Below are 72089 nucleotides of genomic sequence, written 5' to 3'. Positions count from 1 at the left end.
ACATGCGGTTAACACAGTTCATACAAGGCCTGTGTTCAGTAGCACCGTTTATGCCTACACTAGTATTCATGTCAGTGTAATATATACGATACGTACTTCTTTCTTATGCTCATTCACACAAAAATACACAGTATGACATTTCTGTATGAAATATGAAATACACACTGCTGTCTTGTATTGGTTACAGTTTGCATTTGGTACTTTGCGTTAAAGTAACTAGTAGAGTGCCTGTTCGTGTGCCCGATTGCCTCAGCTCCTGGAAGTGCTGCTTGCAGCGCTGTGGAGACCCCTGGAAGTGCTGCTTGCAGCTCTGTGGAGACCCCTGGAAGTGCTGCTTGCAGCTCTGTGGAGACCCCTGGAAGTGCTGCTTGCAGCGCTGTGGAGACCCCTGGAAGTGCTGCTTGCAGCTCTGTGGAGACCCCTGGAAGTGCTGCTTGCAGCTCTGTGGAGACCCCTGGAAGTGCTGCTTGCAGCGCTGTGGAGACCCCTGGAAGTGCTGTTTGCAGCGCTGTGGAGACCCCTGGAAGTGCTGCTTGCAGCGGTCTCGAGAACCGCCCATCCGATCGACTTCACACTCAACACTGCACTCTCTCGGGTCCTCAGCAATACACCTGCCAAGCTTAAAGCTTGTTGTTATAGCACCACCATAACAAATTCTACACTGCACTCCCCCGGGTCCTCAGCAATACACGCACAGAGTGTGAAGCCGATTGGATAAGCGCTTCTCAATATATGTGAAGGACAGTCAGACACGTACGCACAAGACAAGATTCCTCCCTTTATAGTTAGATGACAAATATTTGTATAAACATTATCCCTTGTTAACAGAATTCAACTATAGGGCGACAATAATGTGATCAAGAGGCATGGTTTCTATCTTGAGCTTGAACTGGCGTGACTTCTTTTATTCACATGGTAAGCAGCAGTAACACAAGTCTTCTCTCACTGAGAGACATTGGGGGAGAGAACGAAATGGGTGGATACCTTTGCCTTTATACTAGCCATAAGGTAGAGTACCTGGGTGGCTCCGCCTAGAGCGCCCTCCAGTGGGAACAGATATATACGCAACTAGACAGTCACTGGTGGAGACAATTATATATATGCAGGTAAACAGTTACTAGAGTAAACAGCCATATGCACAGTTAGACAGTTACTAACAATCCTACACAGAGCCTCTGATCTCAACATCCCTTTTCCTCAAAATTTTTTAAAAGCTGGTTACAAATAAAAAGATGCACTCAACATTCTTTTATTGTTTACAGCCAGTAAAGCTGCAGTTTTGGGAGTTTTTAATCCTTTCACTGCCGTGCTACCAAAACGGTTAACCCTTTCACTGCGACAATTCACAGAAGGTTAACCCTTTCACTGCCACATGACAGCCGGTTGTGTGATAGTAAAGGGTTAACCTTCTGTCGTGTGGCAGTGAAAGGGTTAAGAAGTAACCGAGGAGCTGAACCATTTCTATGCCCGGTTCGACAGAGCAAACAGGGACCAAGTAGTGCAGCCCCTCCCCCCCAGCGGCACAGCCCCCGTCCTGAGCCACCATGAAGTCAGGTGTTGCCTCCGGAATACCAACCCAAGGAAGGCAGCGGGACCTGATGGAGTGCGTACTCAGCCCATTACTGTACACCCTGCTCACACATGACTGTTCCCCCTCCTACCCCTCCAATTACATCATCAAGTTCGCAGACGATACCACAGTTGTGGGTCTCATAACAAACAACAATGAGTCTGCCTACAGGAGGGAGGTGGAAGACCTTACAGCCTGGTGTGACAACAACAAGCTGGCGCTCAACATAAAGAAAACAAGAGAGATCATAGTGGATTTCAGAAGATCAAGGCCTGACCACTCCCCTCTGCTCATCAACAACGAGGTAGTGGAGAGGGTCACTGAGTTCAAGTTCCTGGGTCTCAGTGTGAGTGAGACCCTGTCCTGGAGCACCAACACCGCCTCAGTGATCGGAAAAGCTCAGCAACGCCTATACTACCTAAGGAAGCTGAAACAGGCTGGCCTGCCACGAAATCTCCTTGTCAACTTTTATCATTGTGCGGTTGCAGCTGCACAAAGGCAGAGCAAGAGGCTCTATAGAGGGTGGTGAAGGCGGCAGGCAGGATCGTCAGGACTCCTCTACCAAACATCACCTCCGTCTTCACCTCCCGCTGCCTCCACCGCTCCAAGTGTATTATCAAGGACCAGTCTCACCCAGCACATCACCTCTTTCAGCTCCTTCCCTCAGGGAGGAGATTACCGGTCCATACATGCGAAGAGTTCAAGACTTATGAACAGCTTTTTCCCCCAAGCAGTCGGACTGTTAAACTCTCATTGACTGTCCCCTCACATGCACCATGCACTTACCTGGACTTGATAACCACTATGTTACCGCTCATCATGCACTTTATTATTTAAAATATTCTGTTATATGTACAGTGTTATGTGTTTCATGTATATGTACTACGGTCTGTGGGAGCTCCCCTGAAATTTCGTTGTATACTTGTGTGCAATGACAATTAAAAGTCTATTCTATTCTAATATGGATGATTTCAGCTCTTTAGCCCAACCTTTGATTGGCCTGTAACCTGAGCATGGAGCACTGCGGACGAGCCAGGCGCCAAAGGAGTCAGCTGAAAACAGCCCCCCCGGCGGAAGGGGCGTATGCTGGCGTTGTTGATCATCATGACAAAGCCTCCATTAAAAAAAACCCACCCAGAGGGGTCGAGGCAGAGAAGGCTGACATGATTGGCAGACATCATGAACGTGCAGGGGCACACTCAACCGGGCAACCCGGGAGTTGACTCTGCTCCAACACACCAGGGAATCAACTACCCTCTCGGTACAGACGGTGGTTGTTCCTATAACCCCTCAAGAAAAAAACTCCAAAACACACCTGCGGGTATACACCAGCTATACCGCAGTACAAGTGTTTCAGTTTCCAAAAAGGGTTATCCCAGGCCTACGGTATCAACGAAACTTTACTTCGGACCGGGCCCGGCGGCCCGGGAAGCACACAGGATTACCAGGGGGAGTCCAGAAACCACCCCAATAGCCCCCTCTTCGCCATGCGTGAGAGAGGAGCGAAAGAAGGAGAACCAGCCCCTCACAATAGTGCCAGGTACAAAAGAGTACCCAACAAAGGGTCTCCATAACGCCTAACCCTGTGACACCCGGACCGACCCGGCATTTTCCCCCCGAAAAAAGCCCAAGTCCCTCAGGGTACCAGAACAGCAGATCTGCATCCCCGGCAGACAACGGGTTAACTGACCTGGACCAGCGTGACCAGAACCAGTCCCGTGCCCTAACCACGCCGACATGCCTACTCCAGGAGAAGGGGCAGATATGCGTGTTGATCTAAAACATGAAAAGAGGGCGCCACCCAGATGGCCCGGTTCGAACTGTGCACGGTGGCCCACCCCCAGGGCGTGAGACCCCTCTACCTACGTTCTGATCTATTCCGTTAACATCCCCCAGATATGAACGAGAATCCGTCGAGACCCAGTAACAGGCTCTCGGAAGAGGAAAAACCCCCATCCCAGTTGCTTTATAAAAACGCTGTTTTAACAACAAGCAACCAAGGCGTACTAGTCACCCGCATGATTCTCAACAGAAACACCCCGAGCTAGCACTATGCATGCGTCGGGACACAAAACACATCAATGAACAGTCTAACCAGACCCCACATTGATCCCTCAAGGCGCCTGGGAAAACGACAAGAAGGGTGTGGTGCTTCACATACTCCACTCTTTTATTAAAAAAGAAAGAAACACCGACTGACATGAATCCCACTTGACGCAGCCGAGGATAAAAACTGTTCACATTTTTATATCCCGTCATCCCTACCACAGAGGATAGACGGAACTCCCCAGAGAGACTTCCCACGTGAGCCATAGATTGAAAAAACCATGGTAACCGTGAGTCAGGTGACCAACCGACTCAAGGTATGCATATATCGAGCATAGTGGAACCGTAATTCCTACGCTCTATCCCGACATTTTGACAATAACAGACCTTACATACGGGTCTAACTCACGGAAGCCATCGTCAATAGCAACGTGCGTAGTGACGTGTGCTATGACGGGGGGAAACCCAAGACTCAACGCCTGTTAAATGGAGTCTGGGAAACCCTTCCCCCCCCCCCCCCCCCCTCCCTGCCAAGCCGCCTAACAGCTTGGCCCTGACTGGACTAACAAGAGAGGAAATAAACCCCCTGACCAATCAGAAGAGGGAAGGAGGGGTTTATCCGGTACCACCTCACAAGCCCAACCCTTGCATACAACAACAACTTAGTCACATGATACCTTTAGTAGCAATGCTAACGAATAGTGCAAGCTAATACAATGCACGCTAACCACAGATAATCTCTGAACAGGGTTTATAACAAGACCAAGTCGCGTGCGTGTGAATCCTACACCCGCATCCATGTTGTAACACAGAAAAACATTGATAGAGAGAGAGAGAACGGCAAGCCCTGGTACGTTTTCATACGAGCATTACTGCAAACCCAACACAACAGTGTTGTAGCTCAATATCACTGTGTAAGCAACAGAGCACACAACTATCCTCTACCTTTATGTGGAGATTCAGGCCGAGGCAGAAAAAAACCTTTTTCACGAGTGTAGGCTGCAGGCCTTGCTTAAGCTCTTAACATGAATGTAACCCTCCTATCAACCCATACTAGCGAAGATTCACACGTTGCAACCCCATCATATGTTTGGTGAATAAACACACAGTTTGTTAACAAAAAATACAGTCCCCCTTTAGAGGGGACTCTTTATTTTACGAACAAAATCATATAGTGGGGCCGGGAAGGGAAACAGAGGGGGACCACAGGGGGAAAAAGTCACTGGGTCCTAGCGACGCCTGCCACGAGCCGCTCGGGATTTGCCACCCCGTGGAGCCCCGGAGGGACGGTAAACGATCGGCGGCTGGTCTCGATGATCCCTACCGTCGCCTCCGGGCGTAGATGGGCCGGCTCTCGTGGCGGAGACGCCCTCTCTCCTCCTGGCCTTCTTCATCGAAGGTCCAGCAGTGGCGGCAGAGGTGGCCACGGCGGAGGATGCTCGACGACGTGGCAGCCGTCTGACTCCACCGGCGACATCGGGAGGGGGAAAATGAGGTTGGAGCACGGAGCGCTCCTCCTGCATCTCTCTGCACGTCGAGGTCATCAACTGCAGGGCCGTCCCGAACAGTCCAGCATCGGAGAGGGATGCCGTCAGAAGTGGAACTCTCTTCTTCTCCGGCACACGAGCCTGCTCCAGCCAAAGGTGGCGCTGGGTCAGAGTTGCCAGGGCGCGCACTTTCCCAGCGGCTATAGCCTGCGGCTGAGTCAGATGCAGGATGGCTCCTGCCGACTGGGCGAGCTGGTCATGTTGTACATCACTCAGCTCCATGCCGCCCGTCAATATCCCGGACATGAATCTCGCCAGCTGCGCGATGTTAGATGCGGCAGCTAGAGATTGTGTTTCGGCGATAAATGACTGGTCGCTCCAATATGCCAACCGCCTCGCCGATTTCCCTTGGGGAACCGGCCTCCGTAACGGTTCCCACACCACCTCCGGACAAAGGAGCGCGGCCATCGGCCTATCAAGCCGTGGCACGCCCTCCTTCATACCGTCGACCAAACCCGCCACCCGCGTGACTGGCACATAGGCAGGAGTAAGGCCTATGATGTGGGAGACCACCTGGCCCTGACGGACATAGGCCGCCATTGAGGGGAAAAATGGGTAGACAACGTCCACCCCTCTCACCGGGCGACGTTGCCATAGATGACCTATGAGATAATCAGGGACAGGAACAGGCAGTGGCTGCGGTAGCGGCACAGCGTTTGCGACTACCGCCGCCGCCATGAGCTCGGGAAACAAAGCGCGCAGTTCCCCCTGCAGACTTTCCTCCACCGAGCCTGCATCCCTCACATACAGCAGGCTACTACTGGTCAAGGAGCCACACTCCGATGTGGCTGATAGCAGGGCATCCCGCCGACGAGTCAGAGGTTCTTCCCCAATGTCTTCGAACGAGGCGCCCCAAGGAGACATCTCACCCCCCTCCAGTGTTACCTGGACGGGCGGGAGACATGTCTCCACCGGGCCTTCAAATAAGAACCCGTCCGCCTCTATCATGTAGTCCTCTGTTTCCATCGGGCATGCAGAGACCGACGCATCCTCACCTGGCTCCAGCAACTCACCAAAACCGGGCCGTTCGCGTCTGCAAGCCACCATCTTGCGACGGGAGCGAGCCGACGCAAAAAGTTTGCGTCTCAAATCCCCCGCAACCAAGGGAACCGGCCGCCCAACAGCGGACGATTCCCCGGAAGCAGAGGAACCAGAGCCGGAACCAGGCCATCGCACAGGAGACAACACTGGTGCACCGGCTCCTTGGAGAGGAAACCTACCCATCGGGCACCTACCGGGCATGGCTGCCGACCACGAGAGAGGTCTCAGCCCCGCTCCAAGACACACAACGGAGGCGGAAATGGAGAACCGCTGGTGAAGAGTAGCGTTGCGAGCGCGACTCTCCGAAGTAGACATTATGACTTAGTTTTTTTCTATCGAAATATATGAGAGAAGAAAAAAACAAGCAACAATGTAAACATGTCTCAACTTTCTTCAGCTAACAACCTTGTCAAGTGTGGGATCTACCGAAGGCACTTCCTTGTGGTGAAAGTGAAGAAGGAGGCGAGTAGGTGACCACACACCTGCTTATGAAGGTAAGCGGATGGGGGTGTGGCCAGACGAATATTGGGATGTAAAGGTACATGGTGGAATTTTTTATTCAGTGCCCGTGCACGAAGTGAAGTACAGTGCAGTATGATGCTGAGCGAAAGCCATAACGAAATAGAACAGGGCTTAGGGTTCGTGGATAATTGGTCCTCTTTTCGGGATCGCCCTGGCTTGCTGAGAAAGGACGGCGTGCATCCTAACATGCAAGGCTTAGGCGCCTCTCTCTTATCTAGAAACATAGACAAGATCATAGCTTTGGGCTGACAGCCATCACAAGAGCATGCCAGGGTATAGGTTCTTAGCGAGCCTGCCAATCATTATACCTTTCCTAGCCATGCTGGGTCCCTCCCCCATCAGGCTCCCCACTCCACAATATCTCGTTATGCTCCTCTTTACCCAGCTCGCCCTTGTGCGATAAACCGTGCCAACTTGATTGCGATTAAGCCTACCCGCATGGCTGCTTGAAGGTTGGTCTTATTAACATTCACTCTCTGCCAACCAAAGCTCTTTTAGTAAATGTGATAACAGACCATAGTCTCGATGTATTGGGCCTCACTGAGATATGGCTTAAACCTAATGACTTCCTGCCTTTAAACAAGGCTTCCCCCCCTCATTTTAGTAGCTCTCATATCACACGCACCTCCAAAAAAGGAGGCGGAGTTGCTCTGATTTACGATTGCAAGCACAACTTTCTATCCGACTCAAACTGTAAGTTTTCCTCTTTTGAGGTGCTCCTGATGCGTCCCTCTCCCACCAACAGAAAGTGTGACGGTCTGATTCCTACATCCACTGCATCCTTTGTAATGGCTGTCCTTTATCGCCCCCCAGGCCCTTACTCCCTCTTTCTAGATGAGTTTTAAAATTTCAACAAAACTGTATCCCTTAAACAAAGCCTTTACTGACATCATTGACTCTGTCGGTCTCTTTCAAACCGTTCACCAACCCACTCACCGTGGTGGGAACACCCTTCACTTAGTCCTAGCCAGCAGTCTCACTGTGTCAGATTTGACCGTTTCTCCTTATGTTCCTGCTCTTTCAGACCATTACCTCATCAAATTTCAAATTGATTTGAAGGCTTCTCGCCCAGATAGTGTGGAATCCTACATGAGCCGTCATATTAACGCCTCCACTGTCCCAACTCTTGTTAAATGCCTACCGGACACCCTCTCTCCCTTCCTCTCCTATTCTGGCCCCCTTGATCTCTTCACAGATAAGCTTAACACCGCCCTTCGTAACATGCTTGACACCGTTGCTCCTCTTAATCCTAAAAAGAAACGTCCTCCACAAAAACAAACTCCCTGGTTTACGGAGGAAACTCGCACCTTGAAAAAGGCATGCTGCAAACTTGAACATAAATGGCGTTCAACCAAACTCCAAGTGTTCCGCCTTGCCTGGAATTTTCTGATGACTCTGCGATAGTGGGATGTATAAAGAACGGTGATGAGAGGGAATACCGGGAACTGATAGTGGACTTCGTCACATGGTGCGATAAAAACCACCTGCAGCTAAATGTGGCAAAGACCAAGGAACTGGTTGTGGAGCTGGGGAGGAGGAGGAGTGCACCTGTGACCCCCGTATCCATCAGGGGAGTTGATGTGGACATGGTTGAGGTGTACAAATATCTCGGTGTGCACATCGACAACAAACTGAACGGGGCAAAACACGCAGAGGCACTGTACAAGAAGGGCCAGAGCCGACTCTACTTCCTCAGAAGGCTGAGATCCTTCAATGGCTGTACAAGGATATTGAGGATGTTCTATGAGTCGGTGGTGGCGGGCGCCTTCTTGTACGCTGTGACCTGCTGGGGCAGCGGACTGAGAGCAGGGGACACAAACAGGCTGGATAAGCTGGTCAGGAAGGCCAGTAGCGTGGTTGGGGTGGAGCTGGACTCTAGCGATGGTGGCGGAAAGGAGGAGCCTTGCTAAGCTCCAGGCCATCAGGGAAAACCCCTCCCACCCACTATACACAGACTTGGCTGACAGGAGGAGCATGTTCAGTGCTAGGCTCACACTACCCAAATGCAGCACTGAACGGCACAGGAAGTCCTTCATTCCAACAGCCATCAGACTATACAATGCATCACTGTGCCTCACTGCATCACTGAGCACCCCCCCCCCCCCACTTAACACCTCCCAGTATGAGGGCAGCCATTCTGGCATTGGTTATTCTGATGAAAGTATTCTGCCAATGAGAGAGAGCTAGTCAAGATAGTAATCAAGATTCAAGATTGTATTATAATATTACTTGTATATATATTGTGTATTATAAAAGTACAAAATAGAGGTAAAAACAAATACTATAAAAAATATATTTGTTGTATAAGGCTTTGTGTCCACCTGGGACGTTTTTTTCAAGACGGACCGTTTTGAAAAGCAAAAAAAAAAAAGCTCAGAGCGTTTTCCTGAGTCTTGCGACTGCCGCGGCTCCGCCACTTGCGCAATGTTGATTGGTCGGTCGAAAAAAGTTACCTTGATGAGCGCCGCTCCTCTCCAAAAGTTGAACAAGTTTCAACTTTAGGCGCTGGGAGCGCTCCGGCTCCGCCCAAAAACGTCAGCCGCCGAGAGCGCTAAAACGCGAGGTGCGGCGCTGGGAAAAGGAGCGCGTCTGTCGCATCTGTAGCATAGAAATGAATGACAGAAAGGAGCTGACAACTCATAAAACATCCCCGGTCGACACAGGCCCTCACTGTACAAAATGCAAAAATGAGGTAAAAATGTAGTGCAAAGTAAAGAAATATGGTGTAATGTTAAAGTGTTTAAAGTGAGTGTTTAAAGTGAATGTAAAGTGAGTTAAACACTGGCGGCTTCTGCTTAATGTGAATAGATTCATGTTATAACAAAACAAATCTGACCTGTATTAACAATAGCTCAGAGTAAAAAAGTAAAAGACCAAACACTAGCTGTAAATGTTGCTCCTGCTTCAGCTTTGCACACTTCACAACCTCTGGCAGATTGGCACTTCTGTAAACCTTCGAAAGTGAAGTAAAGGATATGATATATTAGTTATAATACTATGATAATACTGTTAGATTACTGTAAATCCTCAAATATAGGACGGGTCTTCTATTTACCTCAGCTGCAAAGAGCACCAGGCCTTTATTAGAGAGAGCCTTATATAAGAGGCAGGCCTTAATTAAAAAAAATTACACTCATGGACATAATCCCTTCATTTTCAGACTTTTATTGCATTATTATTATTATTATAATTTTATTTTTTAATACGTACATTGTCTGTCTACATTTATTTAGCATTGGTATTTAAATATTGAGTGCAGTTGAGTAATTGTGGGATTAACGTAATTCACACACTGAAGTTGGAACTGTCTATAGGTTGCAGGGTCCGGGGACGGTTTAGCGTGTGGTACCTTCTCGACTTCCTCAGTCGAATCGAGTTGTTGACATGCAGTAGCTTTAGCTAACGTTATCATAGCATCATGATCTCTAATGTGTCAACTGGATGTCTCGTCTGCCAACGCCATATAGAAAGCGAACGTTAACGTTTGCAAACGAAGTCAACGTCATCCAGCTGACACCACAGATCTAGATATTATGACAACGTTAGCTAGCGCTAAAGCTAACCAGAGGGAAACGTTAATGTACGGTAGTCAGTGTAGCGGGAGGCAGCACTTGATTTCCATTGGCAAGAGTTTATCTCATTCTATATCACGGCACAGAAAATAAAATAAATACTTTTTTTTGCTACCTTATATTAGAGACCGGCCTGTGTTTGTCTAAATGCATCAAACCCCCGTCCATTATAAGAGGCCCCTCCTTTATTGGAGGTCCCTCTATTAGAGGATTTACGGTAGATTAAAATGTATTGTCACTATATAGTACAGGACTATGTGCAGGTAAGTACAGACAGGTGAGGATACAGACTGTGAACACAGTTCATACCTGATAGTTGTTCTTCTGGCACACCAAACACAGGTCTGACATCGGTTTGCTGGCAGTTATATGAGCCAGTAACTTCCGCCAGATGGACTTAAATGAGGACAGGCTCACTGCGCGCTGGTCTGAAAGAGTAATAAGAAGACATAGAGTGGGTAGTGGGTAGACTATAATATGAGGTAGATAGTTATGATTATTATAATTACCATGACATCATCAATCCAAGGCAGATATGGTGTTGGCACCCAGTCTTCCCCATAACTGTATCTCCCTAGAATTGATTGATTGGTTGATTGATTGATAATTTTGACGTAGTGAGTCATGAAATCCAGATGTCGGAAACCCGAAACATCCACCACGCAGTATTGCTATTTCCGATCAGTAATACAGACACTTGTATGTTCGCCCATGGCTCTGCAAAAACATGTATGTTGTTCTGCAGGGTTGCCTTCCTTTAAGAATCTCCATTTAGCAGCAGGGTTCTACATTTGACTGTGCGTTACAGTATGTGTTGACAGTATGACAGGACTCCATGCTCCTCAGGTAAGGGATTAGAAAAGGTTTCACTGGAATTTTTCTGCTAGGGGACAATTTGGACCCAAGTGTATTCCCTGTCAACTATTGCATTAGCAAACATTGCAACAGGAAATAATCTTGGGTCCTTTTAGAATATTATTGGTGCCACATTTCAACCGTGAAATTTCATTCAGAGATGAGCTAAGGAGATAGCCACCATACAATAGATTATGTAAGATTTAGATGCTAAGATCTTTGTGTGGAAGAGGTGTGTGTGTGTGTGTGTGTGTGTGTGTGTGTGTGTGTGTGTGTGTGTGTGTGTGTGTGTGTGTGTGTGTGTGTGTGTGTGTGTATGTGTGTGTGTGTGTGTGTGTGTGTGTGTGTGTGTGTGTGTGTGTGTGTAATGTCGCATATTTTGAATAGTTGCCATGCAAGCCTTCACAGAGCCAGGCCTGATGTCCAATGATAATGGAATCCGTTCTCCATTTCTTTTTATAATGCATGATGATTACAACAGTACAATGACTATGTGTGACTATGATGACATACTATCAAAACACTCTAACTAACAAAGGGTTTAACTTTCAACACAAAAGAAACATGCTGAATGCTCCATTACATTAAACAACAGATATAGTTATGAATACATATTTAAAGTGACAATTGTAAGTCCTTAACAATCAGCTAAATCCATAGTCACATTGAATTTCACCAATTTCTCTGTTATATAGTCTGTTATATAGATATGCTGCTGCTTGTCATTGAGAAATATATCTGAGGGAGTATTGTAAGGTACTATATATATGAGAGAATACTGTAATGTACTCTATATCTGAGTACTGTAATGTACTATATATCTGAGTACTGTAATGTACTCTATATCTGAGTACTGTAATGTACTATATATCTGAGTACTGTAATGTACTCTATAGCTGAGTACTGTAATGTACTCTATAGCTGAGTACTGTAATGTACTATATATCTGAGTACTGTAATGTACTATATATCTGAGTACTGTAATGTACTCTATAGCTGAGTACTGTAATGTACTCTATATCTGAGTACTGTAATGTACTCTATATCTGAGTACTGTAAGGGACTATATCTGAAAGAGTACGACAAGGAACTATATATTTGAGAGAGTACTGTAGAGTACTATATCTGAGGGAGTACTGTAAGGTATTATATATCTGAGGGAGTACTTTAAAGTACTATATATCTGAGGGAGTACTGTAAGGTATTATATATCTGAGGGAGTACTTTAAAGTACTATATATCTGAGAGAGTACTGTAAGGTATTATATATCCGAGGGAGTACTTTAAAGTACTATATATCTGAGAGAGTACTGTAAGTGTAAGGTATTATATATCTGAGGGAGTACTTTAAAATACTATATATCTGAGGGAGTACTTTAAAGAACTATATATCTGAGAGAGTACTGTAAGGAACTATATATCTGAGGGAGTACTGTAAGGAACTATATATTTATGACATACAAGACATACAAATATACTGTAGGGGAGACGTTGTCACACGGGTAGGTTGTCACATTCATTATATTTCACCACCAGAGGATCCTGTCTCCCATACTTTGGTATTTAAATGTCCAGAATTGGGGTCAGAATTCACCTACATTGTCATATTTGGAGTGAAACAGCTGAATTTGAGGTGAGAGGACTTCAAGAGAGGAGTCAGTGGTCCCTGCCTGCTTCAAGATGTCTACCATTATCCCGGTACCAAAGAAATCCTCCCCAACAGGTCTCAATGACTACAGACCGGTGGCACTCACCTCTGTGGCCATGAAATGTTTTGAGAGGCTGGTCAAGGATCACATTTGTGCCTCCATCCCCAGTGATATGGACCCTATGCAATTTGCATACAGGCCAAACAGGTCCACTGATGATGCGGTCTCCCAAGTACTGCACAGCACTCTCTCTCACCGCCAGAAGGGGGGCTATGTGAGACTGTTGTTCATTGACTACAGCTCAGCGTTCAACACCATAGTCCCCACCAGACTGGTGGACAAGCTGATCGAGCTGGGTCTGAGCTCCGCTCTGAGCGCCTGGATACTGGACTTTCTGAGTGAAAGGCCCCAGGCGGTCAGGGTGGGGGGTCAGACCTCCAACACCATCACCCTGAGCATCGGGTCCCCCCAGGGCTGTGTTCTGAGCCCCCTGCTGTACTCACTATACACACATGACTGTGTGGCCAAGTTCAGCTCCAACTCCATAGTGAAGTTTGCGGACGACACAGTGGTGGTGGGGCTGATCTCGGACAACGACGAGAAGGCCTACCGGGAGGAGGTTGAGGTACTGGAATGCTGGTGCCAGGAGAACAGCCTGCCCCTGAACATTGGTAAAACCAAGGAGCTGATCGTGGATTTTAGGAGGAGACAGCAGGGGACCCACACCCCACTGAGGATAAACGGGGCTACCGTGGACAGGGTGAGCAGCTTCAAGTACCTGGGGGTCCACATCTCAGAGGATCTGACATGGTCAACACACATAGACTCAGTCGTAAAAAAGGCGAAGCACCGCCTCTACCACCTGAGACAGTTAAGGAAGTTCAGAGTATCTGGGAAGATACTCCAGTCCTTCTACTCCGGAGCTGTAGAGAGCATCTTGACTGGAAACATATGGAAACAGCACCGCACAGAACAAGAAGGCCCTACAGAGAGTGGTACGCTCAGCTGAGCGTACTACGGGTATTGCACTACCACCCCTGCAGGTCCTATACAACAAGAGGTGCAAATCCAGAGCCTGCAGAATAATGAAAGACCCTCACCACCCCAACAACAGCCTGTTCAAGCTGCTGCGGTCAGGCAAACGCCTGCGAACACCAGCAACTAGGACAGAGAGACTTCGGCTCAGCTTCTTCCCCCAGGCCATCAGAGCCTTGAACACTGAACTCTCCACACACAAGCACACATGAGCACACACACAACACACACACACAACACGCTCACACACTAGCAGCCACTTTAACATGAGCTCATGCTGCACACGCTCACACTTATGGTCACTTTACAAAAGTCAAGGTCACTTTAATAATAGTATAGTATAACTTGAGATTGTATAATATAGCATTGTATAGCAGTGTACATAAAGACCCAGTGCCTCATCCGTAGCTAACAGTGTATTGCACTACCACAGGACCTAGCATGTCCTACCATGCTCTGTAAATAACTCATGTACATATACCGATATGCCCTACTTTGATTACTTGTATTATTGCACAATGTCGTTCTATTGGATTCTTATTATATTATTATATATTACTATTGTATTATGCACAATCGTTGCAGGCAAGACCCCCCGCATTTCATTGTATACTTGTATGCCGTGACAAATAAAACTCTTGACTTGACTTGACTTGAGTAATGTAAGGAACTATATATCTTGAGAGAGTACTGTAAGGAACTATATATCTGAGTGTACTTTAAAGAACTATATATCTAAGGGAGTACTGTAAGGAACTATATATCTGAGGGAGTACTTTAAAGAACTATATATCTGAGTGTACTTTAAAGAACTATATATCTGAGGGAGTACTGTAAGGTATTGTATATCTAAGGGAGTACTTTAAAGAACTATATATATGAGGGAGTACTGTAAGTAAGGTATTGTATATCTAAGGGAGTACTGTAAGGAACTATATATCTGAGAGAGTACTTTAAGGAACTATATATCTGAGGGAGTACTTTAAGGAACTATATATCTGAGGGAGTACTTTAAGGAACTATATATCTGAGGGAGTACTTTAAGGAACTATATATCTGAGGGAGTACTTTAAAGAACTATATATCTGAGAGAGTACTGTAAGGAACTATATATCTGAGAGAGTACTGTAAGGAACTATATATCTGATGGAGTACTTTAAAAGGAACTATATATCTGAGGGAGTACTTTAAAGAACTAGATATCTGAGAGTACTGTAAGCCATTATGTATCTGAGGGAGTACTTTAAGGAACTATATATCTGAGGGAGTACTTTAAAGAACTATATATCTAACGGAGTACTTTAAAGAACTATATATCTGAGAGAGTACTTTAAAGAACTATATATCTAAGGGAGTACTGTAAGGTATTATATATCTGAGGGAGTACTTTAAAGAACTATATATCTGAGAGAGTACTGTAAGGTATTATATATCTGAGAGAGTACTTTAAAGATCTCTTTTGATGCTCTGTGTTTTGTCCCCATTTCCAAAGCTATTGTCCCAGCGCGTTCCTCTCGCCACATTAACCCCTCCACTGCCATTAAGTTCCGTGATGCCTATATAGCTGCCCCTAACACCTGCAGTATTGAGGCCTCTCCTGCCCAGCACAGCACTGAGATCCTTATCTCAATGTTCAATTCTTCATGCTCCTCCATACTCGACTCTGTCGCCCCCCTTAAACTCAAAAGGCCCAGACCTAGATCTCAGCCCTGGCTTGATGAGAACACCAGAGCTTTAAGGAGACAGTGCAGACAGGCCGAGCGCAGGTGGAAACACAATAAACTGCAGATCCACTATGAGATCCTTAAACATCACCTCAAACAGTATCAAGAGGCAGTTAAGGTGGCGAGAGAAAGGCACTTCTCAGAAATAATTGCCAAAAATTGTCACAATCCCAGAGTCCTTTTTTCGACCATTAACTCTTTCACCTCCCCTCCTCCCGCCCCCTGCCCCGATGCCTCCCCCTCCAAATGTGAAGAATTCCTAAACTTCTTCATTAGGAAGGTGGAAACCATTAGATTAGCCATCTCATCGTCCTCCTCCACCCCCCCTCCTACCCAGCCCCCCTGCCCGGCCCCCCCGCCTGCCCCCTGTCGGACCCCCCCTCCTGCCCAGCCCTCCTGCCCACTTCCCCCTCCCTCCCACCCCTCCTGCCCAGCTCTTTTGAACAACTTCCAACCCATCTCTCTAACCACTCTCAGAGAGCTGGTGGCAGGCATGCGGACCGTCACATCCCCCCTTGATGCCCTCCCTACCCATCTTCTAAAAGACTCCATAGACATAGTAGGCCCCAGTATTTTGTCTATCTTAAACAGCTCTCTGGAATCTGGCTCTGTTCCCTCCTCCCTTAAGCACGCCATGGTTGAGCCCCTCCTAAAAAAACCTAACCTAGACCCTGCTCTTTTCAATAATTACAGGCCCATATCCAAACTACCCTTCCTATCTAAGATTTTAGAAAAGGCTGTCCTGGCACAGCTCCTCCCCTTCCTACATCACAACAACCTCCTAGACAAATTCCAGTCAGGTTTCAGGGCAGGGCACAGCACTGAGACAGCGCTAGTCAAAATCTACAATGACCTGCTTCTCACCATCGACTCAGGTAGCTGTGCCATGCTCCTCCTCCTGGACCTCTCTGCCGCGTTCGACACGGTCGACCACTCCACCCTGGTCGATCGTCTCGAACACAGGCTAGGTATTGGGGGGTCTGCCCTAAACTGGTTTGCATCCTACTTGAGCGGCCGCTCCTTTTCGGTCAGTTTGGGTGGACACTCCTCCCCCACAGCTAGTCTACCGTATGGGGTCCCCCAAGGTTCCATCCTGGCCCCCATACTCTTCTCCATCTACATGCTCCCTCTGGCCGAAATCATCCAGAAACACAACATTTCATATCACTTTTATGCCGATGACTCCCAAATCTACCTTCCCCTCAACCCCTCTGACACAGCTAACCTAGACTCTCTTAAAAACTGTCTCAGGGACATAAAAAGCTGGATGGCCCTCAACTTCTTACAGCTAAATGAAAATAAAACGGAGATCATTTTGTTTGGCCCCCCCTCTTCCACCAAAACACTCTCCAACAGCCTAGGACAACTCTCCACCCACCTCAAACCCCACGTCAAGAGCCTGGGTGTAATCTTTGACCCAGAGCTCAAATTCCACCGGCAGGTAAATGCCGTAGTCAAATCATGCTTCTTTCAACTCCGCAACATCAGTAAAATAAAACCAATCCTTTCACCCGTCGACCTGGAAACGGTAGTCAATGCATTCATCACCTCACGCCTTGACTACTGCAATGCCCTCTACACCGGCATCAGTCAGGCAGCCATGTCCCGCCTCAAAATGGTCCAGCACTCTGCAGCTAGGTTCCTTACCGGTACCAGAAAGAGAGAGCACATCACACCAGTCCTAGCCTCCCTACACTGGCTCCCAGTCCCATTTAGAATAGACTTTAAAATCCTCCTCCTCACCTTTAAAGCACTATCGGGTGCAGCACCCCTATACATCACCGAGCTCATCACCCCCTACGCAGCACCCAGGTCACTAAGATCCTCCAACCAGGCTCGGCTGGTCCCCCCCCGCACCAGACTCAAAAAAGAGAGGCGATCGCTCCTTCAAGGCCGTGGCCCCCAAGCTATGGAACCAGCTTCCCCTGGAGATCCGATCTGCCCCCTCACTGGAGACATTTAAGGCCCGTCTAAAAACCCACTTCTATTCCCTGGCCTTCAATAAACCCTGATTCTCCCACACCCTAACTCACACACTCCCATGTAATTTTATCCTGCCCCCCCCCCCCCCCCCCCCTCCTGTATATCTTCTTATGCTCCTCTGTCCCCTGTGTGCTACTGTACTTTGTGTTCCACTATTCGTGTGTTGTCCTACTGTCCTACTCTCTGAATGGACTGTCTTGTCCTGCTGTGCCTTTTTGTATTTTTGTATTTGTGTATTTTATATTAGGACATTGATTTTAAGCTTTGATTGTACAGCACTTTGGTTGGCTCTTGTGCTTTTAAACGTGCTATATAAATAAATTACTTGACTTGACTTGACTTAACTATATATCTGAGGGAGTACTTTAAGGAACTATATCCATTGTCTGTAGTGTATTCCTCCTACCTTGTGACGTCCTGGTTGTGTTGAGAATGCACAGACCCTGTCTCTGTAGACCCCATACTGAGAACAGCTGCATTCCTGACCTGCAGTTCAAAGAGTGACACACTGAATATACCACGCACGCGCGCGCACACGCACGCACATACACCCTATGTGTGGTTTATAAACTGTACTCTTTGTAAATTTGTAAACCATGCTCTCGGATTATGAATTCATGCCCACACATGTATAGATTTGCACATGGATATTTTTGTGTGGAGGGGGACTCCGTACACAGACATGCACATAAACACACGTAAAACACACTTGCACATATGCACACACGGGTATGCACACACTCTTTCTCACACACACACATGCAGGTCCGGTTTCTAATTTTACCACTTTTCTGAGGACCTCTCTGAAGCTTTCTGAGAAGCCTAAAAACAGCCTCTGGATGTCATTACAGTGAAAATAAAGGAGGATCAGCCTAAATGTCCCCACTTTGTAAAAAGGTCCTCCAATGGTTAAAAACCAATGCTGGTTCTCATAAGGATAGCTGTGCAAACACACACACACATAATCACTTACTCATATGTTCACACAAAAACCTCTTCCATCTCCAACCCCCCCCCCCCCCCCCCAACACCACACAAAGACTCACACACACTTACTCATTCATACACACACACACATACACATTACTGTATGTACATGCATGCATGCATCCATGCGCACACACACACACATATATACACACACACACATATACACACACACACACACATGCATACAAACAGATGAGCACAAATGTATCCCTGAACCTGCTTTCTCACACAGGAGCAACAGTTGCAAGCAAGCTGGGACTGTGTTGTGGCTTGATTGTCCACAACACTCACGACAGAAGCTTTCACGAAACGAGTGCATTCCAGCGCTCAGCCTTCATCAGCTTTTCACTGACTGGAAGTGTTGAAATGCACTCGTTCTGTGACCGCTGCTGCTGCTGCTGCGTTGAAAAGCAATGGCATATCTTTGCCTGTGTGTCAAAAGAGCAGCTCCGTGCTTTTATCTCTCGATGTCATCGTGGATTAGAGCTTTTGTTCTGTCGTTTCTAGCTGTGCTTATGTTGAGAAATCTTTATTGAAATAAAAGGACCTGCTGGCCACACAAAGGTCCACGAGAACCATTCCTCCGCTGCCTCGTCGCTCCATCTTTCATTATGTTACTTAGGTAATAACAAGGTTTATTACGTGATAATTAGCTTACATGAGGCCCAGAAAAAACCCACATTGTATCATTTAAAAGACTACATGTGCACCAATGCAGAAGAATGCCTGTTGTGCTCCATTCCTGAAATGATGACCTTTGAACGAAACAAGATTTTCATTCCAGTACGGAGGTGAATTTTGTTTCAGGGTAAAAAAAAAAGAAAGAAGAAGAAAAGATGTGTCACAAGTTGCAATGTCCTTCTTCTTCTATTCTGAAGCACCATTATCCCCCCTCCCAACTGGTGCTGATACACATAGCCTACATTCAGGATTAATGGAAAGGACTAATTCAGCTTAAAGCCGCTCAGCTTGGCCCCTGATAACCCCTTAACTAAACAAAAGGGCTATCCATGCACAGCGTGTCGCGCTTTGACGGACATGGGCTTAAAGTTACCTTGTGCTCACAGTTAAAAGGCTGAGCTTAATAAGTGCGACTTCAGTCACAAAACGAGGTGAATGCAAATCCTTCCAAGGCTCCAACACTAGCCCACACAACATGTTTCTTCTTCCTGCCTCGGCTCCTTGGCTTAGCAGCAGCACCAACACAAGTAGTACAGAGAAGCAATAAAAACACTGTTAGATTTGCAAAAACGTTAACATAGCAATAACAATAACATAAAAAGAGTAGCATATATTTACAGTACAAGTGTTTTGTGTGCAAATCTGTGCAGATCAGTGTTGTGTGAAAATCAGTAGCATCGGTAATAGCACTGGTTTTCCTGAGTCACAGGCAGGTTTGACTGCCTGTGGGGAAAGAACTGTCCCGGAGTCTGCTGGTAATGATGTATGAAAATATAAAAGAAAACAATGTAAGAAAATACACTTATACATTTAACCTTTGAAACTCACTCCTCCTATGACACTATGAAAAGGAAACCAAAATGGAAACAAAGGAACGCAGGAAAGAAGACTGTACATGCTACGTTCCGCTTTAAGCTTCCTTATTCATCGTTGTTGATACCGCCGTCTAACTCAAGCGTGGTACAAAGCAAGCTAAGAAGAACCGTTCAAACAACCCTCCCGCTAACATTTAATTTAATTTCTTTTTTTTTATCTACCTTTTTCTCCCATTTTCTATTTTTCTCCCATCCCAATTTCGTATCGTCCAGTTCTACCCTCCCCTGTCTCGAACGCTGTTAGGCCATGCCTCCCACAAGCCGGCTGCAATGTGGACGAAGCCTTACATCACGTGTCCCCTCCGGTACTCGAGGAAGCAGCCGTCGCATCTTTTCACCTGCGCGATCTCTCAGCGGCGGGGGTCTGCGTGGGAGGGACACGCCGCCCCCGTCGCCTCCTGATTCTGCTGCGCAGGCGCACCAACCGACCTGTAGGAGTCGCTGTCCACAACGTCCGATCCCCACCCATCAGCTTTCCCACCCTTAACACTGCCAATTGTGTTAGTATGAACAACCAGCCAAGCTGATAGCAATGCGGAGAGCTGGGCTCGAACCCAGCGTCTCCAGCATTGGTGGCGAGCGCCTTGCCCACTACACCACCTAGCCGCCCCCATTTAATTTAATTTCAAACCTTTATTTCAACTCGTAAGACACTGAGGTTACCCTCATTTAAAAGCAACAACAAGCCTACAAAACAAGACTTTTGCAATTCCATACATAAGAGGCACAATAAATAAGAATAAACTATTAAAAAAGCAGCTAAGACAGTTACAAGCCGACACACACAGGGGTCGGAGATCGTACTTTTAGAGGCAGCAAGAGAAGGAAGAACCTTCAGCTTCAGAGTCAGTTGGAGGGCATTCCAGGTGAGACAAAAGCCGTTTTTCCTAGTTCAGAGCAAACTAGAGGAACCCTGAGAGTCATTTGAATGTGTAGAATAGGTTCCAAGATTCCATTCCAAACAGTGTTGTGATGTAACAGGGAGGTTTACCAATAAGAGCTTTAAAAATGAACAAATACCAATGATAGTTACGCCTTTCAACCAGAGAAGGCCATCGTACCTAAAACACATAACGGGGGAGAAAATAAATCTCTCTTGATGAACAGAGATGCTTCCCCCCCCCCATATTAGTGGAATTCCACTGGAAGGCTTGCGTTGAACAAACAGTTATTTGGTGGGCTCCACACAGAAGACAGGACACAGGGACCCGGGAGCCAGCGGTGAATACCTCCTCTATGCGGCTTCAGAGGCTGCTGTTGGAATCCTTGGCTTCAGGCTCCAATTGTTTATTTTGCCCTCCCTTTTCTTTTTTCTTCTCTTTTTTTCAGAGGAGACCTTCACATGACAATGCTGTCGGTGTGACGGAGACACCACAGCGCAGGCATTCCACAGTGTAAGGATACTTCAGACTACACCATAGAACAAACCAGGTTGAGAAAGGATATCTGGCCAGTGACTTTGGTTACATCATGCATCACCATACATCGTGATGTCTATTGTGCCGACTATTGTGAGCGGTGCGCCGATGTGATGATGTAACGATAATGTGACGTTATTTAAGTCTCGAACTCGCGTTGTTGACCCTCTCTGCTCACATGCCACGGTACATGGAAACATAACCCGGCAGGATATCCTGTATGTATAATGCAAGTGACACCAATTTGAATACAGGTATGTGTAATTATCTGTGGTAGCCTCCATCACCCTTAAAGGGGGCACTTCACCAAATGTTTTTATATTTTGCACATAATCTCTCACACGTCCAAAAGCTCTAAATGGTTTTTAGTTTAGTTTGACAGTTATTGAGAGTAAATGAGTTTGAATATGGCCACCAGTGATTTCATCGGGGGATATTGAATCCTGGATTCCATTGTACAGCCGTTTCAAAGAATATGATATGAAAACAGATGAAAAAGTACACCAACTGTATAGCAATCATACTTTGGGTAATGATAGAAAAAATATTTTTAGCTTTTAATGTATCACACAATGTATTCATGATTTTGACATCAAGATAAATCGATACATCACAACCTTCGGTTTGGATTTGGTTGCATATTTGTGTGTCAATTTGTGTGTAGAATTGTGTGTAAATTGTGTGTAAGAGAACCTTTTATAACTGAGGCCCAAAGTAACAGCAGCATATCCCCACATAACAATCATCCCACACGACATCATCAGACTTGAAAAGGTTTTTGTCAAGGTTGTCTCAGTACATATAGAAACAATGTAACATATTCCACTTAACATTTGCATGTAAAAACTCCACAGGCACCATTAGCAACCTGAGCCCCCTCACACCATCCCTGGTATCTCCGTGCTGCCTTGTTGCCAGCGTCTGCGGCAGGTGTGAAAAGGAGGCCACGGCGTATCATGTAACCTTTTAACAAGATACTCAACAAAAACACGCCTTAGCGACTATTATTGGGTCAACAGAGTGAGAGGAAGTCCTTTGGATTAGAGAGGAGAGGGTGACATGAGACTTGGGGGCAGAGAGAGAGAGAGAGAGAAATAAAGTGAGAGAGAAAGTGAGAGAGAGAGAGACCCCTGCCAAACGCCTGGTGCTCTGGCCCGAGGCACCCTACTTTGTCTTGTGGCAGTGTTGGGGTTAACCCCCTTCTGCGCCAAGGCTGACCCGGGGTCAGGGCTTACACAGGGGCGAACAAGCAGTCGGGGCAGAGCAGAGACATTCTGTGTGTGTGTGTGTGTGCATGTGTGTGTATTTGCGTGGGGGGGGGGGGGGGGTGTATGCGCGTGTGTGTGCATGCGTGCGTGCGCGTGTGTGTGTGTGTGTGCATAGCCACAGCCCACTCCGTGCTCTTTGACTCCATTGGCCTTATAAGGCAGCCAGTGCCATGGCAACCGCAGGGCTTGAATAGCAGTGTCAAATCCCTGAGCACACAGACACACGCTCTCTCTCTCTGGGCTAAAGGAGGGAGAGAGAGAGGGAGGGAGGGAGGGAGGGAGGGAGGGAGGGAGGGAGGGAGGGAGGGAGAGAGAGAGAGGGAGAGCAGGCAGAGCAGGCAGAGAGAGAGAAACAGAAACAGAGGGAAGAGGAGCAGAGGAGACTCTCTGGGCTGCTCTCCACGGCAGAGGCTGGCTTTCACTAACGTCTGTGACCGTGTTTTTCCTGCGCTGGTTTGCCTAATTTATTCCTACGGAGGCCAGGAGAGAGGAGGCAGAGGGGCGGACAGAAGGGTAAAGGCTGCAATAGTACACCCTGACTCGCTTATGGGGAATGCCGAGAGGCTTTAGGCCTCCCGTCGTTACTGCTGGATGGACAGGCACTGACAAAACAAGAGAGGGGAAAGAGAGAGAGGGATACGCACTCTGGGAAAGCCCGCTGAGAGGAGCCGAAAGGGCCAGAGCCGCACGAGAGCCAGTTTCTCAAGTCTGTTTGTGTTTTGGGTTAGTTTTGTTCCTGTGACATTTGAGCCACTGAAGCCGCAAGCCCTGCAGGAACAGCATCCAGACATCGTTTCACAACAGACCAGCGGAGCCGGAGGACTCGGCTGAACTTTGATCCCCGTACAGGAAGACTAACGTGGAAGTAGAAGAAAAGAAGAGTGCCCCCTGTCTCACCCATCATCTGTGTTTTAGCACCGAGCCCTGATTGGAGTCTGACCGTACTCTGGGTGGATCTGTTTTACGTGCAGCTACTGAAAGGGACCAGAGGTACCGGCCGCAAACCAAAGTGCTTTGTTGTATATAAAAGTTGAACCCGACGAGCACACTTTATCCCAGCACTTCCCGCGGAATACCAAAGACAAGCAGAATACCAAAGACAAGCAGAATAACAAGGACAAATAGCATTCCATGCCCAAAATTCTCAGAACATCTGTGCACATGTATGAGAAATTCCTGAGGGAAATATATATCATATAATAATATAAAATATAATATAATAACAAAAATAATAATAATAAACATTATATATATATATACACACACACATGTATAATTATCTCTCTATATATATATACACATATGTATCTCTCTCTCTCTATATGTATATATATATATGCCTTTGTGTTCCTCATCCAAACCACCGTTGTCTCTTAACAGCCTCAGCAAGTCGAGAGTGAGTCTGGACTAGAATTGCCCCGTCTGCCTGTCAGATCGGCAGATAACACTTCTCCCCGGCAGGAACAGGTTGAACTAGTTTATAAGTTGGGTAAAAGGGCAGGGCAGTTTAACCCTGCCTGGAGGAGAGAAGCAACAGCAGCTACACTTTTCCTCCTGCCAGAGAGAGAGAGAGAGAGAGAGAGAGAGAGAGAGAGAGAGAGAGAGAGAGAGAGAGAGAGAGAGAGAGAGAGAAGAGAGAGAGAGAGAGAGAGAGAGAGAGAGCACAGTCAGTGTGGTGAGTGGGTGAGAGGCAAGAGGTTCTTTTCATTTTGAGAGGGGCTCTGTTTTGTCCTCTCTTAGTCACAGCGCTTACTGGTGGATGAGGTGTTTTTCTTTCTTCTTCCAGGACACAGAGAGAGAGAGAGAGAGAGAGAGAGAGAGAGAGAGAGAGAGAGAGAGAGAGAGAGAGAGTGAGTGAGAGAGAGAGAGTGAGTGAGAGAGAGAGAGTCAAAGTGTAATTTATAGTTTCCTGTGAGAGGGCAGGCTGCACCCATTTCTCCTGTGTGAACTCTGAACCGTTCGGCTGTGTGTCTGAAGTCTTTCTCTCTAACCTCAGGAGGAGCCATTGATACGAGGTCACCACAGGAAGAGCGCAGGGGTGAGAGGGGAAGAAAAGAGAGCAAGGGGGTAGAGTAGAAGAACACAGGAGTGCAGCGGAGGACTAGAGCGACGCTCGGACGGGACCTGCAGGTCATTCCAGCCAGACGGCAAGGGGAAAGAGGTCAGCGCAAGGAGTCTGGGAGGACGTTTTACAACAACAACTCTCCCTGTTGTCCACCATCACCTCCTGTACACAATCTGGCTCTAATTTGACTTTGGAATCATATCATTCAAGTATGATTACAAAGAGCTAAACTGGTGGAATTAGGATTCTTTTTTTGTGTGTCTCACAGCGGAGAGTAATCAGTCACTTGAAAGGGGCCCTGTGTGTGTGTGTGTGTGTGTGTGAGTGGGGGTGTGTGTGTGTGTGTGCACGCGCACGTCTCACTCGCTCGGGCCGTGCGTCTCAGATAATATGGCCATGGTGAGCGGGGGATGGGGTAACCCCAACGGGGACACTAACGGACTGGGGGACAAGGTTTACCTGAGGGGTGCGGAGGAGGAGGACGCCTCGCCCCACGCCGGCAGCAGCGACGTGGACGTAGGGGACGAGGACAAGGCCTGCGTGGTGGACTGCGTGGTGTGCGGGGACAAGTCCAGCGGGAAGCACTACGGCGTGTTCACCTGCGAGGGCTGCAAGAGCTTCTTCAAGAGGAGCATCAGGCGGAACCTCAACTACTCCTGCAGGTGAGAGAGGACTATGTGTACCTGTTCCATCATTATCAGCGAATCGTCTTTATTTTATATGGTGGGTTTATTTCACGTTGATTTGTTATTGTTTGATTAACCGATGCTTTGGTTCTATATTATCCTCAGTGGTGGAAAGTAACTAAGTGCTGTACCTAAAGGGACACTTTGCCAAAAATCACTTGATCACGCTGATTTATTTTCACACATAATCTCACACACATCCAAAACCTCTAAACAGTTTTGTGCACATTCGTTTGGTTTGACAATTGAGAGTAAATTAGTTTGAATAAGGCCACCTGTGATGTCATCGCGTACACTGAATCCTTGTGTTGTGTTAATTACTGCTCAATGAAATTATAAGGTAGCAGTCCCTATAAGACAAGGTATTGCTAGTTTTTCATCTACATAATTTCATGGAGCTGTAATTAACACAACACAGGGATTCAATGTCCCCCAATGACATCACTGGTGGCCATATTCAAACTAATTTACTCTCAATAAGTGTCCCATTAAGAAAAAATTTTAGGCACTTGGATTTTTACTTTGGAAATATTGCACGTTTTACTCCACTACATCAGTTACTACAGTAGTTACTTTGAAGAAAAAGATTTAGCATAGAAAATATGGCAAAAATCGATGAAAATCAAATACTTAAAAATTTGAAGCCTGTCAACTTCAAGACGTAATCAGATCAGCATAACATACTACTTTAACATAACCATCAGAGGTCAATGGTTTGAGGTTTGAACGTTCCCAAGTACTGGAATACACAAACATCATGTAGATAGAATGCATACTTGTACTTAAGTACATTCAATATCAAATACATTTAATTACCAGTAAGTAGAATTTTTAATGGAGGACCTTTTCTTTTTAATTAAGGAAAGTGTAGGCTACTTCTTCCATCACTGTATGTAGGCTACTCCATGTCAGTAAAACTGATTGAACTGGCATCCATTAGGGAGGTGCAAGATCTTCAATGTAACATAAAAGGGTGTTTCTTTGTAATCATAGCTGAACTTTTTTAGACCTTTTTTCATCAACTTTTGTTCTCACATAGAAACCATTTTAACCGTTTCACTACCACACTACAGACGATTAACCCCTTCACTACCACACTACAGACCGTTAACCGTTTCCCTACCACACTACAGACCGTTAACCGTTTCACTACCACACTACAGACGGTTAACCATTTCACTACCACACTAGATGGTTAACCCTTTCACTACCACACTACAGAAGGTTAACTCTTTCACTACCACACTACAGACGGTTAACCCTTTCACTACCACACCACAGACGGTTAACCCTTTCACTACCACACTACAGATGGTTAACCCTTTCACTACTGAACTAGTTGGTTAACCCTTTCACTACCACAATACAGACGGTTAACCCTTTCACTACCACACTGCAGATGGTTAACCCTTACATTACCACACTACAGACGGTTAACCCTTTCTATACCACACTACAGACGGTTAACCCTTTCACTACCACACTACAGACGTTAACCCTTTCACTACCACACTACAGACGATTAACCCCTTCACTACCACACTACAGAAGGTTAACTCTTTCACTACCACACTACAGATGGTTAACCCTTTTACTACCACACTACAGACGCTTAACCCTTTTACTACCACACTACAGAAGGTTAACCCTTTCACTACCACACTACAGACGTTAACCATTTTACTACCACACTACAGACGCTTAACCCTTTTACTACCACACTACAGAAGGTTAACTCTTTCACTACCTGAAATGGGTCCATTTAACAACAAAAATGTCTGATCCAAGACTCTCTTTGTGTTTGTTCATAATCAGCATGACGGGACAAAGAGTGGTTGTTCTCAAACACCTCGTATTTAGGATACATATTCCACACATAGAGGTCATGGAATCCACTTTTGTGGATAACTTTGATAACTTTATACCTTTACAAACAAACAAACAGGTTTGTATATTTCTAGAGTGTGTTTGCTAGTTTTAATGTTGTTCTTATTGTTTGGAAATAATTTTTTTGAATTTAGTTTCAATTTAGTTTGTCAGGGGCAAGATTTAACTATAATAAGTTTAGCACACACACACACACACACACACACACACACATACGCACACACACACAGGATCAGGTCCCTTGGGGCTTATTGACACTAGTGTGGCGCTCTTGGATTTTGTTTATACACTTGAGCCCCAAGCAGTTCCCCTAGCAACGCAATTCCACTGAAAAGGTCTACTATGTGATATGATGGGCATCAAGTAAATAGAGCGACGCCATGCTGCACAGAACAGCATTCATAGTATTCCATTACATCGACTCACTCAGACATCTTAGTAGGCAGGTGTTTGTAATCAAATAACGGGTGATTATTATTAAATGTCAACCGTGGCCAATGAGCTGTGTTTGCGGCATATTGTGTCATCTTGGTAGGAAATGTGTGACACATCATGACAATGCTATAGTAGCTTTTTTGTTTGTAAAGACAGCTTTTTCAACATGATTTCAACATGATTCATACACGTTGCATTCGACCGAGTGAATGAATGAAAACTTTATTTAACCGATTGCAGAATGGGTACAATACAGTACGGCTCAATACACACAATTGTTAAGGGGATGCAGACCAGAGAAAGACATTTGTCTCGTTTACATCAGGGTCCCCCATTTTCAATTCATAGTGGTAGATTAGATTGGATAGAGTCTCTAATATATATATATATATATATTCTTTTTTTGTTTGTTTGCTTCAAGTAACAGTAGTATGAAGGACTACTCCCTTTTCCATTTGGCTCATTTGATAAGTTGGGGGTTGATGTGGACGGAGGAGCCAGAGTCTCTATTAGCTACTCTCAAGGTTGGGGAGAAGAACACGTTGCATTCTCCATGTCTCCCTCCACAAGGGCACCTATCTTCCTGACACGTTCCAGCCTTGAATTAGTCTCACAAACAGTCTTGGAGAGAAAACTGAAAGGGCCTTAAGGTCAGCCATGTGAGGAGGCTTCGGCTCAGAAGGTCAACATTCCTATTATTCTTGTCTGAAGGAACAAAATGTTACGACCTGAACACAAAGGACACTCTCATCAATTTGCTAAATGAACTTTCTATTCCTTTCTTCTTCTTCTTCTTCTTCTTCTTCTTCTTCTTCTTCTTCTTCTTCTTCTTCTTCTTCTTCTTCTTCTTCTTCTTCTTCTTCTTCTTCTTCTTCTTCTTCTTCTTCTTCTTCTTCTTCTTCTTCTTCTTCTTCTTCTTCTTCTTCTTCTTCTTCTTCTTCATAACAGTGTGCGGGATAATAACTCGGAATAATAAACGGAATGCGTCTTTTCTTTTAGTTTGCCTTGTCGGTTCCACAGCTGGTAAAAGGGCCTCTGAAATGTTAGCCAACTCCCCCTGGTCTGCAAGGCAACAAGGGCGTGCAGGGCTGATGATTTACAAAGGTCACGGCTTTGATAGCTTTTCAAACGCGCTAGCTCACACAGCTCACTCTTCATAGGGGTCAGAGAGAGAGAGAGAGAGAGAGAGAGAGAGAGAGAGAGAGAGAGAGAGAGAGAGAGAGAGAGAGAGAGAGAGAGATGAAAAAAGACAGGAGGGAGGGAAAGAAAGAAAGAGAAAAAGGGGGAGGGAGGAAGTGAGGACAGAAGGAAAGAGAGAGAGAGGGAGCGAGGGAGAGATGAAGAAAGACAGGAGGGAGGGAGAGAGAAATAAAGAAAGAGAGAAAGAGGGAGGGAGGAAGTGAAGACAGAAAGACAGAGAGAGCGAGGGAGAGAGAGAGAGAGAGAGAGAGAGAGAGAGAGAGAGAGAGAGAGGAGAAAGAGCGAGCGAGAGAGTGAGGGAGAGAGAGAGAAGGGCTCTAAAGGGCGTGACATTTGTGATGTTGAGGGCCACAATAAAATAAGGTGATACACTGCTGTTTTATTCACCTGTAAAACCCTTGCTGTACCTAAAAATGTTATCAAAAACTAAATAATTAAATAAAAGAGTTTGAATTCAGTATACTGTAGGTTTGATTCTCTGTTGACCCCCATAACCTTGACAGTCTGACAACACTGGGGCACTCACACACAGCCAAATCTCTTGTGTGGAAACAATAGAACTTAAGAATAGAACGTTTCTGCCCCATCTGGAAGTTCCAGTATTTTTCCTGTGGACGGTCCAGTTGGGGCTGAAAAGGCAAATAAATGCAAGTAATGTTGTTGTTGTGCAAGAGCAGTGTGCAGGATTCTGTTCCAAGTCATAACCTCCACCAAGGTCAGATAACCAAAACGTGTTTAGCGGTAATTATGGCTGCCCTCTCATAGTCGATTAGTCGATTCATTGGTTGGTTTGAATTTTAGTTGACTACGACTTTGTTAGTTGATGATTACGTTTTTATGATTTTTACTATGCTGAATGTGTTATTTCCTGAACAAATATGATCATATCTCTGGCAAGCACTAGATTTAAAGGAGCAGTATGTAATCAGGAAAAAACTGGGTCCCTGGAACACTGACATTTATACAAACATTTATACAAATTTTTTTTTTTTTTTAGAAATATAATTATTTACTATTTAAAGAAGCATCAGCTAGGCTTCTGTTTCAAAATAATGTCTAAAAATAAAATGAGATAGACAAAGAATTATATTATAGTATAGCAGGCTCTGTAAATGTGAATTATCTCTCTCAAAACGACACAGTGCACCTTTAAAGACATCCTTCTGCATTGTTGCATGTGGGTAACTCACATCTTACAGATTTGCAGATGAAATCAATAAGCCGCTTACTTAGTCGACAAAAGTCCTTTAACTATTAGTCGACAAAGCATATTTTAGTGGACAGCCCTACTGGTAATAATAACATTTCAGGGACTTTTCTCTTTAGATATGAGCTTGACACAGTAAAGTGAAAGAGCGGCAGATAGATGTACACAGGGCTGGTTCTTGCTACATGCCGACTAGGTGATTGCATAGGGCCCCCACAAATACTATTTTTTTTAAATGTATTTAGAAATGTTTGCATCCTCATGTGTTGATCTAGAAAACAGAATGTGGTTTTGCCATGACACATAAAACAAACAAACAAACAAACAAACAAGATGAATCAAATTGAATAGTTAGGAAGTTAAAGGTGCTATAGATAAACATTTTATGTAGAGTACGCATTAAAAATAAAACACCCACAGAGCTTTTAGAAAGGTGCGGAATAAAAGTATTGCTTATTGCTTTCCCTCCCAAAACATTATTGATGAATTCATTTATCACTTACAGATATTTGTGCAACATCAAGTGGCTGAATGTTATCTATAGCACCTTTAACTTGATATCATAGGTAGTGCCCACATAACTAGTCTTTTCTCCGCTTAAGGGGAGACTTGTTCATATTCACAAATCAAAACTATACAGTATTATAGAAATAAAATAAATAAATACTTGAATTGTGCTTTAGGGTGGATTGTCTTTGCTTTAACTTCCATTAAAAGGCCCCTTGTTCCCGGGCTCATGTCCTTCATTGTTCTCTTGCTCTCTCTGTGCAGGTCGAATAGAGAATGCCAAATAGACCAGCATCACCGCAACCAGTGCCAGTACTGCCGGCTGAAGAAATGCTTCCGCGTCGGCATGCGTAAAGAAGGTACATCAAATCATACCAACTCACTATTATACATATGTAACGCTTTCAACACAATACCACACACTACTTACCACACTATAGAAGGTTAACCCTTCTATGACAACCTGATTTGATTCCCAAGCATCAGTATCCTGGAGAAATTTAGAAGTAAATATAGTAGCACCACATAGACTGCAGGACATAGTATACACCAAATTATCAATTAAGCAATGCGAATTTAAATTTGGCCCCACTATTACTCATGCAATCCGGATATGGCATGAAACACAAAACAAATATTCTAACCCACATAAATGGCATAGTCATACTCCCCTATTCAATAACAATGCACTCCTGATTGGAAAACGACCTATAAGATACCCTAAATGGGAAAAGCAGGGCATACACTATTTGGGGGATGTTTTCAACAAACGGGGTTGGTTTGTTGACACTACAGAAGGTTAACCTTTCACTACCACAATACAGAAGGTTCTATTTCATTCTGGCTTCCGCTCAGCGTCATTCTGCACTAACCTCACTTCGTGCCTAGCACTGAATAAAAAACTCCACAATGTACCTTTACATACCGACATCCGTCTGGCCACACCCCTATCCGCTTACCTTCATAAGCAGGTGTGTGGTCACCTACTCGCCTCCTTCTTCACTTTCACCACAAGGAAGTGCCTTCGGTAGATACCCACACTTGACGAGGTTGTTTAGTTGAAGAAAGTTGATACGTGTTTACATTTTTTCTTGCTTTTTTCTTCTCTCATATATTTAAAAAGAAAAAAGCTAAGTCATAATGTTTACCTCGGAGGGTCGCGCTCGCAACGTCACCCTTCACCAGCGGTTCTCCATTGCCGCCTCTGTCATACGTCTTGGAGCGGGGTTGAGGCCTCTCTCGTGGTCGGCAGCCACGCCCGGTAGGCGTCTGATGGATAGTTTGCCCGAGCCATCTCCTGTGCCTGGTTCCGGCTCTGGTTCCTCTGCTTCCGGGGAGTCGTCCGCTGTTGGGCGGCCGGCGCCTTTGGTTGCGGGGGATTTGAGACACAAACCTTTTGCTCAGCTCGCTCCCGTCGCAAGATGGTGGCTTGTAGACGCGAACGGCCTGGTTTTGGTGAGTTGCTGGAGCCGGATGAGGATGCGTCTGATTCTCCATGGCCGATGGAAACAGAGGACTACATGGTAGAAGCGGACGGGTTCTTGTTCGAAGCCCCGGTGGAGACATGTCCCCCGCCCGTCCAGGTAACACTGGAGGGGGGTGAGATGTCTCCTTGGGATTCCTCGTACGCAGATGTTGGGTTAGAACCTCGGACTCGGCGGCGGGATGCCCTGCTATCAGCCACATCAGAATGTGGCTCCTTAACCAGTAGTCTGCTGCATTTGAGGGACGCGAGCTCGGTGGGGGAAAGTATGCAGGGGGAACTGCGTGCTTTGTTCCCCGAGCTCATGGTGGCGGCGGCAGTCGCAAACGGCGTGCCGCTGCCGCAGCCACTGCCTGTTCCTATCCCTGACGATCTCATAGGTCATCTATGGCAACGCCGCCCGGTGAGAGGGGTGGACGTTGTCTGTCCATTTTTCCCCTCAATGGAGGCCTACGTCCGTCAGGGACAGGTGGTCTCCCACATCATGGGCCTTACCCCTGCCTACGTGCAAGTCACAAGGGTAGTGGGTTTGATAGAAGGCATGAAGGAGGGCATGCCTCGGCTTGATAGGCCGATGGCGGCGCTCCTTTGTCCTGAGGTGGTGTGGGAGCCGTTACGGAAGCCGGTTCCCCAAGGGAAATCGGCGAGGCGGTTGGCGTGACCAGTCATTTATCTCCGCGACGCAATCTCTGGCTGCCACTTCTAACATCGCGCAGCTGGCGAGATTCATGTCCGGGATACTGACGGGCGGCACGGAGCTGACTGATTTACAACATGATCAGCTCGCCCAGGCGGCAGGAGCCATCCTGCATCTGATTCAGCCGCAGGCTATAGCCGCTGGGAAAGTATGTGCCCTGGCCAGTCTAATCCAGCGCCACCTTTGGCTGGAGCAGGCGCGTGTGCCGGAGAAGAAGAGGACTCCACTTCTGACGGCACCCCTCTCCGATGCTGGACTATTCGGGTCAGCACTGCAGCTGATGACCTCAACCTGCAGGGAGATGCAGGAGGAGCGCTCCGTGCTCCAGCCTCATTTCCCCCCGCCCGATGTCGCCAGTGGAGTCAGATGGCAGGCGCGTCGTCGAGGTTCCGCCGCCATAGCCGCCGCTGCTACCACCGCCACTGCTGGACCTTCGGCGAAGAAGGCCAGGAGGAGAGAGGGCGCCTCCGCCACTGCAGCCGGCCCATCTACGCCCGGAGGTGACGGTAGGGATCGTCATGACCAACCGCCGATCGTTTACCGTCCCTCCGGGGCTCCACGGGGTGGCAAGTCCCGAGCGGCTCGTGGCAGGTGTCGCTAAAAAAAGAATTGACTTTTTCCCTCTGTGGTCCCCCCCTGTTCCCTTCCCGGCCCAAATATGATTTTGTTAAAAGAAATAAAGAGTCCCTCCTAAAATGTTTTTGTTACAAACTGTGTGTTATTCACCAAACATATGATGGGGATGCGACGTGTGAATCTTTTGCTAGTATGGGTTTGATAGGAGGGCTAGACGTTACATTCATGTTAGAGCTTAAGCAAGGCCTGCAGCCTACACTTGGTTGAAAAAGGTTTTTTCTGCCTCGACCTGAATCTTCACATAAAGGTAGAGGTTAGTTGTGTGCTCTGTTGCTTAAACAGTGATATTGAGCCGCAACACTATTGTGTTGGTCTGCAGTAATGCTCGTATGAAAAAGTACCGCGGCTCAGCTGCTCTCTCTCTCTATCAGATTTTCTGTGTCTTACAACATGGATACGGGTGTCGGGTTCACACATACACAACTTGGCCTTTGTTATAAACCCTGTTCACAGATGTGTCTGTGGCTAGCGTGCATTGAATTAGCTTTGCGCTGTTCATTAGCATTTTGCTACTTAAGGTATCGTATGGCTGTTTGTTGTTGTCGTATGCAAGGGTTGGGCTTGCGAGGGGGTACCGGATAAACCCCTCCTTCCCTCTTCTGATTGGTCAGGGGGTTTATTGGACTCTCTTTTCATTCGGTCAGGGCCAAGCTGTTAGGCAGCTTGGCACAGGGGGGGGGGGAGGGTTTCCCAGACTCCGCACCTATCACAGGCGGTTGAGTCTTGGGTTTCCCCCCGTCATAGCAAACATCACTAGGCATGTTTCTATTGGACGACGGCTTCCGTGAGTTTTAGACCCGTATGTAGGGTCTGTTGTTGTCAAGTTGTCGGGCAGGGCGTAAGAACTTACTGTTCTACTACGCTCGATATATACGTGTAACTTGAGTCTGTTGGTCACATGACTCAATGTTACCGTGACTTTTCAATCTATGGCTCACGTGGGAAGTCTCTCTGAGGAGTCCCGTCTCTCCTCTGTGGTGAGGGTGGCGGGATGTAAGAATGTAAAAAAAATGTACCCTCGGCCGCGTCACGTGGGATTCATGTCAGTCGGTGTTTCTTTCTTTTTTAATAATAAAAGAGTGAAGAATATGAAGCACGACAAACTTCTTGTCGTTCTCCCAGGCGACTTGAAGGACCAATGTCTGGTGTCTGGTTAGACTATCCATTGATGTGTTTGGGTCTCGATGCGTACATAGTGCTGGCTCGGGGTGTTTCTGTTAAGAATCATGCAGGAGGCTAGTACGCCTTGGTTGCTTGTTATTAAAACAGCGTTTTTATAGGGCAACTGGGATGGGGGATTTTTTCCTCTTCCGAGAGCCTGTTACTGGGTCTCAACGGATTCTTGTTCATATCTGGGGGATGTTAACGGAATAGATCAGGACATAGGTAGAGGGGTCTCACGCCCTTGGGGTGGGCCACTGAGCGTGGTACAAATGGGACCGTCTGGGTGGCGCCCTCTTTTCATGTTTTAGATCGACACGCATACCTACCCCCTCTCCTGGAGTGGGCATGTCGGCGTGGTTAGGGCATGGGACTGGTTCTGGTCACGCTGGTCCAAGTCAGTTAACCCGTTGCCCGCCGGGGACGCAGATCTGCTGTTCTGGTACCCTGAGGGACTTGTGCTTTTTTCGGGGGGAAAAATGCCGGGTCGGCCTGGGTGTCACAGGGTTAGGCGTTATGGAGACCCTTTGTTGGGTACACGTTGTACCTGACACTATCATAAAGGGGCTGGTTCTCCTTTTTCTTTCACTCCTCTCTCACGCATGGTGAAGAGGGGGCTGTTGGGGTGGTCTTCTGGACCTCCTCTGGTAACCCTGTGTGCTTCCCGAGCCGCCGGGCCCGGTCCGAAGTAATGTTTCGTTGAAACCGTAGGCCTGGGATAACCCTTTTTTGGAAACTGAAACACTTGTGCTGCGGTATAGCTGGTGTATACCCGCAGGTGTGTTTTGGAGTTTTTTCTTGAGGGGTTATAGGAACAACCACCGTATGTGGTACCAAGAGGGTGGTTGATTCCCTGGTGTGTTGGAGCAGAGTCAACTCCCGGGTTACCCGGTTGAGTGTGCACCTGCACGTTCATGACGTCTGCCAATCGTGTCAGCCTTCTCTGCCTCGACCCCTCTGGGTGTTTTTTTTTTGATGGAGGCTTTGTCATGGTGCGCAACAATGCCAGCATACGCCCCTTCCGCCGGGGTGCTGTTTTCAGTTGACCCCTTTGGCGCCTGTCTCGTCCGCAGTGCTCCAGGCTCGGGTCTACAGCCTGCTGCCTGGTTTCCCCGGTGCGCTGCCTGCTTCCGTTATGGTTAACCTTTTGAGTGCTTCAAAGTTACGGCCATGCTGACTGCCTGTGTTGCAGGGTCAGTGTGCCAGGCGGCGTACTAATGGGGGGAAGGGCCCGCTCTTGGAGGGGCCCTGTCCGAATACGCTGGCAATGTGGGGGGCGGTGTCACTAAGTGACCGCCTGGTGAGGTCTTGATGCCTGGCGTCATTGACCTCTCCGGGCCCCCTTTTTCCAGGGGGTCCAGTCCCCTCAGGGGGTCTGAGTCTTCCTTCGCGCTCCGCTGCTACGGCCTTGCCACGGGGTTGAGTTTGCTCTTGACTCCGTGATTTTTGGGGGCAGTAACGAGTGTTGTTCCTTCCGTTCGTTCCCTGGTGGCATGCGGGTTGTGCGTGTGCGTAGTCGTGGGGTCAAGCCACGGTCTGCTCACCCTGTGCGTTGAGTTGCTTGAGTTCCTCTTCGCACGGTCAGATCCGTCTCCCTCCTGTCCTCCAATAGGGAGGGTATCCCTCCATTAGGGAGGGTCGGGGGGCTCGGTCCTCTCCGGTCTGATGGTTGTGGGGGGCCTCAGCGGGGTACATTTGTCGAGCTTCTGGCTTCCGCTCAGCTCCTCTTGTGCAGAATGACGCTGAGCGGAAGCCAGAATGAAATAGAACGTAAGGTTACGTATATAACCAAGTTCTATGAATACTGGTGACGCTCAGCGCCAGGACGCCACTGCGGCCCTTGACCTCGCCTTGTGGTGAAAGTTTGGGAAGGAGGCGAGTAGGTGACCACACACCTGCTTATGAAGGTAAGCGGATAGGGGTGTGGCCAGACGGATGTCGGTATGTAAAGGTACATTGTGGAGTTTTTTATTCAGTGCTAGGCACGAAGTGAGGTTAGTGCAGAATGACGCTGAGGTTAACCTTTCACTACCACACTACAGACGGTTAACGCTTTCACTACCACATTACAGAAGGTTAACCTTTCACTACCACACAACAGATGGTTAACGCTTTCATTACCACACTACAGAAGGTTAACGCTTTCACTACACTAGAGAAAGGTTAACGCTTTCACTACCACACTACAGGTTACCCTTTCACTACCACACTACAGAAGGTTAACGCTTTCACTACCACACTACAGAAGGTTAACCTTTCACTACCACACTACAGACGGTTAACCTTTCACTACCACTCTACAGAAGGTTAACCGTCTGTTAGTAGTGTGGTAGTGAAAGGGTTAACCTTATATAGTGTGGTAGTGAATGGGTTAAAGAGGAATGTTGGATCCTCAGCGCTATTTAAATAAATCAATGAATCAATAATTCCCCCCCCCCCCCAATCAAATAATCATAACATTTTAATGTTTAAATCGAGGATAACCCTTATTTTCAATGGAGCCAAGATCACAAAATAAAATGTACAATATAGATATATACATACTGTATATATACTGTATATATATATAATAAAAGGTTACACAGACATTAACTAAAGGAAATTACATTCTAAAACATTGAGATTTAAAAGCATGTTTCTAAAATGGCCTAAGGGTATACCACCATTCTGTGGATTTTTAAGGTACGTTGTAGATGAATTAGGGATACAAAATCTAAAAGCAGTCTTACCACATTCAGAATTGCCCTGAGAAACATTCCAAGCCTGGGAGTGGGTTTCTTAAAGCTCCTACACTCCAATCCACAACAGCAAGGCAATGTATTGGTTTACCCCAGACACATAAACTGGCACCAATGTTCGTCTCACCTCGCAGAGAGAGAGGGACAGACAACTTTTTCTACAGGGTACAATGACGGGTAACATGATTATCACAAGTAATACATCTAAGGGCAGAATGTATAGAGGCTTAAGGGTACCAGCAGCTGCATGTCGCTGGATTACATTTCTCAGCACGATCCATGCTGTGCGTCACACTGGATACTCAGCCCCTCCTCCTTTACAACTAATGTAAACTAATGGGACCAATGTAAAGAGCACTTAATCATACTCGCAAACAAACCTGTTGACTTTGGGAGCACTGTAGCGCTTTGTGTCCAGACTGAAGAGTGGTTGCGCATTACTTTGCATTGGTTTCACGGAAAACTAGCCCAAGCTGCGGGTGTCCTGTATGAAGCGTGGCATGGGGTCTCTACCCTTAGAAAACATTGTTGATGGATAGGAAATAGGGCTAGGGGTCCAACATTTGGAACTTACCCTTTTTAGTAAGCTTCTGGGGTATGTTGTGGCAGCCACGTTGCATAGGGGTATATTGATTGATTGATTGAAAATTGTATTAACAGATTGCAGAATGGGTACAATACAGTACAGCTCAATACACACAATTGTTAAGGGGATGCAGACCAGAGAAAAAGACTTTCGTCTTGTTTACATCAGGGTCCCCCATTTATATCATTAGTGTAAACAGGTTGGCTCGTGATGATTGGAGATGTACAGTATGAATGCAGCAGTGTTGCTAACACTATGGGTTGGAACCCAAAATATGGGCCTGTCTGGGATGGGTCCAACATAATGAGTACAGGGGTATTTGGTAACAATTTACATTAACTGGACATTAATAACACATGAATTACTCATCTGTTGAAGTATTATGCTTGTGGAATAACATATTCATAACACATACTTGTATAGTGTGCTGATGAGGGAGGTGGGTGTACTGTGACCCCACCTACATATGTATTTGAATGTGGTTATACTGTGTATTTCACGTCCTTTTGAGATACCATGGCAGTTTTCTATGTAAAACTGTAGTTTACCAAACTACTAGCTAAGTAGATAAACTAAATCGTACCCTCTACTAAAACTACTTTGAATAAGTAGTTCAACTACATCCAACCTACAGTACATCATGCAAAATGATCAGACTCAGTCTGAACACATAGAAACTGGTATCTATCTTCTTGTCTGACTCTGGAGAAGACGGTAAGCGCATTTCCCATAATATTGGCATGTTCCTTTAAACTAGTAATTTAACTATGTAGTTAGCTACTCCCCAACACTGGGTATACATTTACATTACGTTGCATTTGTTTTATGACACAGACACACATACACACACACACACACACACACACACACACACACACACACACACACACACACACACACACACACACACACACACACACACACACACACACACACACACACACACACACACACACACACACACACACACACACACACACACACACACACACACACACACACACACACACACACACACACACACACACACACACACACACACACACACACACACACACACACACGTGTTCTACACTCACATTCTGTTACCCTGTGTACGTATGTAAACAGCCACAAATGATTGGCTGAAAATAAGCTCCTCTCATCCAGAAGATGATTCAGTGAAAACACAGCACGTCTCTCTAATAGCAACAGGCCTGACATTTTCCCAACCTTCCTACCCAAAATATTTATACTGTCAACCATGTTTCCACTCCCTCGCTCAAACCCCCGCGGCTGTTGTGCTTTTAGAGTTGGGGGGCAAGCGATTTGCAATTGATTTGCATAAAAAATAAGGGTCATGCTCACCTACAGGTTCAGCTGTTCTCTGTGCCAGTGGTTCTCAGTGAGGTGTCAGGCGACCCCCAGAAAAAAAGGGGGAATAGTTTAATTCCTCTATTTGATTCACTAGAAGTTAAGCCAGCAAGAGAATATATAACAGTGACTACTCTGTTCATGGGTTTCACTCTCTCCAATGTTTTTTTTTTATCCACTTTTTCTCCCATTTTCTATATTTTCTCCCATCCCAATTTCGTATCATCCAATTCAACCCTCCCCTGTCACGAACGCTGTTTCTTGCCTCCCACAAGCCGGCTGCAATGTGGACTAAGTCATACATAGCACAAGTCCCCTCCGGTACTTGAGGTAACAGCAGTCGCATCTTTTCACCTGCGCAGCTCGATCTCTCAGTGGCGAGGAGTAACGCGTGGGAGGCTCACGCTGCCCCCGACACTTCCTGATTCTACTGCGCAGGCAAACCAACCGACCTGTAGGAGTCGCTGTCCACAACGCCCGATCCCCACCCATCAGTTTCCCACCCCCTAATACGGCCAATGTGTATTAGTACGGACGACCAGCTAAACTGAAAGCAATGTGGAGCGCTGGGATCGAACAGGCGATCCCAGCGTCTCCGCATTCGTGGCGAGCGCCTTGCCCACTATGCCACGTAGCCGCCCTCACTCTCTCCAATGTTATCTCAACAGTATACAGACAGTTATGGAACTCATTAACAATATGTTCTCAGATGAGGGGTCCCTGAGACAGAATGTAATCAAATGGGAGTCAAATGGGAATGTGTATCAATGTGGGGGTCCTAATGTGTATCAGTGTGGGGGTCCTAATGTGTATCAGTGTGAGGGTCCTAATGTGTATCAATGTGGGGGTCCTAATGTGTATCAGTGTGGGGGTCCTAATGTGTATCAATGTGGGGGTCCTAATGTGTATCAGTGTGGGGGTCCTAATGTGTATCAATGTGGGGGTCCTAATGTGTATCAGTGTGGGGGTCCTAATGTGTATCAATGTGGGGGTCCTAATGTGTATCAGTGTGGGGGTCCTAATGTGTATCAATGTTGGGGTCCTAATGTGCATCAATGTGGGGGTCCTAATTTGTATCAATGTTGGGGTCCTAATGTGCATCAATGTGGGGGTCCTAATGTGTATCAATGTGGGGGTCCTAATGTGTATCAGTGTGGGGGCGCAGCCCGGGGGAAAAAGAAAAAAAAGGAAGACAGGAATACGAAAACAGAAAAAATACATGCAGGCCAGCCAAGCAGATAGAGAACGGACGGACATAATACACCAGTCATACTACAATACAAAACTAGCTCATGGATTTTTTTATGGCGAAAAGCTGGGTTTTGAGCATGGCCTTAAAAGTCCGTAGAGTGCTTGCAAATTTTAAGTTTAGTTCCAGAGTTTCGGCGCTGCGACTGCGAATGCCCGGTTTCCCTTCGTCACCAGTCTTGTGTGTGGGATTTTAAGGAAGATTTGATTGTTTGATCTGAGGGATCTGGAGCTGGCTGATTGGACTAAGAATTCCTTTATGCAGGCTGGGGCGAGACCGTTTATGGCTTTATGTGAACATGAGGATCTTGAAATTAATTTGTTGTTTTACCGGGAGCCAGTGTAGGGATGCAAGGACTGGGGAGATGTGGTCCCTCATCTTGGTGCCCGACACGAGCCTGGAGGCTGCGTTCTGGCTGAGTTGAAGGCGGTTCATGAATTTTTCTGCCACACCAGAATAGAGGGCGTTGCAATAGTCCATCTTGAAAATATGAGAGTGAGGATGACCCTCTGAAGGTCGCTGGGGGAGAGGAATGTTTTTATTTTTGCTATGGTGCTGGAAGAAGCGGGACTGAGCCACTGCTTGCAGTTTCAGCTCAGAGTCAAAAAGGACGCCCAGGTTTTTGACTTGGGGTTTTATCAGGGTGGACAGAGTGCCCATGTTGTTGGTGATCTGGGTGACATGGATGTGCCGAACAGGATTATTTAAGTTTTGCTCTCATTTAATTGCATACAGTTTTGTGACATCCACTCCTTGATATTTCCCAGACAGTCTTTTATTCGGGTAAAGCCAGTGGGGTCATCTGTGGTCAGTGGTAGGTAGATCTGTGTATCATCGGCATAGCAATGGAACGAGATGTTGTGCCGAGTGATGATCTGACTGAGGGGGAGCATGTAGAGGTTGAAGAGAAGGGGAGTCAGGATCGAACCCTGTGGGACTCCGTGGGTGAGGTTTGCTTTCTGGGAGGAGCAGTTTGTGACAGCGCAGACACACCAGCCTCGCGCGAAGTCAGGCGGGCGGGCGGGCGACCAGCGCTTCATGTTGGCTCCCATGTTAACGGATGTAGCTGTGCCCACCAGCCGCACGCGGGCGCGCGACTCGCGGGCTGGAATCGATCGTTTCCGCTTTGGTTGGATTCAGAGGCGTGCGCCACACACATTTTCACAGAAATACACTTAATATCTGCATTATTACCACACATATAGATGTTGTTCAACCAGCTAATGTGTCTGTATCTTTTCCAATACAAATAAACCATATTACTATACTTTTTCAGGAGTACAGTCACACTGATCATCATTCTAAAATGAATTCTAACATTCTAATTCATTATATAATAACTGGTTATACATGCAAAATGGACAATAGAACACTGGAACTGGAAATCTTTAAGAAATCTTCAAACAGGGACTGACTTCGCAATAGACTAGGCATTTACAGCTGTTCCAATGTAAATGTGCCTTCCTCCGTGCACTTTCGCCCGCTCTGAAGTCGGACTCGGTGTGCCCGGCCACGCGAGTGTTCTCGCGCGGAAACCCGCGAGTGCCTGCGAGCGGCTGGTGTGTTTGCACTGTTAGGCTCACAGAGAAGGTTCTGTTTTCCATCAGGGGTACTAATGTGTATCAATGTGGGGGTCCTAATGTGTATCAATGTGGGGGTCCTAATGTGTATCAATGTGGGGGTCCTAATGTGTATCAATGTGGGGGTCCTAATGTGTATCAATGTGGGGGTAATGTGGGGGTCCTAATGTGTATCAATGTGGGGGTCCTAATGTGTATCAATGTGGGGGTCATAATGTGTATCAATGTGGGGGTCCTAATGTGTATCAATGTGGGGGTCCTAATGTGTATCAATGTTTGGGTCCTAATGTGTATCAATGTGGGGGTCCTTGGCATGAAAGAGGTTAAGAACCACTGAACTATGCTGTGTTAACATAATACAGCTTATCTTTCAGTCTGGTGATCTTGTTACCGTCATTACAATGGACTCCTAATACAGTAATAGCACTGTATGACAGAGTTGTTACACCTTACACTTGATTTACAATGTTGTGGTTTGTTCTTTATTAAGGTTCGTAATCATCGTAGAGCTCCGATGTCACAATCCTCTTTGTGCAGGGATTTGTGGCATGATTCATGACTAAACCCTTTCACTCTCATAATTTACTGTGTGTGGCCAAAGGGGCTGCTTGTGCTGCATTCCACTGCAGCATAAAGACATTGGCATTATGTGATTGGCAGCCAAAGTGATTCAGCTAGTAACCAGACACAGCTTAAAGTCCTGATGAAACGGCTAGCAGAATGCTATTTGATTCCAAATAGTTAGTTACGTGTTTCCTGTAAAAACAGGAAGCTAGGGAGGGACTTGTTTTGGATATTGATTGGCATTTATAGTAGCCAATAGTGCAGAATGTGCATTATGGTCGACCCATTAGCTAGCAAGCAAATTTTAGCAACATAGTTAGCAACATTAGTAATGTTAGCTAGCAAGCTAACATTGAACATTTGTTCAATTTAGGTAAAGAGGTCAGAGTGCTAGCTCAGTTACAATGTGCTGTAAATGTCATTCTAGAAAGCATTTCATTGGACGTAAAATTTGTATACTGTGTGCTGGATGACTGATTTATATTATTTTTTTAGCTTTCCAGGAAATTACAAACATCTATTTTGATTCATAACTGATTCAGTGTGGATGTCCAATCTAAATGTCTATACGTCTATAATTGGAGTCCAGTATAACTTTACCACAGACACCCCCCTTCTGTTATATCCCAGTGCACTCGTGTGACCTTATACACTCTATTAGCTTATGGCACAGGGCTGTATGCCAGAGGCATGTCACCTGATGCCAAGGTTGAATAGCACAAGTGGTAGCTGTGGCCTATATAATCTGCATTGAGCTGGAAGCCAGCCAGCGGTTATATTGAGCTTGGTTATTAATGTGGTGAGGCTCGCTGGCTACTAGTGGCTATAGTGACACTGGTCGCAGTGTTTCCATTGTTACCTGCTGGAAACAACTTGATCACCTGTCACGGTTTCACCCGTCCGCTGGTGGAACCTTTTCAAGTTCTTAAAGGAACACGCCGACATTATGGGCAAATGTGCTCACTGTCTTCTCCAGAGTCAGACAAGAAGATAGATACCAATTTCCTCTCTGTGCATTCAGTATAAAGCTATGCGGCTGCAAGCTAGTCCAGTTTAGCACAAATGAATGGAAACGGATACGGACCAGCTAGCCTATAGGTGTAGACCAGAAACACCTCTCCTGGAGTTTTAAGTTGGCTAGTGGTCTAGCCTAGAATTTTGTATAGTTAAACTTACATATTTTGAAAATATTGTATTATAATCACTTCAGGCATATTTTATGCCAACAGGGTGGACATGTTTAGTTTGGACAGAGCAAGTAAGCAAACTTGTACAAAGAAAATTTGAAGGGAAAAATCTTTTATTTGAAAAATCTATCAAAAGAAATTATCTGAAAAGAGTGGATGATCTTTTCTTAAAGGGGCAAATTCCGAAATATGACAGTGTAGACAGTCAATTAAGGAAGACACACAAACTCTACTTTTTGATTAAATACAAATATGATTATGTATGTACAGGACACCAAAATTCACCCTACAGCGATATTCACCCAGCTATGCACTGAATGCCCTCTGCCTCAGGACAGGGTGTAATAAGATGGTAATGTTGCCAAAGCAATGCAGGCTGTCGCCCATGTCCAAGCAATCCTATTTCACTGTATGAGTAAAGACCTATTACTGTTAATTAATCTGAAGAGTTTACGATAACACAATTGGATCAGGGCCGTCAGAAACTTTTAAAGTTACAGGTATTTATAGTGGCAGCAGTTGTTAAAAGTCTGCCCCCCCCCCCGCCCCCCCCCCCCCCAAGCCAACATTTAAATTGCATTAGTACTGTGGGATTTAATTGGTCCTTTTGGATAGAGCAAAAATGCCGCATAGCCAGTCGTGTGTTGTGATTTAACTGAATAAATAGAGCGTCCTCACACTCAGATCTGTGCAAGAAAATTTCGTATTATTCAGACTTTTTCAGAGAGGCATGAGCAGCTAACAAATAATTACACCATGGAAGGCTAACAGAACCATTAACCTAATCATCCAAATCTTGAACCTTCCTGGAATTGAACTTCATGGGTTTGTGATGGATTATTAGTTAGTTGGTAATTTTTTTTTACAAACATGTACCACAAATCCAAAGACGTTGTATATTGTTATAAATTGGTGCAAAATATACGTAATATGTCCCCTTTTAAAGGAAACACCTGTGGTTCCTCCCTCTCCCCCTACAGCAGTTCAGCGGGGCCGTATCCCTCCATCCCACTCAGGTATCAGCCCCACCTCCCTGGCAGGTGGCGGGGGCGGTGGGGTGGGGCCAGGACATGTCGCGGGCGACTACTTCAACGGCCAGCCTGTCTCGGAGCTCATCTCCCAGCTCCTCCGCGCTGAGCCCTACCCCAGCAGCCGCTACGGGGCTCCCTACGGCCAGGCGCAGATGCAGGGTTCGGGCGGAGGCGGCTCCGTCATGGGCATCGATAATATCTGTGAGCTGGCGGCCCGGCTCCTCTTCAGCACCATCGAGTGGGCGAGGAACATCCCCTACTTCCCAGAGCTCCCCGTCTCAGAGCAGGTCAGTCCAGTGAATCCTAACACTAAGACTGATTACATCCTTTCTTCAAAGACCTAGAATGCTATGACTTCTTAGGGCTTATCATTCTGAATCAGAAACTAGTGAGACAGCATGCATTTAAAAAATATATATTATTATGTACTAGGGATGTCCCGATCACGTTTTTTTGCTCCCGATCCGATCCCGATCATGTGATTTTGAGTATCTACCGATACCGATCTTTCCCGATCCGATATTTAAAAAAAAATAAATAAAAAAAAAAAAAATATATATATATATATATATATATATATTATATATTATATATATATTTTTTTTTTTATCCCAATTTCTCACATTACATTCACCCTGAATGTTGACGTTATCCAGGTGAAAAATTTACTTCATTCAAGCGAGGCATTGCAATCCTTGACATAAATCATTTGAACATGGTCATGTTTGTTGAATAAAAAATAAAATAAAAAATAAAATCCCGAATGTGCCGATCCCGATCTTCGGAAAATCACGTGATCGGATCGGGACATCCCTATTATGTACTACTATGTCTATATACTACTATCTACTATGTACTATGCTGCTACTATGCCTATACTACTACCTACCATGCTAATAGGTCTATACTACTATGCACTAAAGTTCGCCACTGTTTGACAAACAATACCACTGACCCTTAGCTGCCAGAGAGATGTACCCCTCCTGCTGACTGGTCGTACACAATTTGTAAGTCGCTTTGGATGAAAACGTCAGCTAAATGACTAAATGTAAATGTACTCTGCACATGTCTTACCTTCAGTATCTCCACAAATACACTCCTGGTAGACGTTAAATTAAATGTCCCAACTAGACTGGGCTGTTGGCTTCCCATGGGTCGGGTATGCATGGGTTGGGGGGAGGGGCCCTGTAGGGGTGGAGGCCTGCTCCCTTCTGTGCATGTTCCCTGGCCTCTTCCGGTCTGACCTCAGGCACAGTAGTGCCTTTTAAGGAGCCATGGGTCCATTGCCTGATATTGCCTGAATTTCATTGCGACAGTGGCTCAGGAGGCAGAGTGGTCGTCTGGTAATCGGAAGGTTCCCGGTTTGATTCCCGCTCCTCCCGGACAGCATGGCGAAGTGTCCTTGAGCAAGACACTTAACGCCTAATTTCTCCCGATGTGCAGATTGGCACCTTGCATGGTTGCCTCCGCCATCAGGAAATGGATGGGTGAAAGTGAGGAACAAAATTGTATATATGGATAAAGGTGCTATATAAATGCACCATTTCTACTTATTATTCAGTCTAAAATGGTCAGATAATGACTTGCAAAAAGGTGGGAGTTTGTCTAATTCAGGGGCTGCAGTTACAAGACATCCGGATCTTATCATTTGGGTTCTGGTCTGGAAACAAACTTATAGTTTGGTAAAAAAAAAGTACCCGTTTCACTCAAGTTTGTCCTGTATGTTACCCTCTCCGCCCACAGGTGGCGCTGCTGCGACTTAGCTGGAGTGAGCTGTTCATCCTCAACGCGGCCCAGTCGGCCCTGCCACTCCACATGGCCCCCCTGCTGGCTGCCGCCGGCTTCCACTCCTCCCCCATGTCGGCCGAGCGCGTGGTTTCCTTCATGGACCAGGTCCGGGTGTTCCAGGACCAGGTGGACAAACTGACCCGGCTGCAGGTGGACGCTGCTGAGTACAGCTGCCTCAAGGCCATCGCTCTCTTCTCGCCGGGTAAGTCCACACAATAACAGATTTTTAGATGACAATGATATGCCATTTGCAGGGGTGTAAAAAGTACCCAGAAATTATACTTAAGTGAAAGTATGGGTACCGTCTCAAAGTAAAATTCAGAGTATCTGGCTAAAAACACACTTGAGTAAAAGTCTAAAAGTTTCTTCTTTTAAATGTTCTTAACTCTTTCTGCGCCATACCCGAGAAAAGTCGGGTTTCGCCGCCATGCGTTGAGCGCCATACCAAAGAATTCTCAGATTTTGATCCTTTGATATTTTTCCTTTGATCCCTGTTCTATACACTCAGCCAGAGCCTAGGTCTCCCTGGCACATCTGCCTACGTTGGAATTGCAATGACGATCGAATCTCACCAGGTGGCAGTATCGCCTACCTTTTGAACTCTGATAGTTTAATAATAATAATAATAATAATACATCTATTTTATATAGCGCTTTTCCAGGTGCTCAAAGACGCTTTACATGGGCAGGAGAGACAAACTATGGCAAAACAAAAAACAGAACAAAAAATAATACATGACAAAATAAAATAAAATAACACCGACAGAATTAGAGGTCAAAAGCAAGATTGAAAAGGTGAGTTTTGAGGGCTGATTTAAAAGATGTCAGGGTGTTTGCATCACGGATATGGCTGGGGAGGGCATTCCAGAGGGAGGGGGCAGCAGCAGCAAAGGCCCTGTCGCCCCAGGTCCGGAGCCTGGTCGTGGGAGGTGTTAGGAGGTTGGCATCTGCAGACCTAAGGCGACGGGTGGGCGTGTGACGGTGGAGGAGGTCGGACAGGTAGGGAGGGGCAAGGTTGTTGAGGGCTTTAAATGTGATGAGTAGTATTTTAAAATGTATCCTGTATTTGATTGGAAGCCAGTGGAGGTCGTGGAGGACAGGGGTGATGTGATCAGAGCGACGGGTGGAGGTGAGCATGCGGGCAGCAGAGTTTTGGACATATTGGAGTTTATTGAGGATAGTGTTTGGTGAGCCGTAGAGGATGCTGTTGCAGTAATCTAGTCTTGATGATATGAATGCATGAACCAGTGTTTCAGCAGCGGAGAGTGATAGGGAGGGGCGGAGACGAGCAATGTTCCGGAGGTGGTAGAAGGCCGATTTGGTTATGTGGTTCACATGGCGGAGGAAAGAAAGGGTGGGGTCCAGGATGATGCCAAGGTTACGGACGTGAGTGGAGGGGGTGACAATGGTACCATCAATATTTAGGGTGAAATCCTGGGTGTGGCTGGTGAGGGATTTTGGACCGATAATGATGATTTCTGATTTATTGCAGTTTAGTTTAAGAAAGTTATTTTGCATCCATGTTTTGATGTCTGTGAGGCAGGTGCTGAGGGTGGAGAGAGTGGCTGGAGTGATAGTCTTGGTGGAGAGGTAGAGCTGAGTGTCGTCTGCATAACAGTGAAAACGCAGGCCATGTTGGCGGAGAATCAGACCAAGTGGAAGGATGTAGAGGATGAAGAGCAGGGGACCAAGTACTGAGCCTTGGGGGACACCATGAGTGATGGGGGCAGTGGGGGATTTGCAGTTGTTGATAGAGATGAATTGGTGCCTGTGTGAGAGGTATGATTGGAGCAAGGTGAGGGGGATTCCGGAGATGCCAACGGAGGACTGGAGACGAGTGATGAGGATGGGGTGACTGATGGTGTCAAAAGCAGCGCTGAGGTCTAGGAGAATGAGGATGGAGAGGGAACCAGAGTTTAGTTTAGACAGTGTCTGTCCTGATCCCTCTCTGTCCTGACTGCCTGAATGCCTTCTACAACAGAACTTTGTTTCCACGTCTCTGATTGGCCAGGTCATTTTTGGTCATGTGACATGTACGCCCAATCGTGGGACCGCAAGTTTCTACACTGGTTAAGCTTAGGCGCTCTTTCGAAGTTGGTTAAGGTTAGAATTTGTCTTAGAGCATGGCGATAGAACGCCTGCCCTGATTCCGACGGTTAAGCTTAGGCACTCTTTCGAAGTTGGTTACGGTTAGAGTTTGTCTTAGAGCATGGCGATAGAACGGCAGGTAGTTTGCAGGCTGTTAGACCCGGAAATAGGCGCAGAACTTGCTGTCCCACGATTGGCGCACATGTCACATGACCTGGCCAATCAGAGCACAAAACTCGAACGCGGAAACGAAGTTCTGTTGTAGAAGGCATACACGCGTCCTGACTCGCTCTGAGGGGGAGGAGTTCTTGCAGAGCAATCGCTCTGAGATTTTCTCGCCTCTAAACCTATAGTTTCCCGTATACACGAGTATACACATATAAACGAGTAATCGCGATCGACGATGGGATCACTGGGATTATTCTTTTTGGAGTACCTTCTGGCTAAGGTAAGGTACATTCTATGTCTATTTTACCGAACCTAAATTGTGCTTTTTGTAACGATGGCATTTTCGGGGTAAGATGATTTTGTGAAGACACATATGTATATGGTATATACCTTTGATTTGGAAGTATTTGGGGTTTCAGGCGATCAACCAGAACGATTTGGGCATATTGCATAATTTTTTCTCTGAAATGTAATTGAGTACAAGTACAAGTATACAAACCTAATAACACTTGAGTAAAGTACAAATCCCCAAAAACAGTACTTAAGTATTGTAACAAAGTACAATTAATCAAGTACTTTACACCCCTGGCCATTTGGTGAACACCTACTGTATATGTAAAGTGCCTCATGACGTGGGGCTCCCTGAGGCAATATCTGATCACATGGGGGTCTGCAGCCTGATGTGTATCTGCTGACGCAAACCTACTGACTCCCATCCAGATCAGGCTGCTTGGGGCGACAGGTCTTTTGCTGCAGCCTCCCTCTGACTGCCAACACCTACTGTCCTTAGAAACAACCCTCAAAACCCACCTTGTCACTCTTACTTTAACTGTTTTTTGTTTTGTTTTGTTCTGTCTTTTGTTGCTTACATTGTAAAGTCTTTGAGCACTATAAAGGCGCTATATCAATTGAATATATTATTATTATCAATTTGGGGATCTTGGACGTGATTTATTTTTTTGCCACGATACCGATTGCCGATCATCTATCTACATATCTGTAGATACTATATCAATATCCCTTACCTACTCCCTTACCCTTACTTACCTAGTACGCTGCTGGCCAGTATGACTATAACCATACTGTCTTTATACCTGTATCACTGTACATATTGGTATTACAACTCTGTACATACAGCCGATTAGCACTACACTCAGTAGTACCAATTTATATATTTTATACACAGTTTAATCAGCTGTACATTGTATATTACTATTGCACTTTACTGTTACATTTGCACTCTGGTCGGATGCCAAATTTCTTTTCATTGTATTCTACTGCTGTATAATGACAATATTTTAATCTAATCTAATGTAATCTATGAGCCATATCATCTGATACACTGGCGAATACAGATCTTTTTTAGTTTTGTTATAGCAGCTGCAGCTGGTATAGCAGTATTATAGGTCAGTCTACATTGCAGGTGTCATTTGTTACGTCTGTCTCAGACACTTTGTAATAGTTCCACACCAGCAACATGTTTTAGGTTAGTTAGCATGCGACGACGACACCCAACTCCGCTGAGAACTGGCTAGGGCTGTACCAAATGCTTCGATCATAATGTTGACATTCAAATTCTAAATCAACATTAGAATTTATATTTTTATTATTATTATTATTATTATTATTATTATTATTATTATTATTATTATTATTATTATTATTATTATTATTATTATTATTATTATTATTATTAATTGTTTAAACCAATGGGTTTTTTCTTCACAGTTGCAGATAAAGATTAGGCTACACTAATATTATAGTATTATACTATTATAGTATATGACTCGTCATACAAATTTAAATAATTGATCACATCACATTTATCATAAATGATGTAGCCTATCTGCATCCGCTTGGCACTCGGTGCTCCATCTAATCAAGATGTCACCATCACTTTCGTACCAACCGTGCCCTTATCGGATTATTTATGTTGACGAAACTGATGAGTTATATTCATTAAAGAAAGTTGATTTAATTAAAAAGAAAATCCTAATTTAATCAGATTAATCACTTTATTCAAATTGAGGATTTAGTTTGAGGATACAAAAATTATAAAAATTATGTCATAAAATAACGACCAGACATTCAAAGCTTCGTTCGAATACTTCAATAGAAGCTTTGAATATTGGGTGGCTACGTGTCGTAGTGGGCAAGGCGCTCGCCATGAAATCTGGAGACGCTGGGCTTGCCTGTTCGAGCCCAGCGCTCCACATTTGCTTTCAGTTTAGCTGGTCGTCGTACTAATACACATAGGCCATATTAGGGGGTGGTAAACTGATGGGTGGGGATCAGGCGTTGTGAACAGCGACTCCTACAGGTCGGTTGGTGCGCCTGCGCAGTAGAATCAGGAAGTGTCGGGGGCAGCGTGAGCCTCCCACGCGTTACTCCTCGCCACTGAGAGATCGAGCTGCGCAGGTGAAAAGATGCGACTGCTGTTACCTCAAGTACCGGAGGGGACTTGTGCTATGTATGACTTAGTCCACATTGCAGCCGGCTTGTGGGAGGCAAGAAACAGCGTTCGTGACAGGGGAGGGTTGAATTGGATGATATGAAATTGGGATGGGAGAAAATATAGAAAAATGGGAGAAAAAGTGGATAAAAAAAAAAAAAAGCTTTGAATATTAAAAAATTACATTCTGTACAGCCCTAGAACTGGCTCAAGTTTTTTTTGTGTCATCAATTGGTTTTCGCAATCGGCATGTAGAAAAGCATTACCGATCTCACTAAATATCTGCCGATATAACGATCGGCGGCCAAATCGATGGGGTTCCCCCTACTGAGAACTGCTGTCCTCCTACAGCATGTAAAACCCCTGTCTGAGTCACTTCTACAACCCCCCTCACCTTGTTTGTTCTTCCTCACAGACGCGTGTGGACTGACCGACCCGACCCATGTGGAGTCCCTGCAGGAGAAGGCCCAGGTGGCGCTGACCGAGTACGAGAGGATGCAGTACCCCAACCAGCCACAGCGCTTCGGCCGCTTACTGCTCCGCCTCCCCGCCCTGCGCGCCGTGCCGGCCAACCTCATCTCCCAGCTCTTCTTCATGCGTCTGGTGGGCAAGACGCCCATTGAAACATTGATCCGAGACATGCAGCTGTCTGGGAGCTCCATCAGCTGGCCCTACGCCCCGGGACAGTGAGCCCCACCGGGGCTCTGGAGTGAGACGTACGGGGATCAGACAGACAGGATGTTTGTTTTTCTTTTTCTTTTTTTCGTGCGTGCAGGTTTAAGGATATAACATTTTTGGCAATATAAACAAGGGGTGATTCGTTATACAAGGGGGGTTTTATTAAACACGGGTATCTGAAGAGAAGGCCTGATTTTAATTTTATTAATTTTATTAAATTTATCACGATTTAATTCATGGAAAAAATCTATATGTAGTTTACAGATTATATTCAAGTTCAAGTCCAACATTAGTGTCATGTGTATTAAAAATACAATGAAACACAAAGGACACACCATCCCAAAAACAACACATAAAACACTACAGGCCTACATAGGTGTGTCAGCTGTGTATGTACAGAATGTAAGTAGATCAAAAAGGGGAAGGATTTACGTTTCCAAAGAGGATTCTTCTTCATCTCAACAAGATTCTAAAGGAGGTCCAGGTTTAAAGCGATCCCTCAGACACGTGGGATATCGGCTAAATCCTTCCCACAGCAAATGGAAATTAATGGATGTTATATAAAAAGGGTGACAACAAGACACTTTGTATACCCTTATGTACAGTATGTATGCCAGCACTTCTCAGTTCCTTGTCTGTCCTCTACTCTGCCTTGTCTGATCCCTCGTTTGTCTCCTTCTGAGCGGAATTCCGGGGCTTTGAAACACAGACTTGTAACGAAGCGAGGCCATGGTGCCTGTACTACCTCCTCCTACATCAACCCCTAATGTGACTCTGAGCCCAGGCTCTGTGCATCCTCTCCGCTCTGTCTTTTTAGTGATTGTGATCAATAGCGTAGTTGCCGTGTACACAGATACGCAGATGACCTCTTACTCTCTGCTGATTAACCCAAATTGCCATTGAATTGTTTAGGTTGCCGGGGTCACGGTAAGAACCCATCTCCTCATCTACCGCTACACCAATGATTGTGGTGCCATACTGTAGCAATGCTGCTTTATACTGCAAAGTATCTTTACAATGAAATCTCCTGAGAGCCTTTTCTTGCCACAAGTGGGGGGGATTTTCAGCTCATACCCATATTGTCTGCTCTAGAATGTATCCATTGCCAGTGTGACATCCCATAACGTTGTTACCAAATGTAACGTCAGACTAAATATCATACTGTATATGTTGACAGATCTGGAGATGCCTGTGGTATAGGCCGCAGTATCTGGCTCAAGTATCTGGCTAATTTGTTAGGCCTGATTAGAGCCAGTATGCTATCTTTAAAGCTGCAGTGTGGAACTTTTACATAAATGTACTTCCGTTACGTCTAAGCCCCTTGCCAAACGAGTTCACACAGTGCTGATGAAGCCCACCACCGCCAGGGGACTCTCTCTGTATTTCTCAGTATACTGGATTAGTGTCTGTGTAGACATTCCCGCGCTGGCGCACCGGTAGTGATGTGTTTTACATCAATCAGCAATGGTTGGTTAGTTTGCCAGAAGCCCAGAGTGGAAGAGAAGAACAACAAGAAGAACAACGGTAGCAACGGAGTGAAAATGGTGGAAAAGCCCAAGAAATGTTTCTGGAGTAGATGTTCCAGATAAGAATAAGAAACTCACCTTCAGAGGATGGAATGTCCAAAATATAAAGCGATTGACAGTGAGGACGAACACGGATAACTACTTACTCTCAAAGGTTTCACACTGTAGCTTTAAGAAGATGTGTTTAAATAACACAGGATGTTCAGTCCCTTTATAAACATAATAGGTCTTGTTGAATTTTTTTTATTACACAACCTGGGTTAAAGTTGTGTCGCTATTAACTAGGGCTGTCAAGCAATTAAAAAAGAGTCATCTAATTAATTACATGCTTTGTGATTAATTAATCAAAATTAATTGCATTTATCAATATTTGCCACGAGAAGCATTTAAAAAATATTCCAGTATTCCCACTCACACCGAGGTAACTGTGGTTGCCTGCCGCGGTCCAGCGATCCCCAGTCAGGACGACGTATTGAGCTTCCGCTCTTCCGCTCTGTGTTCGCTGTCGTGAAGCTGGTGGATTCTGGACATAGTTGTATTTCTTGATGGCGGCTGATGAGTTGTGTCAGAGGACGCAACCTGTACAAGCCTCAATTAACCCGCTGCCGGTTAATCTGCCACAGGTAGATTTACTGCCGTCTGAGCGCCTGTCCGAGGCATCATAACGAGGCCGGGGGCTCCGCTTGGTCTGACCTCTGACCTCCAGCTCGCTGCTAAGTGCTTCGCGTTGAGGTGATATTTCAGGCTTGAAGTCTGATGACACGAAGATCCCTTACTGCACAAACGGCATAGAACGGCGCTCCTGTCAACAGTTGCATCTGGGTGTTATTCTTTTTCTTTTATGTAGATTTTCTATTCACTGGGCCAATCAACACTTTGTCATCTGCTTCCATCGTGTTTACAAAGCTACTGTGGATGGTTGTATTCATGTCCAAATTGTGCTATGCACAGTGACGTATGGTGTCAAGGGGCATCGTAGAACACAATTAATTGGCGCTAATAATCCTTTTAGCACGTTGTTTTTTCTATAATAAAATGAACGTGCTATCTTGACAAACTAGTAGTGGACCAGGGAGTGGCAGAATGTTGCTGAGCTGTCCTGTGACTGTAGTTATTCAGAGAGAGCCATTTCTCTAGCATTAGCTTTAGTGGAAGCACTGAATGAGAGAATATTAGCGCTTGCTGGTCCTCGTTTGACAAAGAGCCCAAGAATGACGAGTTTGAGATGCACTGCGCTAGATATGGTACATCCAGATAGATATCAATCACCAGGCAGCGAGAGGAGGAAGTGGATATGAATGTACAATACAATAGTTCATGTTCACAAAGCCTTTCAACGTTGTCGCACTGATCCGGGGACAGCTTCAATCTGTTCGAGAATAAGGTCATTAGACAAGTGTTCTCGGTCCCAGATCAGGCACTCCTACTTTGAGAAGCTTTATGATTATGTGCCTGTGACCCCCCCCCCCCCCCACCACTACACTCAGTAGCAATATGTTATAGAGCTTTTCAAACCTGACAACATTAACGCTCTAAATGGGCCTGATGCATCTCCTGTTGCAGTGTTTGCTGATATCAATAGCTGAAGGAACTGGGGCGCACGCTGTTCCCCTAGCAACCAAATCCTTCTGGCCAACATACAATACCTAAGCAGAACAACATGAAAATCTTTAGAAATTTGAAGTAGCTGCATGAGATGGGCTTGATTTGACTCTAAAAGAGACAAGCCACGTACAAGATAGAGCTGCTGTCACCTGAAACCCTCTTATATAAAAAAAAAACATATTTTTAAAAATTAAGAAACTAATAATTTTCCAACTGATGCCCATGTTGTATTATTATTATTACTACGATAGAATATGTTATGTATGGGTTTCATGGGTCCTACAGTGTCATGAAAGGTTTTCAGCACATAAAGATCCATGTAAAGTTTTCAATTTAAGGAGGAAAATGGAGTTATAATGTTCTCACAAGTCAACAGTAATAAGCTAAATCAAGTACCCGATCATCATGTTTTGTTTTGTTGTTTCCAAACATTTGTTTCATATGCAGCATGCGGCTGCCCCCCTCTTAGTTAATTAATTGATTAATCGGTAGGTCAAGGACAGCCCTAGAGGACAGCCCTAGAGGACAGCCCTAGAGGACAGCTCTAGAGGACAGCTCTAGAGGACAGCCCTAGAGGACAGCCCTAGAGGACAGCTCTAGAGGACAGCCCTAGAGGACAGCCCTAGAGGACAGCTCTAGAGGACAGCTCTAGAGGACAGCCCTAGAGGACAGCTCTAGAGGACAGCTCTAGAGGACAGCTCTAGAGGACAGCTCTAGAGGACAGCCCTAGAGGACAGCTCTAGAGGACAGCTCTAGAGGACAGCCCTAGAGGACAGCCCTAGAGGACAGCTCTAGAGGACAGCTCTAGAGGACAGCCCTAGAGGACAGCCCTAGAGGACAGCTCTAGAATACAGCAACTATTTTGCCCTCGTATGCTAACCCACAGACTATTTTTCCTGAGCCTATATTGAAGGTATGGTTAGTAAACATTTAATCATTTCTGCTTCTCCTCTGCGGTACCCATTAGAAATATGTAAACCTACCCGATAAGGGATAGCTTAATGGATCGGGACTATTTTCTCACCACTGCGATTACTACAGTTACACAAGGTACTCAACCCTTTAAGGTATAAAGGTTACGCTGTGCTCTGGTACTATGGAGAAGGGGAGAAGGGTTAATTATGTTTGTTCAAACTCTTTTTGCCATGGACTGCGATTCTGTGTGAAAATTGCATGTCCTGCCAATGTACTTACTTGAAAGAAGCAAGATTGTCTGGAGTTGAAAATGTTTTGGTACGCATTTTTGTATTCCCCCATTCATGGTATCCTATGATGAAAAACCAATGATCACGATTGCTGATTAAAAATAACAAATGTATCAACGTGTTCTCAAATCAAAGACTGTTTCCTGGATTTATACTATAGTGATTTTATTGTGTAGTGTTACGTAAAAAAAAAAAAAAAAAGGAAATTGTGTTTCTATTACCATGTCAAACCAAACTGTAAAGAAATTTCATATTGCTGACCATGGTTATTTTTGCATTGCTAGAAATAAAAAAATATACACACTCTTTTTGTGGTTGTTCCAAATTTGTCTCAGAATGTGTAGTGCTCTCTGGCTGTTTTCATATCTACCCTGTGCTATAGACAATTTTCAATGGAATTGTTTCTCCATTGCATTTCTTCAGTTAGGTAGACCACCGCAACACTTCCGGGATTCTGAAATCATGGGAGGGAGAGCGGGGGGAGAAAATTAATGAATGTAGATGAGAGCCTCGACATTAAGTGGTTGTTGCTACGGCTGTGGGGGTGCTGGAGACATGATCCAAGAGATTTGTATACGCCTGAGTCTCCTGAACACGGAGAGACCAATCCCAAGTCGATCAGCACTTTCTCTGCTGAGCTATAATCGCTTTTCGCACCTACTCCCGAACTACAGATGCGCATATTGCCCACGGAGTCTAGGTTCATCAATCTGCGCATGCGTAGTTCGGGAGTAGGTGCGAAAAAGCAACTATAGCTCGGCCGAGAAAGTGCTGATCGACTTGGGATTGGTCGTGCCGTGTTCAGGAGACTCGGGCGTATACTTACAAATATATTGGATCATGTCTCCAGCACCCCTACAGCCGTAGCAACAACCACTTAAGGAGGCTCTCATCCACATTCATTCATTTTCTCCCCCCACTCTCTCTCCCATGAGCTCAATGTAACGCGGAAGTGCAGTGGTCTATATGCCACCTCTTTACTGTTTTGGGCTGTAAATAAATAACTCCACCAACAGGGGGCAGTAAGAGCGTCACTCTACCATATTGAACTCAATGGGAACACAATAAGAGACAGATAAGTATGAACTCCTTTGACCTACATCTTGTTTGGTTAAACTTTGAGGAAAACATTTACTGTAGTACTTGGCACTGGAAAAACAAATGTCAGAGTTAATGCATTAGGTCGAATTTACGAACAAACACTTAACCTGAGAGCGCTGTAGAGGCTTGGTGAAAACTTCTAATCTTCCCTGTGAACTTCACAAGCCTTTACTGGCCGCCCGGTTTGGAATTTAGCCCAGAGCTACTGTAGCTCTTTGAATTCTACTGGTACTCTCTGTCAAAATGGACAAAAGAGGTTCCATCTCAGTCTCTCAGTACTCTTACTCCCCCTACTGGAGACAGAATGCAGGTACATAATTTCTTGATAAATCTGAGAGAAACCCTTTCCCCTACTGCACTAAGGACACCGCCAGACCCGGCCCAAGCCTTTATGGGGCCCTAAGCTGAATTTGATTTGGGAACCCCCCCCACTGCAGCCACTAGTATTGACTATTGTCAGTACTCTCTATGTAAAGCTCTATATTTGTATTAATCTTTGTAAAAATGTTTATTAGCTAGCCAGCCCCTTAACAAAATATTGTGTTTTTGTATGATTACTGAAATGTAGGTCTAGGGCCTCCACAGGTGCGTTTGATAGAGCTGGCGGACACTATAGGGAGGTGTAGTGGTTACGTCATTGCTGTTTCCGGCCGGTCCACCTCGCAAATTTAATTTGCAACGTATTTCCCCATTGCATATTTCTAAATCGTCTTGTTTAAAACAAATAAAGCATGAACATTTGCATGGTGACGGTGTACCTTTCTGTGTGTATTCATCCACAATCTATAGCTCAACATGAAAATATTCGCAATTAATCGTAAAAAAATTAAATCGCCGAATTTTATTTCAACCAAAAATGCTAGAATGATAGAAGGGAACTCGTTTTGTGCAAAAATGGAAAGCTTTTCAAAGTTCATGAGGCAGAATTGTTACAATAGCCGATAATCCATTTTCCCAATGATAAATCCCTATACGGGTGGACCTAGCAGGCGGTCCAAAATGACGTCAGACTACACCTCCCTATAGAGTTGTGACTCTGATTAAAGAATCACAGGGGCGTGCTTCAGTTAAGGATTTGTATTGGGGAATATTAATGTCTGGTTTTCTACAAATAAATACAATACAATATACATTAGTAAACAGTAATGACATATAAACATAATGTCATAAACATGTGGTCTACAATAATATTCATTAATAATATAATACTAGTAACTAGTAACTAAAACAATCAGATAACCTGAGTTATTATTAATATAACCTACCGTTTCACATTACATAGACTGTATGCAGGGAAATTACTCATGCAATACAGCAAAACAATACAAGTAGGCACACATTGTAAACCAAATGTAAAGATACATTCAATGCACTAACAGTAACAAGTTATATTTATATAGCCTAGCAGCTAACACACAACTAAGCTAACCAGCATGGCTAACAGCATCTCACTAGCAGAGAAACAACATCCACAGAAATGGATCAATATGAACATAATTCAAGCTGCAGTAAATGAATTAGGCAAAAACGAAACATAAATACTGTCTGTACTTACATCTGTCATTGACTCACAATTTCCCCAAAAGGAGAGAGGTAACTGTAGCATACCATCAAACAGCTGGACTGAGACAAACTGGCCAAAGTTAGGAAAAAACACTTAAAGGGCCAGTAACCTTATCAGCAAACCAGAATGCGACACTGGCATAAATCAATCACCCTTTCCTGTCAACAACAACATATTAAAGGGTTTGATTGATTTAAAACTTTATTAACAGATTGCAGAATGGGTACAGTACAGTACAGCTCAATACACACAATTGTTAAGGGGATGCAGACCAGAGAAAGACTTTCGTCTTGTTTACATCAGGGTCCCCCATTTTCAATTCATCATAACATATAATGACATACACGACATACAGATAGACAGTACTGCTACACATCTATACATTTATGACATACCAGATTTGCAAATACAGTATTGTTTTGTGATACAAAAAGAGTTTAAAAAAGAGAGTATACATTTGACGTAGAAACTGTACATTGGAGGAGGTATGGTAGGTGGGGTGGACGGGGGGTTGGGTGGGGGGGGGGGAACTGTACATTGGAGGTGGTTAGGTGGGTGGGGGGGTTATTGGTCATTAACTGTACATTGGAGGGGGTTGGGTTATGACATTTACAGGGGCCAGTTTCGAATTATAATAATATAATAATAATAATTTTTTGACAGCCCTAAAGAGCAGTAACTTCACTTACTATAGTTTGGCTTTGTAGGGCAGTACTGATATCGTGGTATTAGTACAGTGCATACACACTTGTGAGTGATACAGATGTAGTGGAATTCATACACATGTAGAGAGGTACAAATATAGTGGTACAAATACACACGTAGTGGGATACTCTGCTGCGTAACGAAAGTTACTGCTTTCTGCCTTTTATAAGGCAGAGGGGTGCTCCCCCACTTCCACAAACAGCACTGCAACACTGTCTCTTTACTTACCAATGATGTCATTGATCGGTAGAGTCCTTTCTCAGCACAATCCATGGTGTTCTTCATCATACTGGATACCCGCAGTTTTGGCTAGTTAGCCACGAAACAATTGTAAAGTCAGTAGGGCCAAACTCCAGTCTGTACACGTCCTGAAATAAAGATTCAAGCCTATTGGATGCACTGTGGAGTAGGTTTCAGCGTTTACGTCTTGTAGAGACTGGAGCGCGGCCCCTCTGACTTGCACTTGTTTCATGTGGCTAACTCGCCGGAGCTGCAGGTACATAGGAAATAGGGCTAAGGAGGGCGGCTACGTGGCGTAGTGGGCAAGGCGCTCGCCACGAAATCTGGAGACGCTGGGCTTGCCTGTTCGAGCCCAGCGCTCCACATTTGCTTTCAGTTTAGCTGGTCGTCCGTACTAATACACATTGGCCGTATTAGGGGGTGGGAAACTGATGGGTGGGGATCGGGCGTTGTAGACAGCGACTCCTACAGGTCGGTTGGTGCGCCTGCGCAGTGGAATCAGGAAGTGTCGGGGGCAGCGTGAGCCTCCCACGCGTTACTCCTCGCCACTGAGAGATCGAGCTGCGCAGGTGAAAAGATGCGACTGCTGTTACCTCAAGTACCGGAGGGGACTTGTGCTATGTATGACTTAGTCCACATTGCAGCCGGCTTGTGGGAGGCAAGAAACAGCGTTCGTGACAGGGGAGGGTTGAATTGGATGATACGAAATTGGGATGGGAGAAAATATAGAAAATGGGAGAAATAGTGGATAAAAAAAAGGAAATAGGGCTAAGGGTTAGAATTCTGGATTTAGGGTGTGGCCACACTGATCTATTCTCTCTGTCCATCTATGTTTTTAATACATTTTCATCCATTTGTTGGACAGGGCCGACGATGAGTCTACAGATATCTGTCCGTTTTGATGGACAGCAATGTTTGGAAAGGATGAACTCTTGAAATTTAGGGATGCATTATCGTCCGTAGCAAAGCTGTTGTTTCTGCGAACGCATGATTGCATCAGCTAGGTTCTAACAAACCAACAGACAGAAGAAGAAGAAGTCTTTATTTGTCATGCAAATGAACACACACATGCAAGATGGGTGACACACAGAAACACACACATGCATTGGGTCGCCGATGAAATGCCTCTCTGCACTTAACCCATCCCATCGTCCTTCCCCCCAAGGGCCACGCCCCGGGGACCAATCCAAGTGCTCCTGTCCGCGTCTATGCCAAATACAATGCAGTTCGGTTTCCGGGTTCCTCTGACCACGTAGTCACTGTGTGTTGTTGTAGCCACCGGGTAAATCGTGATTTTTTTATTTGTTTGTCATGACAAACCAATTACATAATCCAACATATGTGTAAAGAAACAACATATTCCAGTTAACGGTATATTTTTTTAATGATTCGTTACGGCGTAGTCAATACTTCCATGCGTATAAATTGAGGAAGTTGAGAACACACAGGGACCTCTGCCGCTCTGCCGCGCGCTGCAACACACAGAGGAGCTTGGCGCGGCGTAGCGGCAGGCGTGGATAAGGGGGCGTGCTAGCGCGTGGTCACGTGGGCGTCGTGGCCAATCAGAGGAACCCGGAAACCGAACTGCGTTGTATTTGGCATAGACGCCTCCTGTCCGTCTTTGTCAGGGACACGACAGCCTTAGCAATGTGTTCTGCATGTTTTTCCAATGGGTTTCTCTATTTTTCCGGAGGGGAAACCTTTGCGAGCATGGGGAGAACATGCAAACTCCACACAGAAAGGCCCAGGAGATACCCCAACCTGGGTACCTGGCAACCCGGGAATCGAACCCAGAACCTTCTTGCTGCAAGGCGACAGTGTTAATCACTACACCACCGTACCTTCTGCCTGTTTTATCTCTGTTTTGTCATGGATCAGTGACACTCCTTTGTCACTCCCTTACCCTTTAACTCATTGACCGCCGGGGACTAGCCTCATCCTGTTCTAGCCAGGCCACGCTTTAAAGATAGGAGTGCGTCACCTTGTTTGTAGAGCTATGTCTATATTCTATATTATAGCTATGGATACAATACTATGGTCATTTGACAGTAACTATCGTCTGTCCAAGATGCAAAAAAGAATAAATGTTTTCATGCATACGTTCGCGCGTTATCTCGTGGTGAATATACCGTACTTTTCGCACTATAAGCCGCACCTGACTATAAGCCGCAGCAGCTAAATTGAATGATGTGTACATATATAAGCCGCACTGGACTATAAGCCGCAGGTGTTTTAATGTTTAATTACCATATGTAATTAGCATTGGGACACAATACTGTCGGACAAATAACAAGAATTAACTCATTTACAAGTTGTATTAAGTTTAGCAAATAAGGGAACAGATAAATAACATTTCAATGCAGTCAAAAAAGCAATATTTAGATTTTTACATTTTCGGGTTTGGTCACGTCGAGTCACATATAAGCCGCACCGTTATATAAGCCGCCAGGGGCGGCAGGGGGGAGGGGCTAGCAGGGTTTTAAGCCCCCTCTGAAAAAGGCTTAGCCCCCTCCAAGCCCCCCCTCCCAGTTATGTTTTTTATTTTATTTATATATAAAATACATTACGAATTCCGTTATATTGGACATTTGTATTAATTATATCAAGCGAAGAACTGAGAAATTTGGCAGAGAGACACGGCAACATTATCGTGGGTTTGCGTGATGAGTATCTCCACCTCTTTTATTGTGAAGCTGTATCTATCTACCGGACGTCATCAAAAGCATGTCTGTCACTATAGCCAATTGAAATGCTAGAAATGGTCACGTGGACTGGGAGAACCAATGGAATAGTCCCACCGGGCCGCATGTATATTATTTCCCTAACGCACTTTCACTTCCGCGTTCGAGATGCGTGCGAGTTAAAAAAACAAAACAAACATCTTTGGATAGAACGGGGAAATATAACGCTTCTTTTAATAAACAGGAGCCATACATAAAATACGGGTTTATCGCAACAGGTCGGTGATTCTTGCGTGCCGAGCCGACGTCCTCTCTGCATAATATGTGGCGACAACAACAACAACAACAACGAGGCAAGTTGGCAGATAAAGTAGCTGCTGCATTCAACGCCAATCTGGAATTGGAGGGCGGCGAGTGGATATGTGACATGTTTCAAACATTAGCAGGGATTTTGGAGGACTTAACAACAAACAAGGTATGGTGAGTCGTGTTTGCATGCATTCTGATCTGTCCGTCACCCGCCGCGGTGATCTGACTGCAACAGCTGGGCCCCGTTCCTCGTACCTGGATAACTGAGTTAGCCGGATAACTTTAACTGGATAACTGAGTTAGCCGGACTTTCCGGTTCCCCGTACGTGGATTTTCCAAATCACCATGACAACAGATCCAAAAGTTTGAGCCTGGTCGAAAGCAGAGTTTAAGTTCAAGTTAGCCTGAACCATCGCCACGCCCCCGCAAAAAAGTGACAGCCCGTTTCCTGAAACTATTCCCACAGTCTACGATCTGCATTATACCATTCTGAATTACGTTTTTGTGCTCCATTCTTCCAGAGGGGGCTTTTGAAATGTAAAATAGACCCAAAATGCTGATACTAAATTCACTTTGTCCTAAATAATGCACGTTATATATACCGTGGCGCTCGCTCGGTGCGATGTACACATTATGACGTGGTTATTTGAATTGTAACTGGGATTAAGATGTCTGATGAGATGCGCTGTTTGACGGATTTGAGAAATTGAATGAGCCGTTGACGTCACATTAATGAATGAGGATAAAGAAATAAAACTTCATTCAAAATAAGGAATATTCTAAACACGGGTCTCTCATTCATTAATGTATAAACAATGAATTTATCCCATCTGGCACAGTGGCCCAGCGGTAGTGCTCAAGCCTGCCAACCCAGCGACCAGGGTTCAAAACCCTGTGTTTCCAATATAATTTTCTTGAATATAATATTAATGATTATACGCCAAAGTAGCCTGGTTTTAAGTTAAAATATTATAAATCTACATGCATTGAGGATGTCATTCTTTATATAGCTCTCAACGTGCACCAAATTGAATTATTCCTATATTGCAAAAAGAAGGAAAAGACTAGGGTCTCGAACCCCGGTCGTCTGCGTGAAAGTCAAAGGAACAACCCGTTAGACCACAGTAGAGATAAGTTAAAGATCGACTATACATCAATCAATGGGTAAGAGAGCCGTATCGTAATTCTGTGTAACAGTTTAACTAATTATTTTCGCTCGCAAGATCTCATTTGATTATTCAATCCAGCAGGCAAGTTTAAAGAAATATAATCTGATTGATTGAGGTAATGAGGGACTTAAAATTAGCCTATAGATAACGCATTTAACTTGTCGGCGAGGCGATTGAGCCGTATTGCAATCTGTCAATAAAGTTTCAAATCAATTAATCAATCAATGCCGTTAGAGAATCAGGATCTCTGCCATCGATACGTGCTGGCTTTTCACCTGAAGCGGCCGCGCGCATTTAGCCTGAGTCGCAAGTCTGGCTTGAGTTAACGAGACTGAATCCACCTTCGAGGAACAGGAAAATCCCGACTTCAAACATCGGGTTAACTGAAGCTGGATAATGACATCTTGATCGACTTAGTTGAACCACGTACGAGGAATGGGGCCCAGATCTGCTGTTCATGAATGAATGAATGAAAAACAGATTGCAGAACGGGTACAATACAGTACGGCGCAATACACACAATTGTTAAGGGGATGCAGACCAGAGAAAAACGTTTTTTTTTTTTTCAATATCAGTATATTAAATTAGCCATTATTTTGTTTGTTGCATTAAAATTCATTAGCCCCTGCTATAAACAATCCAGCCCCTCCAAAGCTCCCGCGAGGCCAATTCTCTGGCGCCGCTACTGTAAGCCGCAGGGTCGAAAAATGGGGGAAAAAGCCACGGCTTATAGTCCGAAAAGTACGGTAAGTATAGTTTCGGAATGATCCGGGCTAATTCCTGGGAAACTGAGTTAAAGCGCCCTACGTGAATTATACTAAAAGCATTGGCGTTTCATCCCTGGACACGCTACTATTTCCAAATCAACTGTATATAATAGGTATTATGTTTCATCATGAATGCATGAAAGGGGGGGGGGGCGGGGGGGGGGGGTCATTTCTTATGCTTTGATTGCCAGTAACGACATTCGTTATAAACACCACACACGCCGGATCAGTACGAAATCCTTGCAGGATCAAGCTGGAATTGACGTCAGATAGTCCTTACCTGTGGTCGGGGGTATTCCAATTGTTTGATCGCCATCTGGTCCATCTGATGTCCATCTGGTCCACAACATAATATGGCACAACACATGCATCGAGGGGGCCGGACCCGTTTCAATGCGACCGAGTGAATTTCTAGGCTTCCCTGTACTAAAAAACTGCGCCGGGAGCTGTTTAAACGTAACACCCGGTCTGGAACAGGGTTTACTGCACTCTCGATACTGCCACCTGACAGGATCTGGCCGGTACTGCACCCTCGGGATCCCAGTATGCCTTTTAACGGCAACATACAGGTCTGTGACATTGAATAGAATATTAAGGAAAAACGATCAAATAATGAGTATACTCGTTGTTGGCGTTCAAAGGATGGCGCCCAATAACGAGTATAATCGTTGTTGGCAGGGAATGAGTTAAATAATCAGAATCCAGAACATATTTAGAGAATTAGAGATGTTTATTGCTCAGTGAATATCAATACCTTTTTTAGACATCATACCTTCTCAAAGTGTCCAGTTACAAAAAAAATAAGTTGTCTTTTACAATGACATCAAAGAAAACAAATTCATACAAAAATAAACGACTCACATGATGGTTTGTAAAACAACAATGTTCTTCATAGAGGCACTACTCATCAGCTCTTCGTAAAAATACAAATGCATAACAAATCAAAAGAGGTGTAAATCGCTTTCTAACTTCTGCTACAGTAGATAGTAACACCCTGCATAAGGAAATGATTAATAATTAAGACTAAGTACAACACATCAGCAGTCAAATCAGCAGATAATCACATCGTCGGAATGAATCAGATGGGAGAAAAGAGACAGCGAGATGGATCAGACCGTCAATACGGCACTGAATTTTGATGGCCAGCCTCTATTTTGATCGCCACACCCCTTTTGGAGGAAAACAACTTGGGGAATAAACAGGGATTTATTAACTTGTTAATAAACTACAACTTTAAGACAAAACACACGGATATAAATCACACGAAGACCATCGTTGCTCAGAAATAGTCATTACCTCTTAGTTTCAGGTCACTTGGAGATTTATAAGCGTGACATTAAATGTCCAGGTAGGGAAATTAGGAAATATCCTGCAGCAGATTGGAGGAATAGGCCTGAAAAGTACAGATCAAACCTAACTTTTCACAATGGTGTGAACGCTCAATGGTGACCACTGGCCAGTGTTGGAAAGTAATTGCTTGACTTAACATGATGCACTGACAAAACAACTGTTTCAAACAATGTAAGCGTTCTGCCAACAGTTTTTATACAGGCCAAATACAATGGCAATCAATACGTGGCCGCTACTTCGGTCTGACGTAGACAGAAAACGTTCCCATGCTGTGGCTATAAAGGCACATGAGACAAACATTTGTTCAGAAACCCTGTCCTGTTACTTTTCCATTTGCATAGCATCAGTGCATTGTTGTAAATGACCACCACTGAGAATATTAAACTCAAAACAATCACTATTGGTATCTAATAGTATGTACAAAAAAAAGTTACCACTGACGGCAACCTAATACAGGAGTGACAACACACAGGCAAAACAATTTACGACCGACACTTTCTCATGATACGTTTTCACCTTATAACCTACTTTGTTATCCGCTGTGATTATTGTAGATGTATCAAATATATGACTGGGCAATAAACCATTAAAGGAACGCGCCAACGTTATGGGAAATGCGCTTACCGCACAAATGAATGGAAGTGGATATGGACCATTAGCTTAGCTGTTAGACAAAAACAGCTATCCTGGTGTTTTAAGCTAGGCTAGTGGTCCGTATCCACTAACGTTAATTTGTGCTAAGCTAGGCTAGCTTGCAGCCGGATAGCTTCTACTGAACGCACAGAGAGGAAATTGGCATCTATCTTCTTGTCTGGACTCTGGAGAAGATGGCAAGCGTGTTTCCCATAATGTCGGCACATTCCTTTAATTCGACTGAATGTGTAACTAACAACCAATCACACAATGAAAAACAAACACGTCGACAGACAAACATTAAACACGTCGACAGAGGGCCAACACGATGGGCAATGCAGTATTTGTGCATTGGTGTTTAAAAACTGAATCATCATTTCATTTATGTTCCCAAGGTAAATGTGATAAAACACACTGATATGGATTTCAGCTCATGGGCCTATACCGCCCGCTGCCCAGCCCTAATCAATACTTCCCACTGCCCAGCCATAATCAATACTTCCCCAAGTATCAGCACCGTAGCAGCTGAATATAGCAACAGATACAGCTTTTGTTCCTCCTGTGTTACATACAGCAGACCACTTATCAGCCTCCATTTCATTAAACATTACAGACAGGACAGCTAGCGCGTACAGACACTGCATCAAAAGTATATACAACAATATAATCCATATCACAAGCCTGTCCCCTTTTTGGCTTACTTGCAACCACAGCAATCAGTAAAAAGCTTAGTTTTGGCGGTAGAACGAACCAGAATGTACACAAAGAGCTTGATACATTGTACGTATAGCATATACATAATAATCAATCAAATAAATGTTAGGAGCATTAATACACAGTTGAGAGAATAAAACTTCCATTTGTGACTGAAACAACACTGGTTTAAAGAGCCTGTAGTGTTTAAACCCAGCAACCTGTTTCTCTCTCTCTCTCTCTGTCTGTCTCTCTGTCTGTCTCTCTCTCTCTTTCTCTCTCTCTCTCTCTCTCTCTCTCTCTCTCTTTCTCTCTCTCTCTCTCTCTCTCTCTCTCTCTCTCTCTCTCTCTCTCTCTCTCTCTCTCTCTCTCTCTCTCTCTCTCTCTCTCTCTCTCTGACTCTTATCTGAAGAGATAAAACAAGGAAAAGTCTCCAGTCTCCTGAGCAAACCGGAACCCTAACGGAGCACCCTCTTATCAGAAGTCACTGAGGTCACACGACCTTCAAACCACCTTTCTCCAAACCACACCCCCATGAGTCACGACAACCGAGAGGCTTTCGAAGCAAGATGGAGCACAGTGCTCACTATTAAAGGGGCAATGCAGATTTATTATACACATAATCTCACACGTCCAACAACCAAACAGCACACATTCATTTAGTTTGACAGTCACTGAGAGTAAATGAGTTTGAATAATGCCACCATCGATGTCATCGGGGACATTGAAGCCTTGTGTCATGTTAATTACAGCACCACGAAATTATAGCAACACCTTATCTTATAGTGACTGTTACCTTATCATTTCACTGAGCTATAATTAACACAACACAATGTCCCCGATGACATCTTACTTTTTACTTTCAATAACTTGTCAAACTCAATTAATATGTGCAAAACAGTTTTTGGATGTGTGTGATATTATGTGTAAAATATCAGCATTGTTTTTCTTGATGAAGTGCCCCTTTAACTAATGCTAAGAGGTTTTAACTAGCTTTAACCACCTAGCTGGCACTATACAATACAAGTGAGCCTGTGCATTACAGTAAGTAAACACGTTTTAAGTAAAATGGCAGTGTTGCTGTGTTACAGGTTTAAGTGTCGGCCGGGCCTTTCGTGAGAGAATTAAGGGTTCATGTACGGCATTTACCCCCACATCTGCTGTCACCGGACTTATGGAATGAGTAGTCATAAGTTACGCATAATAAATGGTCAATGGTCATTCATCTCCGTTGCCTGGAATAACTTTTCTGTGTGTGTGTGTGTGTGTGTGTGTGTGTGTGTGTGTGTGTGTGTGTGTGTGTGTGTGGTGTGTGTGTGTGTGTGTGTGTGTGTGTGTGTGTGTGTGTGTGTGTGTGTGTGTGTGTGTGTGTGTGTGTGTATCTTTATGTCCATCTGTTTTCTGTTTTCAGTGTGTGTGTGTGTGTGTGTGTGTGTGTGTGTATGTGTGTGTGTGCCAGACAGGCAACTTTGGTCTTAGCGTTCTGCATGGTCCTTGTCGCATTGTGCAGTAAAGTCTTAGCATTTGGGCCACATTACCTATCATCCAGGAGAATGTATTTGGGTGGGTGTGGTTACAGTGTAGACCACAGTGTTGGGGGAGTGGTTATGGGGGGGGGGGGGGGCAGTGGGTTTAGGAGTGGTTCTTATCGTAGGTCTTGACGATGCGTTTGATGTGGAACAGTTTGTGTCTCAACTTGCGACACTCCTGTTTCTTGGACTGGTAATCTGAGGTCTGGGGAGAGAGAGAGAGAGAGAGAGAGAGAGAGAGAGAGAGAGAGAGAGAGAGAGCGATGAAGAAAGACAGGACGGAGGGAGGGAAATAAAGAAAGAGAGAAAGGGGGAGGGAGGAAGTGAGGACAGAAGGAAAGAGAGGGAGCGAGGGAGAGATGAAGAAAGACAGGAGGGAGGGAGGGAAATAAAGAAATAGAGAAAGGGGGAGGGAGGAAGTGAGGACAGAAGGAAAGAGAGAAGGAGCGAGGGAGAGAGAGAGAAAGAGAGAGAGAGAGAGAGAGAGAGAGAGAGAGAGAGAGAGAGAGAGAGAGAGAGAGAGAGAGAGAGAGAGAGAGAGAATGCCAAGCCATTATATAGCCATTATACAATATAGTCGTATCTATCAGTACTGCTCTTGTGTCATGCTCAGGTTGGGATTTATTTTCTCCCTGTTCCCGCCTTAGTCCTGACCTGAGCATGGCATGAGAGCAAAATGGCCACCGTGTGAATATGATTATTGTTACTAAGGACATCTGTATGTTTTAAGTTTTTAACAAGGCTGGAAATACAGTCTGTAATGCTGTTAGTATTCCCTGCGACTGCAGGAGAGTTATATCATTTATAAAGAAAGAATGATTTAATAGAAATGTCTCACTCACCCGCTTTACATCCTTCAATCGATTATATTCCTCTGCCACACCCTGAGATAGAGAGGGGGGGGCGGGGCATTAATACTGTGATATGCAGCTACAGTGGTAGTTGTCATCCCCCAACCTGTCTCTATATTGCAGTAGTACTACTGAGTTTTGAGATGCAAAGCACACACTACAGTAATTCAGTCAGTTACAGTACTCATGGTTAGCCACTCTGCCTCTAGTGGCAGCTCACTGGCAATGCACATAGCGGAAGACGGGTTGGCTTGGCATCTATAACACACTGTGGGCGGGATCCACAAAGAATGGATTGCACGGTGCTAATTGCACCCTTACTTACAATTCATTATGAATTGGAAATGGGGGACCCTGATGTAAACAAGACGAAAGTCTTTCTCTGGTCTGCATCCCCTTAACACTTTCAGCGCCAGCCGTTTTAGCCATCCTTTACTCATTGTGCCACCGCTGTAAAGGATAGGGATTTTCACTGTGCGTCGCAGTGTTTGCAGGGCTATATCTATATTCTATAGTATAGCTATGGAGACAATACTATGGCTCATTTGACAGTAACTATCCCTCGTTCAACATGTGAAAAAGAATAAATGTTTTCATGTATACGTTTGCGTGTTATACCGTGGTGAATATTGTATAGTTTCAGAGTGATCCTGGCTAATTCCTGGTAACTGTGTTACGGAGCGATATGTGAATTTTGCTAAAAGCATTTGCGTTGCTCGCCTGGACACGCTACTATTTCCAAATCAAAGGTATATAATAGGTATTATGTTTCATCATGAATGCATGAAAGGGGGGGGGGGGGTCATTTTTTGATGCTTTGATCGGCAGTAGCGGCATTCGTTTTGAATACTACATACGTTGATCGGCCAGATCGATATGAAATCATTGTAGGATCAAGGTGGAATTGACGTCAGATAGTCCTTACCTTTGATCAGGGTTATTCCAAAAAGAATATTCCAATTGTCTGATCGCGATTTCCAGTATTAATGTCGATCGAGTCCCTGACATGAAGTGGCACAAGATATGCCTCAAATGTGCTGAATGCGTTTCAAAGTGATCGGATGAAGCGATTTACTTGGCTTGGTCTAAATTCTCCACCCGGACGAAATTAGATGTGACACACAGTGTGAAATAACGTTTCAAAGGATGGGGGATACTGCCACCTAGCAGGATGCGGCCGGTATTGCACTCTTGGGATCTCAGAATGATTTCCTATGGTAACACAGAGGTCCGTGACACTGCATAGAATAAAAAAAATCGAATAAAAGAAAAAACGATGAAAACCCGAGAAATCTCGGGTTTTGGCGCTCAACCGCTGGCGAGATAACCCGAGAAATCTCAACGAACCATGTCAGAAAATAAATAAATAAATAAGAACTAAACCCAACCGCAGCGTATATAGCTACTGTATAGTGGAATAGACTTGTTCTCTATGATATTATTTATTGTTGGTTTTATTTATTTCTATTGCTTAGAAATAAATAAATGCATGAGGCAGGCAGGCATGTGTGTGTGCTCACTGAGCCTGCCTCACCAAGCCGTTTATCCATGCATTTATTTATTTCTAAGCAATAGAAATAAATAAAACCAACAATAAATAATATCATAGAGAACAAGTCTATTCCACTATACAGTAGCTATATCCGCGGCGATTGGGTTTATTGTCTCTCTGTGTGTGTGGGGGGGGGGGGGGGTATCGGGCTCAACCCCTCCCTTCCAGCTGGAGTTGACGTGAAACACGGAAGTTAGCAAATGCATGCGAAACGTACACTGTCGAGTCCTGGCTCTAGGCAGAATCACGAATAGTGTTTAAGAGAACTTATTTATATTTTGAACGTGATTCATTGCGCACTAGTTAGATTACACGTTTGCATGTTATGACTTTGAACGTCTGTCATTTCCACCGCAAAAGGCATACAAGTAAAAACAATAAGATGCATCGATCATGAATAAGCAAATC

General features: G+C 45.1%; 1 protein-coding gene across 2 annotated transcripts; it reads left to right on the top strand.

The window, feature by feature from the left end:
- The first annotated feature begins 23152 nt into the window (after nt 1-23152).
- Nucleotides 23153-56843, top strand: nr2f6b (nuclear receptor subfamily 2, group F, member 6b). Of its 2 annotated transcripts, XM_084310987.1 has the most exons (6): nt 23153-23766; nt 24773-25503; nt 31028-31122; nt 44978-45315; nt 46772-47018; nt 51939-56843. In XM_084310987.1, the coding sequence occupies exons 2-6, from the start codon at nt 25232-25234 to the stop codon at nt 52211-52213; spliced, it is 1227 nt and encodes a 408-aa protein (XP_084167113.1). In that variant the 5' UTR covers nt 23153-23766; nt 24773-25231; the 3' UTR covers nt 52214-56843. The 2 variants fall into 2 exon arrangements, with proteins under 2 accessions (XP_084167113.1, XP_084167114.1); XM_084310988.1 differs by lacking the exon at nt 23153-23766 and having other exon boundaries at nt 24444-25503; nt 44981-45315.
- Nucleotides 56844-72089: the final 15246 nt, after the last annotated feature.

The sequence above is a fragment of the Notolepis coatsorum genome (genome assembly GCF_963971535.1).
Source record: "Notolepis coatsorum genome assembly, chromosome: 3".
NCBI classification, from domain to species: domain Eukaryota; kingdom Metazoa; phylum Chordata; class Actinopteri; order Aulopiformes; family Paralepididae; genus Notolepis; species Notolepis coatsorum.
This window is presented reverse-complemented; position numbering and strand designations above follow the sequence as displayed.

Coding starts and splice junctions, on each gene's coding strand:
- nr2f6b (XM_084310987.1), top strand. CDS start 25,232: ATGGCCATGGTGAGCGGGGGATGGGGTAACCCCAACGGGGACACTAAC. Junction 25,504..31,027: donor AACCTCAACTACTCCTGCAG/GTGAGAGAGGAC, acceptor CTCTCTGTGCAG/GTCGAATAGAGAATGCCAAA. Junction 45,316..46,771: donor AGCTCCCCGTCTCAGAGCAG/GTCAGTCCAGTG, acceptor CTCCGCCCACAG/GTGGCGCTGCTGCGACTTAG.